Below are 72,089 nucleotides of genomic sequence, written 5' to 3'. Positions count from 1 at the left end.
TGCAGTTAATCATTCAGATATTAATTTACATGCACAACAATGCTAATAAGCATGCCTCAATACTATCACACAGCAGTCAAGGGCCAGGCCCTATCAGTACTACATGCTTCCTATTAATCCAACAGATAACAACATTCATAGTTCTTTCCAAGCATATAAGCACATATACACATTACCAAACCCTGAACCGAGCTTGTCTCTAGCAGCGAATGTACATGTCCAGTCGCTCTTTAGGAACCCTTAAACCTAGGACGCTCTGATACCAAGTTGTAACGCCTTGGGTAGCCAAGACCGTTACACTGTGTATTTATAAAGGTGCGGGACTTGCTAATCAAGTCATTTAGTTAAAAACGTGTCACTGACATCACTAATGAACTAGGGTTAAAAGGTTTTGGTCATAAAATATACATTTCATATTATTAAACATTTTATACAAGGGATCCCAAAAGAAACAATGTTTGAAAATCAGTTTACAAAATTTCCAGAGTACAAACAACCGCTAGCCACTCTAAGGGCAAAACAAACATATGTGGTACTCCCATTCCTGTCTCTTCCTCAACCGTGGTGGCTGAGCAGCTGATCATGTACATTCTGCTCTCAGAGCTCTCCGACTCAAGGCTGATCAAGCTTGCCCTTGCCTTTACCTGCACCACGTAGCACCCTTCAGCCAAGACCCAGCAAGAAAATATTACGTTATAGCACAAACAATAAGAAAAATTGAATAACCCTTAATGCATGTTCTTATACTTAGCATACCACATTAATCACATAGTACATAGACATAACCAAAGAATCAACAAATCAACACTCAATTATTCAGTATGACAAATCCATCAATCAATAATAATAATCAAATCACATGATAATCAGGGTCAACGCCCTTAGGTCCCACCCTCTGTTTACCCCAATGACTCTGGTCCGCTTAAACCGAGCTTAGTGAATAATAAGCTGTCCTCAGCTACCAGTGGCTGAGCCGTGCCCTGTGCGCCAACGTAAACTTTGGCACTCTTAGGCCATTCATTTAGTATTTACATGGCATAATACCATCCATCATAAAGCATTTAAAATAGGGAACCCTTAGTCGCATTATAAATTCACAACCGGGTGCAATTTTCTTACCTATGTACCGAGCTTCTTGAGCACAGAAATCCTGAGCGCGGTCCTCTAACCCGACCCTCGCCGAATACCTAGTCACAACACATACATTGAACTCTCATTACTAACCAATTCATAATCATTTCTTGGAACCAATCCCGTGCTCTCGGGACCTCCCGTTTCCCCACACAAGGTAGCGAAAGCGTCCCCCGAGCCCCTTGAGCCAAAACCCTAAAAAATCAACTTCCCCTGTCCTAAAATTAGCCTAGCACCGCGGCATAGCCCTATAGGGGCCGCGGCGCCCAGAGGAGTCCCCATCTCCTGATTCAACCTTGCGCCACGGCACGGAAGAACAGGGCAGTGACGCTCATACGCGAACCTGGAAAACTGGGTTTTTCCCAGCATTTTTCTCAAGCCAAAGCTCTTCCAAATCAACCCAATGGTTCACCTAAGTCCCAACTCAACCAAACCCTCAGATAAACAGTATAACAACTCAGAAATCACAACAACAAACCCAATCACACATTCAAACCCAAGAATCACCTAGTGGCTCAAAATTCACAAAAACTTAAACCACCCTTTCAAAAACTTAAACCACACCAGATTAAACTTCAGAGATGCATGAAACCCTTACCTCAATTTGAATTTCGACCTTGAGCTATTTCCCAATCAAATTCCAAACTTAATTCTCTTGATCCCCAAGTTGAACCTCACCAAATATTAATTTCAATAACCCACAAAATAAAACCCAACTCTGCTCACTAATTCAATACTTTTAGCAAGAATTCATCAAGATTTTAATTAAGACTTACCTTTAATCCTAGCTAAACACTTTATGCTCCTGAGTTCTGCTCTAATATCCTCCAAAACCAACACCTTAGAGAGGGAGAGAGAGAGAAGCATTTGGGAGAGGAAGAGAGAAAAATGAGAGTTTTCTTCTGTTTATTTCCTTCTAACTCCTTTCCACATGCCCCTAGAATCCGCTGCTAAAGGTCGAAAATACCCTTGAGCTTATTTAAATCCTTAAGTGCCTCCAAGGGCAATTTAGTCATTTCACCCAAATCCCATTATGTCCTCAAATATTCCTATAAATCCACATTTAATCCCGACATACCAAATTATTAATAAGCTACTAACCCCTTACTCAATAATTCTCAAACACATCATAATATTCCCAAAATACCCCTAAGCTCCTCCCGAGCCGGGTATTTGACCCCGTTGTGACTTTCTAACTAAACGACTCCCTAGGACCGTCTCGAGTCGCGCGTCACAGTTATATCACCACTCACACGTGGTATCAATCATAGTATATATAAATATCACATTTATGCCCTCAACGGGATAAAATTACAAATGTGCCCCCAGCAACCAAATGGGGCCCACATGCATGTCATATAATCATGCAAGCATGCTTAACACAGAATCATGCATCAAACTATTTAATTCACACATAAACCATTCGTGCCCTCTCGGCACACTAATGAAGGCCCTTAAGCCTTATTAGTGATTTTGGGTTGTTACATGATGATATATTATTCATTGAGAATGATGGGAATAAATTTTTTGACGTAAAAGTCTAGCTAGCCAACGAATTCCAAAATGAAAGATTTGGGAAAGGCAAGCTATGTTCTTGGGATACAATTAATTTTTGACCGCAAGAAGATGTTGTTGGTACTTTCTCAAGCATCTTATATAGATTAAATACTTGTGAAGTATTCGATGGAGATCTCTAAGAAGGGAAACCTCCCATCTCGTCATGGTGTTCACCTCTCCAAGAACCAATGTCCTAAGACACCCGAAGAGGAAGAAGAGATGAGATGGATACCCTATGCCTCCACAGTAGTAAGCTTAATGTATGCAATGTTATATGTAGCAGACCTGCCATTTGCTATGTTGTGGGTATAGTGAGTAGGTACCAGTCAAATCAAAGATTCGATCACTAGACAACAGTCAAGCACATTATCAATTATCTTAGGAGAATGAGAGACTATATGCTAATATATTACAAAGAGAATTTGATTCCAAATTGATATACAGATTCTGAATTACAATCCGACAAAGATTCTAGAATATCTACTTCTGGATCTGTTTTCACACTTGGGGGTGGAGCAATTATATGGAGGAGTATAAAGAAAGCTTGAATTTCTAACTTAACCATGGAAGCAGAATACGTTGTTGTAAGCGATGCAGCTAAAGAGGTTATATGGCTTAGAAAGTTTTTGGGTAATATGGAAATTGGTCCAAATATGGATAAACCAATCATACTCTGCTGTGACAACAAAGGAGCGATTGCCAACTCAAAGAAGAGAGAAGCCATAAGAGAGCCAACCATATAGAGCGTAAGTACCTTCTCATAAGAATGGTAGTACACATAGGGGAAGTAATCATTCAAAAGATTGAATCAACAAACAACCATGTTGATCCCTTTACGAAGATGCTGCCTGCTACAAATTTTGATAGTCATTTCTTAGATTTAGGATTATGTGACGTGGCTTATCTGCTTTAGGGAAAGTAGGATATTGTTGGGATTTGTGCCCTTAAAGCATGTTTCTGTATGAACGATTACTAATAATCAAATAAAGTTAATATTTTGCTCTCATATTTGTATTTAATTATACATGCCATTTATCATGAAGATCTAATATTATTTATGTGGTCTTGAATTAAGTGTCTGTATAATCATATACATATACAAGAGGATTTAATTTAAGATAATTATATAGAAATTGTTTGTAATCGCTAAATAAAGTGGAAGCTTTATTTAATAAAGATTATGAGTACGGTCTATCTTCTGTGAAATGATATTTAAAATATTATTTAATGGCAAATAAAATTATATTAATAATTTTGTGAAATTAATTTTTATTGAAAATTAATTTAAACATATTTAATTTTATGGTATAATTGTATATTGCATGAAATAATATGATAAATGCCCAACAAATAACATTTTATAGAGATAAAATACCACAGGGCCCAAAGCCCTGTAGTTGGCGCCAACCATAGTCTAAATGGATTGTGGCCCACACAGAGGCCCAATGAGATTAAGGCTAGGTCTTTATTGTTATATTAATAGAATATAACATCATGAGAAAATACATCAGATGCAATTTCATGACAGATTTGCCAAGAGAGAAAAATAGAGAACTTTGTTCTCTCTGAAATGTGAGAAGAACACTTTCTCATGTGTTGAGATTCAAAAATGTGTTCTTGAGTATCTTACCAAATAGCATAGACATCCACCTGTCTCCATCTCTTTGTGCGAGCCATCGTATGGAAGATGGTGGGTTAGGAGGCTAAGACGCTATGTGATCCCATTGCATGAGAAAGATCCCATCGAGAAGGAATTTGTAATTTTCTATTTTATTCAAATTCATGTGCATGAGAAAGATCCCATTGTAGTTATGGTTCCTGGAGTGATTCGATCCCATGGTTTAATCATTATTGCATTGAAATATTCTCTCATGCTTATGTTGCACTATCAATCACATGATCAAAAACCAACAGTAAAAGGTAATAATTGTAACGTCCTGCGTTTCGAGTACCTTTAAACGACTCGGGTCAGGATTTTTTCCCCAAGTTAAGAATATTATTTTAAATAATATTATATTTGTTTGGAATTTATTTCCATGAGTTATTGCTAGCCAAATTATGAATTTTGTGATTAAAAATCAAGATAAGACTTTCAGTCATGGACTGACACAAAAACCCTAATCAGGAAGAAATCTCGAAAAATAAAATAAAAAACTATGATAAATATATTTTGGGCAGAAAATACATTCATAAAAATTAAAGTTTGGTAAAAAATAATAAATTTAAAAGGAAATGGAAATTTTAGGGCATTTTGTGTTAAATGCTTAATTTACCGAATTGGAAAATTTTATTCCATAAATAGACCTTAGGTTAAATTGTATTGTGTGTTTAATTAAATTAAATGCGAGAGACATTTAATTTAATTATTATGTGTTAAGTTTTATTTATTTTTTACTTTATAAGAGTTAAGAAGGTTATAGAAAGTAATTTTTGGATTTTTGGAAAAAAAAAAGATAAATTCTTACGAAATGTTCATTAACCTTTATAAAAAATATATTTATAAATGCATAAATAGAAAGATGTTGCTAGCAAAGTGAGGATTTTAATTGTGTGGACCAAATTGATTAAGTTTTAATCACATTTAAATTAGGGTTAATGACACAAAGGGCTAAAGGTAAAACACTCAAGTGTTTAGATATTTTTTTTGAGTTGTTATGCTCATCCAAACCCTCACCCAACCGACCCATTCTCTCTACTCTCACTCTCATCTATTCAAAAAAATTCTCTCAAGTATTCTCACCATTTTCAACTACCAAGAACACTAAGAAAGCTTGGAATCTTAAGCTTGCCTTGGAAGAGTTTTTCCCTAAGGTAAAAGTTTCAAAAACTTGACTTTTATAGAGTTTTTAACCATAGATCCTTCAATAACTAACTATATATGTTGTTGGGGGAGTTTGTTTAAGGTTTTGAAAGAGTTTTGAAGGTTCTAAAGCTAGAAGAAACATGAAAACCCAAAACAAGAAAGGTAAAAAGTTTGCTATTGTTGTTTTTGTATAGTTTTTATTTTAAGAATTGTTTTGTGTATTTAATGCTTAAAGTTTCTTATTGGTGATGTAATATGGATATGGTAGTTGATTGATAATTTTTATGATGCTTGTATGATTGATTGTGAAAATAGGGATCCAAAATTCCTAAGTGTTTTGTTAAAACCCTAAAACCAAAAAGTTTTGAGCCTTGAAATTCTAAGGGATCAAGCATCCACTATATAACTGATTTTGTAAACATAAATTGTACTGTGATGTTGTTAAGATGGAGTACATGAGTTTGAGCTTTTGAAACACTCAAAACCGATTAGAAATGAGTGAGCTATGCTATTTTAAAGTTTAGGTAAAAACTGTTTTTTTTCTTCGTATTCTTAATTTCGGGATCAAGTTTGGATAGCCACTGCATAGGGAAAATGAATCCAGTTTTGCTAAAATTTGGTGGACATGTTCTTGGCATAACCTAGTATTCCATTGTAAAAGTTGGCAACAAAATACTGAACGGTCTGAGAGATATTAAGTGCCAAAGTTTGGAAAAAATAAGGACTTGAAAATAAGGTCATTTTTACCTCAATGTTTGAAAAATATTTTCACCAATAAAATCCTCCTTTTGACCTAAGATTTTACAAAGACCTAAATGACATACCAAAGATTGAATTGGGAAATTTTGGTAACAATTGGGTAAGTAAATTTCAAATCATGGCCTAACAAATTATGTGGTTAAAAATGTGAAAAATGAGGTTTTCACACTTGGTTCAAAAATGTGATTTTGGAACTTAATAAAAAAAAAGTACATTTTCGTGATTATTGAAAGATAAAGACTTGGTAAGTCTTAAAAGCAATTATTAATTGTTTTTCCTAATTAAGTTAGAATTAGGCTATTTTCTTAAAATGGTTTTTAGAGATTAAAACCTTAAGAAAAATAAAAGGGAATTAAGAGATTATTTTCTTGAAAAATAATTATGGAATTTAATTAGCATTTTCTAGATATAATACCAGCTAAAACCTTTTACATATTTAACCGACTTGTTGAAAGTATGGGTTAGTAGCAGAACTTTTAAAGAATAAGATTTTTAGCGGAATATGGGAAAATACTATTGCGATACCCAAGCCTAAGTATCGAGACCATAGGATTGGTCTCCCCAAGACTTAGGGATTCGTCTCAAATTTTTGAGTATGAATTTCTTGAATGAGTTTTAAACCAAATAACGATCTTTAATCCTTACAAATGATTTGAAAATGACCAAACTGCCCAAAATAATAATAATGAATTATGAGTGCCATTATTAATCCGAGTATACTGTATGGATAATTACAGTATTGTCTAAGCATAACTGGACTGTACATTGAAGGGTGAAATCCTGCTGAGGGCTAAGGACTCTAGGTAAGTCAACTTCTATTGTGTGGCTTCAACATGAAACGACTAGTGTATTGTATGTTAGTATAGAGACACATGCACATATATACACTATCATAGAAAGTTTGCACAGAGACGTTAGTCACGAAGGTGTTGATTCAGAAAATATGAATGGTAGATATCCGTCATATTCTAGACGGCTGATCCCTGTCACATTACTTGTTTGATTTTATTATGTCTTGTTCATTACCGCGACAAGTGGCCAAGAGGTGAAGATTGCTGGTTTAAACCCAGGGGCGCCAAAATGAATGGGACATAGGGGCCCTCATGCTTACTTAATCATTGAACGGTTAGAACCCGGGCAAGTGCTCTGATAAGTTATTCCCAGATAGTAGCTGTGAATATTGGCTATTCAGTGAGAGTGCCTAGAGATACAAGGGATTGCCAAATTTGAGTGGGGTTGAACACACTAAGGCAACTGCTCACCAACACCACTGATTAACATAGAAGTCTTTGTAAACCCGTGTAACTTCGATTACACTCTTGAATAGTAGCAATGCCCTAGATGACTTGATAGATACCCTTGTCAGGGATTTACTCTTGGATAAATAGCGATGCCCTAGGTAACTTGATGGTTACCCTTGTGAGGGATTCACTCTTGGATAAGTAGCGATGCCCTAGGTAACTCGATAGTTACCCTTGATGGGGATATTTATTGGCTAGATCTTAGTGTTGAGGCTCGGTTCTCCCCAACTGATTAGCAAAATTGTTGGAGGGCGTGATACGCCCGAATTGTTGGAAATTGTCGAGCGTTGGTCTCGAATTATATTGTGATATATTATATCTGATTACTCTGGGATTTTTTGAGTGCAAGGATTTATTTGTTTATATGAAATAGTTTGCCATTGGTTATCAGGCAGAACCATAAGTTTGCCAGGACGCTTTTGCATTCTTGAAATTGATTAGGTAGGGTCCAGATGGATCCAGAACACTAATTTTGTGAGCTATTGTTATTAGTGGACAGTAACTTGGTCAGTGACCACCTATCTTCTCTGCATGCTTTTGTTTTAAAGTTGAACTTACTAAGCGTTTTTGCTTACCTAGTTGTTTCCTATTGTAGGTAAGAACAAGGGCAAAGCAGAGCAATGAGTGCTGTAGTCTACTTTGTGGATGTACATGTGGATCGACCTTTTGGGAAGCTGTTTTGTTTTTGGAAATGTTGTTTTATTTTCATAAACTAGGCTCAATTTACTTTTCATAAACTATATTTGTATTAAATATTAGGTATGGCCATACGACTTTTATAAGTTTGTTTTATACGGGTTTTTGAGACATTTTGTTATATGAAAACGTTTATATTTCCACATTATCGAGTCTTAAAAATCCAGGGTGTTACAGTTGGTATCAGAGCTCGAGTTGAGCCAGTTCTGTAGACAACCCACATGTACATTTCACAAATATAAATCGGCACTCGCTGTAAGTACTCTATTTTCGTATATGTTTCCTTTGCTTTCTTTTATTTACCTCAATTCTATAAATTGTAGGTTATGGTCGATATACCTGAGATAGGTGACCTTGTGATAGGAAACCTACCCATGATCCCTATGCTTAGGATCGATTACTATAGAATGTTTAATGATGATAATATGTGATGCTTTGAGTACAATCAACAACATCAGCGTGTCATTTGGCAATAGACTCATTACATGACAGAATTCCTTGATAGGGCCAACACACCCGAGTGACGGAGAGTGCGATATGTCAGCACTTTTCTGAGAGACTCGACACAAATATGGTTTCGTCACTAACGTTGGCAACTGATTCGCAACACATGGGATGACTTTTGTATGCAGATCAAGCTAGCATTAGGGCCATGGATTGAACTATCTCTGTGGTTGATAGCATACCTCGAGGTAGGGTGGTGGAGCCAGAGGAGGATCTGTAGAAGCCGGACAAGGATACCGACATAAGCTGGATATCTTGATGGATATCCTAGATTAGGTTATGATGTGAGGGTCTTGTTGATACTTTTTGTAAAGAATTCGCAAACCCAATAGGTTGTAGGACTTTTGTATAGTTCTAGCAGGAGGACGTAGAAACCTGACGTGTAGCTAGGGTTCTCTTGTGTATATATCGTTATGCTAACTAAATCTTTATGGCATGATCTGTCACAATCATTTTGTATTGCTAGATTATATCCCTGAATGTTAAGTAACTATCTTTGCTGGTATTAAATTCTCGCCCCTATGCGCTTAGGAGCTTTTTGATTTTAAACCAAACAAATGGAAAGGACAAGAGCTCAAAGAGGAATGGGTGCTACTGGCCGAGGCTAGGTTTCACCTACTACTAGAGCTCAGAACGTGACTACCGCTAGAGCTCCAAACCAAGCTACTAGAGTTCGCGAGATAGATGAGTATATGAATAATATGCAAAGGCTTGTGGATGACTCTGATGCCCAAATTGAAAGAGGGCAAAAGAGGTAGGATGACTCTGATGCCTTCCAAGATGAAAGGTTTAACACCTTTTTTCGGATGAATCCCTATGCCACCCAATAACGCTCAAAACAAAAAAATACCACCTAAAAATAATGAAGATCAGAACCCTGGCCCGCAGGTTGTATTTGAACAACCTGTACCACCAATAGAAGAACCAAGAGCTGCTTGAACAAAACCTATATTAGAAATGTTCGGCAACCAGAATACACCTATGTTCGAGGGGACCACTGACCCATCTATGGTAGAGGAATGGATCAGTATCTTGGAAAGGATCTTTGACTTCATTGGATCTATCAAAAGAGAGAACGTAGTTTGCCCGACCTATTGTTGAGAAAAGATGCCCGCATCTGGTGGGACGCAGCCAAGAAAGGGCATAATGTTGCTGAGATGGAATGGCCAAAGTTCTTGACCTTGTTCAATGGCAAGCACTTTAGTAAGGAAGTGATCGAGCACAAAGTGAATGAGTTCACTAATCTGAAGCAGGGAACGTCGAGCGTACAGGACTACGTTCGGAAATTTGACCCAACTGTCTAGGTTCGCGAAGAACCAGGTGAACACTGAAGAGAATAAGATCTGGAGTTTTATGAAGGGCATGCATAGAGACATTTCCAAGTGTGTAGACACTGGTAGGACTTGCTCGAAAACGTATGCCAAGCTGTGGAACGGGCTCCTCGCCAAGAGTCTTGAGTCGTGTTGGACAAGCCAGAACCACAGAAGAAAGAAGATAGGAGGTACACTCCGAACAACCCCGGATAGTTTCAAGCCAATCAGAATTTCCCAAGAGGAAAGTTCAACCTGAGGTTCGGCTAGAACTCGAGGATGACAAACAATCCAAGAGGCACAAGGTCGAATGTTGGGGGAAATAACAAAAGAAAAGGGGGACCTCCCAATCAGGCAATGGCTAGTCCCAACAAATTGTTGAGACGTGAGTTTGAACAATGGCCACTGATAACTCTTGAAAAAGAGTTATTTCATGTGCTTTTGAACTTATAATTGTGGAAAAATCATGGGTGATGTTAGTTTATTTTTAGCTTTTGTAGCTAACTCTAGCGTTTTTATTATCTTAATTAAGTTTAATTATTTTTGTAGTTTTTAATAGCTAATGGGTTATAGGTAGTAGTTTCATGGATAAATTTTTGCACAAAGAATGAACTAACAAGTGAAACTATCTAAATTGAATTTTTGATGGCTGAATTATCAGGTTTTGCTGCAGCAAAACAGATTTTGTTGAAGCATTTTGATCAGGCAGTTTTTGGGCACATAGAACACGTGGCAAGTCAATGGGTGAGCTGGAATATTGGCTGAGGTGGCAAGTACAGTAAGCATCAATCAACATTTGGGAGAAAATGACAAAAGAAAAGAGGAACTCACGTTTTTTAGAAGAAATGGGGCAATATTGTACTTTTGGGGCTAAAGGAGGAAACCTAGATGATACTTAGAGAAGCTTCAGCCATAATATTGAACAAGCAGCCATTTTTGGAAAGAAAAACCAGCAAAGAAAAGAGAGAAACTAAAAAATTAACAAAGAAGAAGGAGAAGGAAGAAGCTAGCTCAAGCATCACTTTGGATTTATTCTTCTTTCTATTTCTAAACTCCATTTTTACATTTTCTTAGTGATTGCTGAATCTGAATATTATGGGCTGTTTTGATTGTGGATTAATGTTTATGAACTCAGCCATGAACTAATTTTTAGGTGGCTAGAATTGTTGATCAACCCTATGTTATAGTCTATCAATTTCTTGCACTTTATTTTAGTAAAATCTCCTTTGTTCATTCAAGTGTTCTTATATTAATTTCTTGTTATTGTTTGGCCAGCAATGGCAAGTTATTTAATTCTGTTTAATGCTGGAAAGATTAAATGTAATGGGAAGAACTTGGATGATACAAGTCATAATCTAGGTTAGGTTATGTTAGTAAGTAACATAGGGATATGTTATTTGCCTTGTGTAACTTTTGAGAATTAAACTTTGAATTACATTTGTAAATATGATTTTGCATAGAAATATGTTTAATTAGGTAAAATAATTAATGTCATAAAATTTGGGAAAGTTTTATGAGTGTTTAAATGAATTCTTGTTAACCTGGGAGTTTTGCTAGAATATTGCTGCAGCAATCTGTCCGCAATTTGTTCAGGATGATTAATATAGGGGAATTCAATAATTCAAGTCCATTTTGCAATCCATATATTTCTCTCAAATTTCTTGTTCAGTTCAGTTTTTAATTTCAGTATTTCTATCTTTTTATTATTTTGCTTAGCCTAAAAACAACCCATTTGGTTTTTAGTACTTATAAGTTGTTTAGTAATTGTTTTGCTTATTTTTCTATTTTGCAATCTCTGTGGAGACGATTTACTTATCATTGTATTACTTGTGTGATTACGTGCACTTGCGTATTTAAAATCAAATATTAAATTTATCACAACAAGTTTTTGGTGCCGTTGCCGGGGATTGGAATTAGAAATTTCAGTAATATCAATTACTTGCAATTTTTTTTCTTTCTTTGTTGAGTTGACTTTGTTTGCTTGCTCTTGTGTTTCCTCAGGTGATTTACTATATGAACAAGCAAGAAGACATTGAACTAGCTCCTATTGACCATGAAATTGAAAGAACAATTAGAAGAAAATTAAGGGAACAACGGGCTCAAAATTGCCTTAACATGGCTGAAGAGGTTGAAGGAGTTGAGGGTGCTAATAATGTTACTAACACAATTGCTATGGCTGATGATAGAGAAAGAGCCATAAGGGAGTATGCTGCCCCCATGTTTAATGAGCTCAATCCAGGCATTGTTAGGTCTGAAATTCAAGCACCCCAATTCGAGTTAAATCCCGTGATGTTCCAAATGTTGCAAATAGTGGGTCAATTTAGTGGGCTGCCTACTGAGGATCCTCATCTTCATCTTCATTCATTTCTAGAGGTGAGTGATTCCTTCAAGGTACAAGGGGTGAGTGACAAGGCCCTGAGCTTGGCTCAACGCCCTACCTCCCGACTCGGTGACTACATGGAATGAGTTGGCTGAAAAATTCTTGATGGAGTACTTCCCTCCTACCAAAAATGCCAAGTCTTGCAATGAAATTATGTCATTTCAGCCGCTGGAAGATGAATCATTTTGTGAAGCTTGAGAGAGATTCAAGGAGTTATTGAGAAAGTGCCCACACCATGGGATCCCGCATTGTATACAAATGGAAACTTTCTACAATGGGCACAATTCTTCCACTCGTATGGTGTTAGATGCTTCAGCTAATGGGGCTATTCTCTCTAAGTCCTACAATGAAGCCTATGAGATTTTGGAGAGGATAGCTAGGAACAATTATCAATGGTCCAATGTTAGAGCCTCAACAAGTCACAAAGTGGTTGGTATACTTGAAGTGGATGCATTGAAAGCTTTGACCGATCAAGTTTCTTCAATGACTAACCTTCTCAAGAACATGAGTTTTGGGGGAATGGTACAACCAGCTGCTATGGGACAAGTTGCCAATGTATCTTGTGTTTATTGTGGAGATGGGCACACATTTGAGAGTTGTCCTTCGAATCCCGCTTTGATTTGTTATGTGGGGAATCAAAAGGCAAACCGAAATAACCCATATTCGAACTCTTATAATCTGGGGTGGAGGCAGCATCCAAACTTCTCATGGGGGGGTGGGGGTGGGGGGGTCAAGGATCTAGTTCAAGCAGAGCACCAATGCACCACCGGGGTTTTCTCAACAACAACCAAGAGCTGAACAACCTCCTCCTCAAGTGTCTCAATCAAGTGTAGTGCACCAATTTTTTTTTTTTTAGATTATTTAAATTTTGTGATTTATTTTATTTAAATGTTAAGTGTGATGAATTGTTTTATTTAAATGTTGTTTATTTTATTTAGTTGTTGTTTGTTTTATTTGATTGTTTATTATTTTATTTAATTGTTAGAATTGTTTGGTATAATCTTTTGAATTTAAATTTGTTAATTGTTTGTTTGGTTAATTAATTTAATAAGTGAATAATTGTGTAACATGTTTATTTTACTATTAGTGTTACATTTTAAATAAGTGTGACAATTGAGGTAATTATGTGAGTTTTGGTTGAATGCACTAAGGTGCATGGTAGATAGTGATGCACCCTAGTGTTTTAGTGTGTGCTAGTATATGGTAATAGGGTGCACATGTGTGGATTTTCTATACATTTTATAATTGTCATTTATTGATATTTTTGGGTAGTTTTATTTTAATAAATAGGAAAATAAATAAATAAAATTCAAAAGGGGCAAGTGTTGGACGTGTAGTGTGTGTGGTGTAGTGGGAAAGGGATTGATTTTTCCATTTATTTTTCTAAGGCAATAAAATAAAATATTTGAAGAAACTAGCTATTTTAGGATAGGATGTGATCACCCTTTATTCTTTTATTTCTATTATCATAAAAGAAAATAATAAGAAATTAAGAGAAAATAAAATGGAAATAGGAAACTTACCATTTTATGTTGGTGAGGCTTTATTGAGAGAATTGAAATAAAGGGGAAAGGAAAGGAAGAGGAGAGCATTTTCCTTGTGGCTTCCGTGACCTAGAGAGAGAGAGAGAGAGAGAGAGAGAGAGAGAGAGAGAGAGAGGGTGGCGTGTTAGAGAGAGAGGGAGAAGAAGAAAGAAAGGAAGAAAGAAGAAGAAGGAGAAGAGGAACCAAGTCTAGAGTATGTTTTCTTGTATTTTTGTTTGTCTAATCTCTTTTTCTTGATTATGATATTGACTTTGTTTATTTGTTGTGTGTGATTGGATTTCCTTCTCCTCCTCATGGTGGTTTTCAAAAAAAAAACCCTAGGCTTGAACAAGGGGTGTGAAGTTTGGGTGTTGATCATTTTGTTTTCTTGATTTTACAATCAAGAGAGGTATCAAATCTATAACCCTAATGATATGATGTTGATGGATTGATGGAGTGTTTTCTTATAATTTTATGCATGGGTTTATGTTGTTGGGTTTGATTTTTATGGTTGTGTAATGAGAGTATGTGTAGTGATGATGAATGTTTAAAATACATGAAAGAATAGGTTATTTTTTTTATTGTATGTGTTTCGGCCTAAAGGGATATTCAAAAGCATGATGGCTATTTTTATTATGTTTTATGTCAATGAAAATTTTAGAAACATGATAGGTTGTGGCAAGATCTTGTATGAAGTTATGATGGTTGTGATTTTTGGAATAATTGCATGGTAATAATGTATTGAAAATATATGTAACACAAGATCAATGGTGGTTGTTGTTCATGACTTGTGAATAAGTTCTAAGGTGAATGATGAATTATTGTATACTCATGATGTGATTAAAATGGATAAAGAGGTTAGAAGCATGCTAGGGTTTGTGTTGAAATATTGTGCATAATTGAGTATGAATTTTGTGAATATAATGAAAGGAATAAATTTTATGATTTAATGTGCTTGCTGATTTTTGTACAAAAATTATGTTGTTCATGATGAGATTAATGTTTTGAGTGCTCAAATAAAGTTTGCAAATGTTTTGATGTTTTAAGAAATTTAATGTGAAGTTTAATTATGCTTTGAAATTATATTGTGTGTAAATAATTACCTACAGAATTTTTATTGAATTTTTAGAAAAATATGAAGTTTTTATATTAAATATGGTGATTTTTAAAGATAAAATGGTTGCTGGAATTTTTGTAAGAAAATGGGAAGTGTGTTTCACTAAAATAAATTTGATGAGTTTTTGAAACAAAATTATTATCCTATGTTATGGTAATATTAAAAATGGTATTTTAATATGGTATGAATGCATATTTTGATAAGTTATGGTTTTCTTTATTTTGATTGACTAAAATATTTAAATTCTATTTATTTGTGATTTTTAAAGAAATTAAATAGTGGCTGAAAGTTTGGTTTAAAAGATTTAAAAAAAATGATTATTTAAATTGTCACATATGGATTTATGTTACATAAAACTAAGTCTTAAATAATTTAAATAAAAATATTTTTCCCACACTTAAAAATATATTTTCTCACACCATTTATGTAACACAATTAACCAATGTTAAATTTTTTTTTTCTAAAGAAACATATTAAAAATAGGTATTTTAATTAATTCCAAGCTTTTTGGTTAATTCTTTGTAATTTGAGATTAATAAATGAAATTGTCACATATTTAATTTTTAAGCTAAATCAAATTATTTTATAAAATAAAATAATGTTTTGAGAAATTTAATCAACCTAGAAATTTTAAGAAAAATAAAGCATGTCATATGTCTATTATTTTTAAACAATAAAAGTAAGAAATGTAGAATTATCGTTTTTAAAACGTCGCAATTACGTAATGTTCTCACGTATGCATGTTACATGCAAATCCACTTTTACATCCAAAATTATGTTTATTATTCAACTATGTGGCTTTTAGAAAAAGATCATGCATGTAAAATAGGTAAAATGAGCATTATTCTTTTATGGCTTTGTGTGTAGTTAAGAATAATTGCATGTTATGTGTAACTGTTATTATGTGTGCATGGCCCATGCACACATGAGTTGTATGGATGGGCAAAATAGTAATTTTATGAACCCAATAAATGTTGTTTTGATTATGATATAGGCTCGTTGAAAGGTTGTGAAATTTCTTAGCTCGGACCTGAGGTAAGGAAGTTAGATAGATTCTATGATTTTATGCTATGAATGGTAAGACTGTTGTATGAATGAATTGTTATGAATTATGAATGCCATAATGTGATGATATGTTGAATATGATATGTTTATGGATGTTAGACACATCAAATGAGTTACTAAAGATATAGAGACGTAACTCATAGGGCGGACGCGCCGAGGTTATTCAAGGACCAAAGACTCTTGTTTACCTCATAGGGTGACATGGACAACTAGCGAGCCATGCTCATCATGTATGATGTATGAATATGATTAGGGTGACATGGACAACTAGCGAGCCATGCTCATCATGTATGCTGTATGAATGTGATATGATGATATGTTACGAATACGTTATGATATGCTATGATGATATGTTACGAAAATGTTATGATATGCCATGATGTTTTAGATGAACGTTAGTGTTTGTATTTGTTGTATTCTTACTTGCTTATTGTTTGTACTTCCTTACTGGGCTTTTAGCTCACCACCTTACTTTCCTTCCAGGTAGCAAATAAGATTTCTTTATGGCACGCGTGGTGACGTGAGGAGTTCTATCATCGTGGGGTGTATGGCGTGGGGAAATCCTATGGACGGAAAAACAATCATCTTAGAACGCCATTTAAATTATGTTTTGTTTTAAGAGACTTTCCTAATTATCAGTGGAACTTAGTTATTTAATTTTTGTTTCTTTTGAACTTTGCATAAAAATTTATGTTTTCTTTTAAAACTAATGGCGCCAACTTGCATGGTTTTAAGCAAGTTACCACTGAAACTTTGATAATGAGTGGTATTCCTTTATAAACTATGTTATGCGAATGTTTTATAAGTATTAGTTTAGGGTGTTCTTTACATCAAGCTCTTTGGAGAGCTTAATGAAGGAATATATGGACAAGAATGATGCTGTGATTCAGAGCCAAGCGCCATCCTTGAGAAACCTAGAGATTCAATTGGGGCAGCTAGCTAATGAGCTAAGGAATAGACCACAAGGCACCTTGCCTAGTGATACTAAAAATCCAAGGAGAGATGGTAGGGAGCATTGCAAGGCAGTCACTTTGAGGAATGGTAAAAATATGGAGTTGAATGAGGATAATCCTAAGAGAAACAACGATCCCACTTCAATCCAAAGTAGTGTGGAAAAGGAAGAAAAAGTTGTGAGTTCGAAAATGTAAAATGCCGATCCTGAAGCAATTGCTGTAGCAATTCCTCAGCAAAATGCAACAAAGAAGCCTATGAGCAAGCCACCTCCACCATCTCCTCAACGTTTTCAAAAGCAGCAACAAGATGGTCAATTCCGAAGATTTTTGGATGTTTTGAAACAACTTCACATCGATATACCGTTGGTGGAAGCTTTGGAGCAAATGCCCAACTATGTGAAGTTTTTGAATGATATTTTCACTAAGAAGATGAGGCTTGGAGAATTTGAAATGGTGGTTTTGACTGAAGGTTGTAGTGCCATATTGAAAAATAAAATTCCTCCTAAATAGAAAGATCCGGGCAGCTTCACAATTCCAATTTCTATTGGGGGACGAGAAGTTGGTAAAGCTCTTTGTGATTTGAGAGCTAGTATTAATTTGATGCCCATGTCCATTTTAGGAAGTTGGGAATTGGATAAGCAAGGCCAACTACACTCACCTTGCAATTGGCTAACCATTATATGGTGCATCTGGAGGGAAAGATTGAAGACATCCTAATGCAAGTTGACAAGTTCATTTTTCCGGAGGATTTCATTATTCTTGACTATGAGGAAGATAAAGATGTACCGATCATTTTGGGGAGACCATTTCTTGCCACCAGGAGGACGTTGATAGATGTTGAAAAAGGAGAGCTCACCATTCGAGTTCAAGATGAACAAGTCACATTCAAGGTTTGAGTTTATGTTATAACTGTGGAAAGCTAGGGAACTTTGCTAAAGAGTGCCAAATGCCAGCCAAGGGCAATAGAAATGGCCAGCTGAAACAAATTGGGGCTCCACCTTGAGTTTATGCGCTTACGCAAAGTGACAAAGGAGTTGGACCATCTGATATGGTGTCGGGTCAGATTTCTATCGCCCAAACCTCGGCATATTCATTAATGGATACTAGTTCATCACATTCTTTTGTATCTGCATCCTTTGTGGAAAAATTAAATAGAATGCTTGAGCCTATGCCTGTTATTTGTGGGGCATCTTTGCCTTCGGGAGAGGATATGCTGGTGCGGACATGGGTTAGAGCCATAGCAGTTTGGGTTGAACGTCGTGAGCTGACGATGGATCTGTTAGTCTTGGACCTACAAGAATACGATGTCATATTTGGAATGGATTGGTTAACCAGATATGGAGTCGTTATCAATTGCAAGCGCATAAAAGTGGTCTTCACCCCAGTGGGAGAAGAACCATTTGAGTTCAAGGGTACGTCAAGAGAAAAGAAGTTTCCCATGATTTCTGCGATGAAGGCGAGAAAAATGTTGAGTGACGGATGTATTAGTTTTCTGGCAAACATAGTGGATAAGGATAAAGAGATTGGTCAACAACCTTCTGATGTACCGGTTGTGTGCAAGTTTCCCGACGTATTTCCTGAAGATCTCCCAAGTATTCCACCAGACTGAGAGATCGTGTTTGAAATAGAGCTAATTCAGGGAACTGCGCTGATCTCAAAGACTCCTTACAGGATGGCGCCAGCTGAACTCAAGGAGTTGCAGTCACAGGTGCATGAGTTACTGGACAAGAAGTTCATAAGGCCAAGCCATTCTCCGTGGGGAGCCCCGATTTAATTTATGAAGAAGAAATACGGCTCGATGAGAATATGCATTGACTATCCGGAGCAGAACAAAGTGACGATCAAGAATCGATATCCCTTTCCTAGGATTGATGATCTTTTCGTTCAAGTACAAGGAGCATCGGTATTCTCCAAAATAGACCTGCGATCAGGCTACCATCATCTCAAGGTTAAGGAGATGGATATACAAAAGACGGCCTTCAGAACGCGCTACGGTCACTACGAGTTCTTAGTGATGTCCTTTGGACTAACCAATGTGCCTGTAACATTCATGGATCTCATGAATCACATATTTCACGAGTATTTTGATAAGTTCATCGTCGTGTTCATTGACGATATTCTAATATACTCGAAAAGCCAAGAAGAGCATGCAACGCATCTGGGACTGGTCCTTCAGCGTCTGCAAGATGAAAAGCTTTATGCTAAGTTTTCAAAATGCGAATTCTGGCTAGAGAAAGTTAGTTGTCTAGGGCACATAGTGTCGTGAAACGAAATTTCGTTAGATCCCGCCAAGATAGAAGCTATTAAGCAGTGGAAACCTCCGAAAAATGCTCATGAGGTTAGAAGTTTTCTTGGGTTAGCGGGATATTACGAGTGATTTGTGGAAGGATTGATTGAAAATTATGGTTGTAACAATGGATAATTAATAGCTTATCTATATTTGTTATAGAGCGTTCTATGAATTCCAGAGTGCAGTTCCGAGTCTTTAGTGGAGACACGAGGAATTAACAAGTTAGTAAATTTATTTGTTAGATTTATGATAACTTATTTGAGCTTGATTTTTTAGGCCCATGGTCCCCATTGTACCTTGGATAAAATCATCTAGATAGTCTCAATTAATTAATTTAATTATCAATTAGAATTATCAAAGTTGTCCAGGTCAATTTTGGATAGTTTCACAGAGTTATACAATTTAGAGAAGAAAAGAGAAATTGGGGCAGATTTGTTAATTAAGATAAATTGGTATCTAAATTAATAAATAAGTTTAAATCAAGGTTCAAATTATAAATAATTAATTTGATAAAGGATTTAAATAATTATTTAATCAATTAAATCAATACAAAATAATACAGGCCTTCATTTTAAGTCCAACGAGCTTATAATCAAATGAGAAATTTCATAGGCCTAAAGCCCATGATAATTTCGACCTAGAGCTGTTAATTGGCTATTATTTTATTGATTTTTTAATTAAATAAATGACCTAAATGAGTCCATAAAAGGAATGTTAAGAGAGAGTTGAAAAGTCAAGTCAGATTTCAGAAGACAGACACTGGTTTTCTGATAGGTTTTAGATTCTCTCTGAACATAAGTCATTTTCTAAGCCTCATTATTCTTTCTGTTCTTCTCTCTGTATCGATCTCATGTGTTGAGAATTGCCCATGCTAGTCTAGGTGATTCTAAGGATACTTTGGAAGACTGTGAAGATAATAGAAGATCGGTTCAGTTTCTTGGTAATACTCTACGACAGAAAGGATACAAGGGTTAGAGAAACTGAAGGAAGGACTCGTTCATTCTGCTGCGTATAATGTAAGTATTCTTATCATTATTTCTCTTTGAATTCAATTTTAGAAACATGTTCTAGGTTATCTCATATTAATTTGTTTAATATTATATCTACACAAAAATAAATAAAGATCTTGTATAAGTTTCCTTCCATACGCCTCAAGGAAGCTGAAGGAATATGAGCAACGCTATCCAACACATGATATAGAGTTGGCAGTGGTGGTCTTCGCATTGAAAATTTGGTGCCATTATCTTTATGGATAATGGTGTGAGATTTATAAGGACCACAAGAGCTTAAAATATTTCTTTACGCAGAAAGAGCTCAACATGAGGCAGCTTAGGTGGTTAGAACTAGTAAAGGATTATGACTCGAAATCTTATACCACCCAGGAAAAGCAAACGTAGTTGGAGATGCGCTAAGCCGAAAGAGTTACGAAAATCTAGTAGCATTATCTGGAATAGAAAAGTCGCTACAGCAAGAGCTGATTAATGTCATAATAGAAGTAATCATTGGTCAACTGGCTAACTTGTCCATCCAGTCAAGTCTATTAGAAGATATATGGATCAGGCAAGGGCATGATGACACGTTACTATCACATATAGCTGCAGTCAAAGAAGGCAAGACCACATATTTCTCTATATAAGGACTGGGGTTTTTGAGATATAAGCGCCTAGTATGCGTACCGAATGACCGTGGAAATAAGATGAAGATTTTAGAAGAGGCACACACTACCCCATACTCATTTCACCCGAGGTCGACCAAGATGACTCACGACCTTAAAGCACTATATTGGTGGCCGGGAATGAAGAAAAACGTAGCAGAGTATGTGTCCAAATGCCTTATATGCCAGCAAGTAAAAGCGAAACATCAGCGACCCGCAGGCTTATTGCAACCACTTAGTATTCCGGAATGGGTCTGGGAAGATATAGCCATGGACTTCATGACAAGATTTCCACAAATAAATAAGCAGCATGACTCGGCTTGGGTTGTGGTAGATAGACTCACCAAGTCAGCTCACTTCCTACCTTTCAAGACTACGTACACTCCAGACCAACACGACTGCATGGAATCCCTAAGACCATAGTATCAAATAGAGGATCGGTGTTTACATCGAGATTTTGGGGAAGCTTGCAGCAAGCCATGGGTACCAAGCTAAGTCTTAGTACAAAATTTCATCCTCAGACCGACGGCTAGTCTGAGCGTACCATACAGATTTTAGAAGATATGTTGCGCGCTTGTGTACTAGACTTTGGAGGATCGTGGAGTAAGTATTTTCCCCTTATAGAATTCTCCTACAGTAATAGCTACCAGGCAACGATCGGTATGACACCCTATGAGTTACTTTATGGAAGGAAGTGCCGATCACCGTTACATTGGGATGAGGTAGGAGAAAGACCACTTCTTGGACCCGAAGCTGTTAGAGAGGCTCAGGATGCAGTGGCGCTGATTAGAAAGCGTATGCTCGCTGCTCAGAGTAGACAAAAGAGTTATGCGGATGCCAAGCGGTGAGATGTGGAATTCAAAGTCGGAGATCAAGTCTTTTTAAGGATATCTCCTATGAAGGGAGTGAAGCGGTTTTGGGAAGAAAGGAAAACTTAGCCCATGGTTTATAGGTCCTTTTGAGATATTGGACAAGGTGGGAACAATAGCATATAGATTAGCCCTATCGCCTACTCTAGCAGATAGCCACAATGTGTTTCACTTCTCGATGCTGAGTAGATATGTGTTAGACCTATCTCACGCCCTCAAGTATGATACAATAACACTCCAGAAAGACCTGAGTTACGAGGAATGACTGGTTAGCATCCTAGAGAAGGGGATGAAGGAATTGCAGTTTAAGAGTATTCCATTAGTTAAGGTCCTATGGAGTAATAGTTCAGAACGAGAGGCAACGTGGGAATTGGAGGAAGACATCCTAGAACGATATCCAAAAAATTTTGGTAAGTAAATTTCGGGGACAAAATTATTTTAAGTAGGGGAGAATTGTAGCGTCTCAAAATTTTACTTAGTTAGATAGTAGTAGTAGTAGTAGCTTGTAGTATTTTAGTTTTCGTGGTTATTGGTTCAAGCCGAGATTTAGTTGGGAACTCAAAGAAACAGTTATAGATTTTATAAGTTTAACCTATAGTTTAGAATTATTAATTATAACATAACATTTGATTAATATAGATGGTCCTAGAAATATTATTTATTATAAACTAATGTTTGGATAGAACTAATAAGAATGTGACACTTTTTAGAAGCATGTTTATTAAGGATTTAAGCATTTTGGATGAATAATTTAATAAAGGATAAATCTAGAAGCTTTAGAACCTTCCAGCCGTTGCTAGGATCACGTTTTACTCAGTCAAAGGTGTTTAAACAAATTCAAAATATGTTGAAAGAGTGCAAAAATGTGTTTGATATATCAACGTATGCTGATATATCGCAGCTATAGGGGCCCATATATCGCCTACAGATGTTACGGAAAACATGTCGACTTCGCACGAACGAAACCACGGAGGCTCGGTGCATAAGTATAGGCGATATATTGGCTAGGGTAGGGCGATATATCAACCCTTGGATTGATTTTTTGAAAACTTGGTTGAACCGAGCTAGAAACAACCATCAACCACGTGGACTTGCACTTGAACGTTTTTGACTGAGTTCTTGGCATCTGAAATGAAAATTCAAATTTATTCAATTATTATTCATTTATTTATTCATTTTAAAAGGGGATAGTTTCACTCCTTGAACTAAATAAATAGGACCTAGTACTCAGCCCTTTCATTCATCATTCAAGCATTCTTCAGAGCCTCCAAGCTGCTAAGTTTTTCTAAGAGAGAAAACACTAGGGTTTTGGGTTAAAAAGCTTTTTTAATCTAAGATTTTCTAAACACTTGGGAAGTAAGATAGAGTGTTATTTCGGTATCGAGGTGTAGATAAAAGTTCTAGTCCATTCAAGGTATTGTTATCCTCAAGTTTAATCCAACATAGCTCTTTTATTTTCTTTGAGATCCTAACTCATTATTATGACTTTTGGTTAGGTGTTTATGTTCTTGAAACTTAAGGTTTTTCGGTAAGTTTCTATCTTGATGGTTTAGATCACTTTTTCATCTCCATTTCTTTAGAAACTCATGATTCTTATTGTTGATTTTAGGAGTTTTCCAATCTCGTTTTTGTCTCCAATATCACACTTTTTGGTAAGGAAAATTGGTTAGACTATATGTGTTATGATATGTTTATATGCTATGATATGTTATGTGATATGTATATATGTATAAATATGTTTTGTAGTCACTTGGAACTTATAGTTTCTTAGATAGCAAATCCCAAGATTTTTTTATCATTATCATGGAGTAAAGTTATGATTTACCCTACCTTGATTAGTAGACTGAGGACCTAGATGGGTTATCATATACTATTTTGTGATCTACATTGATTAGTAGACTGAAGACTTAGATGGTTTTATCACATGCTACAGTAATGAGTTAATGACCATTAATATTGTAGTCATATATGATATACGTTTTTAGATCATATATTTTATGATATAGTCTTATGATTTATGATATATGTTTTTAGTAGATTTTCCTTGCTGGGCATTAGGCTCATTCATTTTATTTTAGTTGGTGCAGGAAAATGAGCATGGAAGGCAGGTCAGATTCGTGGCAGCTTGGCATGTGTATTAGGGATGGACTGCTAGAAGATCGAGGATGAAGTTATTTCAAGTCTTTTAATTTATGTATTTATTTCCGCAATTAGTTTTTGAACAATTAAATTAAGGTTTATGTTTTCTTTATGTTGTAAGTATTAAACAATGGGATCCCGTATTTTGGATTTTTAATAAAGTTCTATTATTTCTTGAATGTATTCCAAAATAGTAGTTATGTTTAGTAGTATTTAATGGTCAAAGGTTTAGAATTAGTCAGGACATTACAATGGAGAACACATATGCAAGTATTATCAATAAACACTCCTTTTTAAAGAGTGGCTTGTATTTATTAGTTTTTTATTTACAAGTTTTGGACAAGGGCTAGTTTCTTTTAACTAGTTGCTTATTAGTGTAAGACTAATTTTTGGTCACTCGTACAGACATGATTAGTCAATTTTTTCACGAGATAATAAAAAGAACTGATCACAACCAATTATTTCTTTCCAATCATAGTATTAATTTCAAAGTATTTGGTCATTAGCGTGTTATTTTGTTGTATTTATTATTGAATGATACGAACAGGAGAAAATCCTTGACAAGTGACCGAGCAACTTATCTCCTTGATCAATTGGGGGGCGTACTAGTTATAAGTGTAAGCAAAGCATACGACATATATGAAAACACATGAGAAAAAATAAGGTAAAGCATAAACAAACAATTCGAATATTAATAAAAAATTTCAAATAATATAAAGTATTATGCTAAGTCAATATTAATATGTGAATATTAGTATACTAGAGATAATATAAGCGACCCTTAGATCGCAAAAAAGTAAGACTGCTTGAAAAGTAGTATATTGTCTCGACATTACGAACATAATGCTCGTATGTTGCAAAATATATAATGTTGGTATTAAAAGTATAAATTAGAGTTACGCAGCGGAATGAGTTTTTTAAAAAATTATTAATATCTGCTATGATCATACATATATTGAAATATTAAATCACATACAAATAGATTAAATATTACATCTTAAAGCCTATGAAGAATCCAAGAATCTTTTTGTATAAATCAATGATTTTCCTATCAAAATTTTGAAAGTTCACACCTTGATCTTTTAGACCAATCCTCTAACACAAAAGGACGTGTGTGGGCACGTAGGATTCAAAACATTGATTTAGAACTCTCTAAATGTACTCAACATGAGATCTAGAGATGTTTCATTGCGAGAAGATTTATTGAATATTTCTTTTCAGGTTTAGGAAAAACTATCGCTTTTCTTCAGAGAGAGAGATAGTCTGACAGTCTGAAATTTTTAATCGCTTAAAATAACTTATTCCTGAAAGTATCGCTCTTTTAATTTTATAAAGATAATTAAATTAATTAATTAATCTTTATTTCATTAAAATAAAAGTGATCGGTTATAACCTATTTAATTATTTAATTTTAAAACAAATAATTTTGACATTCAAAATTAAAATCCTAGGGATAAAAATATCCTTGTGTGTGGCGCCACACTCAATGTGAGTGAGTGTGTTGCGCTACACTCATTTGTTTGTTTAATCAATATTTAAGAAAATATGTTTATCCTAAAATATATATGAGTTAATTCAAATTAAACTTTATCTTAAAATATAAGTTTTAAATAAATAAATATCTTATTATAAATAGGATAATTATTATTCTCTCTCTTTATATTAATCCAAACATGATTAATATTTATTTTAACATATAGTTTTTCAATATAAAAAACTATATAATTAAATAATTAATTAATTCATAATTAACCAGTTAATCATAATTATCACATATATATTTCCTTGCCTTGGAAAATTAATTCATTTGCAACTAAGTCCTTCTCTCTACAAATCTTTCTTTTGACATCCTGACCCTTCACAGTGTAGGACGAAGATGATCTGGAGACCATAGACCTATAATATGAAGCTCCAATAAACAAGATTAATAATTAAAATCTTAAATCTAATAATATTATTTGTTAATTCCATGATTATTCCACTATAAATATGGAATTGCACTCTAAGTATTTATAGAATTATATTTATAGAGTTTTCTCTTGTAGTCCATTAATATAGCAATAAATGTAGTTCTTTTCTCCATTTATTGGTTCATTAATTAGAGATAGTCAAGATTGCCATTTTACCCTTCTAATTACCTTTTGATCCTTAAGCATCATTATTTCACTAGAGAATAATTAATCTATAATCAAATTATAGATTTGAGCTAAATAACTATTTAGATTCAGAATTAACCCTTGAGGGAACCAATATTCGATTCGTTAAGAAAGTATTGATTCCATTAATCTAAATCATGTTTCCAGCCTTTCATGATATTGAATCTCCAAAAAAATAATTCATTAGCCTCATTATACTAAGAAACTTCAATAAATGAATTAAAAGATCCAATAAACACAAACAAGAGTTCATGAATACTCAGGAATTAGAATAATCTACAAATGATTATTTATTATGATAAGAATTAAATTTTTATGTCAAACAAAAAGTTTATAAAGATAAGTAATTCTCATCGGTCCTATCATATATAATCTCTATTATATCCAACACATGTACTAAGATGTCTATCCACACCAGTAATCAAAATCTAGATAACTTGCATTTCGTATGCTTTGTAAACTGCACTACCAACCATTCATTAAAGATCCCATACTTTAATATGTTATTGCCTATTTTATTTATTAAATACAATCTTAATTCTTTTGAACTAATATAAGATCATATTCTCATGAATGAATCAGGAGTTTTCTTGATATTATTATATAATTAATTTAAAAAATAATTATAACATTCAAATATAATAAAATTGTACTTCTATTTAAATCGTTAAAATGTCTTTACATGCTTTTACATCATTAATCCAAATAATCTCCCACTTGCCCTCAAAGAAAATGAGGCATCTCCCTTAATCCCATGTTGCATACATGACCTATAAATGACTTTGCAGGGCGTGTCTTGGTAAACGGGTTTGCCAGGTTCTGTTCCGACGCTATCTTCGTAATAGTCACACCACCTCTATGCACAATCTCTCTAACCAGATAGTATTTCCTTTCTATATGCTTTCCTCTCTTGTGGCTTCTAGGTACCTTGGAATTATCTTCTGGTCCACTGTTGTCACAGTACATGATTAGTGGTTTATCAATATCTGGAACTACTTACAGATCAGTGTAAAACTTCCTCAACCAAACAACTCCTTAGCTGTTTCACAAGCCGCTATATACTCAGCTTCCATAGTTCAATCTGCTATACCGGATTATTTAATACTTCTCCAGACTACAGCTCCTCCAGCAAGAGTGAATACTGACCTAGACGTCGACTTACAACTGTCTTTGTCTAATTGGAAATCATAATCAGTGTATCCAGTAGGGTTTAACTCACCCCCCACTACACCAAATACCCTTTTCATAACATATGAATATAATACTACTCAAAAAGTATTATGATAGTTAAAATAATAAGTGGCAAATTAAAAATAAAAAATGGCGGTATTTTTTGGGAGCCCGTGCTATATTGGTCTCTAATTATTTTTTTCCTCATTTTTTTTAATTACAAAGCTTATAAGAACTTTCTGGGAAATATATCGTTGTTCGACCCCATCGCCTACGGTGTCTCCGAAGTCCTCCATCTACAACGTTTGGGTCTTCGGTTGGCTCCATCTTCGACGTTTCCAATCTTCTACAGAGTATTGTTTGTGGTATTTTTTCCAATCTGCTTTTTATCAATTTGCTTCTAACAGCTTGTGTCTCATTTTTATTCATCATTCTCTTACTAGGTCTTTATCAAAAAATACAGAGTTTTCTTATTCTGTTCAAATCTTTTGGGATTCTCAACTACCCTTTTCCATAATACATAATTATAATAGTATTGAAAAAGTATTATTAATGAGTAATCTAGATAAGCGGTTTAAAGTGTTCAAGAAAAATAATAAGTGGCAAAATGTAATAAGGCGGGGATGAAAATTTAGTAAGCGGTAGAGTGAAAAATTGAAATGGAAGTGGTGAAACAAATTTCTCTATCTGAGTATCTCATATTTCTCTCTCTCCTTTTTCTCCATTCTCGCCCATGGAACCATCTCCATCCATGAGCTTTTCTCTCACCTCTCTCACATTAACCTTCTCTTACAATTGGATCTTTATCGTGATAGCTGAGGTGAAGGTTTTAGAAACTTGATTTATTTTTTTTTGGAAATATCTTCATCCTTTCTTGGCAAGGTGTGAGATAGTACTGGGTCCTGAGCAAGCTGAACTATGTATAAGGGTTTCTTTGATCTTTCCACTCTCATCTTCTTTCATTATCTCTTTGATAATGTATAAGCATAGGTAAGGTTCTATGGGTTTGTTAAAAGTTTAAAATGTATGAATAAATTTCACTAGGTCTACAAAGTTTTTTGAGGATTTTTTATATTAGGTCCACCGTGAGTTTTTTCGTTTATTTTTTATTATAATTTTTATTTTTTTGGTCTTTTTTGGTATGACTTTGATTGATAGCATGAGCATATTTTTTGGGCAAAAAATCTAAGTTTCTCTTCTCTAGTCAAAGCAGAAGATTCCAAAAAATTCTATGTCGTTTGATTTCTTATTCTTTGTGTTATATGAATTTGTATATAAATACACACATATATCGACACTCTGTGTATAATGCTTTCTTTGTGATGCAAACTGAAGTTTGTTAAAATGCCTACTAAAGATGGAACCTTGTAGATTACACTTCTATGTGTATGCACATGGTGAGTAATTTTTAATTCATTAAGTTTATAATGCTTTTCCATTTTATGTTGGTCTGTATAATTTTCTTGCTTTGTATTTCAACACAAGTATTTATTGCACAAATAAAAATGTCTCAAGTGACTGTTGTTTCTCTTACTATTTTAGTTCTCTTTATTAAAAAACTACTTATTTTGCAGGGCTTACTTGGGTATTCTAGTATAACCTGACATTTTCGGCTTTCTGGGCATCACAAACCCAAGGCTTTGCTGGAATGTAATCCAAAGTTGGTGAGTTAATGTAACAAAAAATTAAAGTAAATGATATATCATTAAAAAGTTTATGTTTGTAAGTAAGTACTCTGCATATTAATGTTTATGTAGGTTAGAATGAGGATTGATGGTATTGTTTAGCTTTTTTAAATGGAAAATTTGAAGTTAGTGTCCTTTTCGGTGACTTGTTGATTTTTATAATGTTTATTTTAATAAAGTTTTCCTGGTATGCTTATTATATGCATTACAGAAACACAAGTTCCTCATGATAATTCTATTATGTTTCCTATAATTCCTATTGAAAATAATAAGATATATGATTGGATGTAAAGTGAACCTTTAATGATGTCTACTAGATATTACTAGTGTTATTAATTTTGTGCACCTTGGGCACCCCACTAGATGATGAGTTACCTTTCTATCATATGGGTATACTTGATGATGAGCCTTTAATTAAGTATCTTTGCAATTTTGAATAGTTAGTATATATGATTAATATATACCAATATTTTATTGTCTTTTTATCCTATTAGATATTGATCTATAATATGATCAAATTAGTGCAGTTGCAGCTAACTATTTACCTAGTGTGTAATCCTATTTGCTTCAAGTGTTCTAAAAAAATTTAATTAATAATAACATCTCACTTTAAATCTATATATTTATATATATATATATATTTCTTTCTTTGGTTGCACATAGTATGCTTGTTAAAAAATCTCAAAGAGATTAGTATAAATAAATGTCAAATTTGTTGCTTTCTTTGTGTGTATCTAGCATTGTTCCCTTTGGTATCATTCATGCTCTTTCTTATTATATATATATATATATATATGTATTGGAGTCATTGGTTTCACTCCCAGTCAATTCGAACTACAAGTATTAGTTTAAGTCAAAATACAACTTTTCTCATACTTTCTTAAGCATGTGGTGTGATGCATTATTTGTGCTAATATGCTTAATATTTAAGCTAGTTTCATAGTTAATAACCATGCATTTTATGCTTTCTCAATATGGTATGGTTGGAACTAGCATTATTAATTATATATATAGATAATCTTTATTATAGTTCAAATAGTTCAAGCTTGCATATGAAACAAACAGTGGTCATTTGTCCGTAAACCAAAAATTAATTCCTCGGATCTAAGTTGACAAGTTGTTTGGAATAAGGACAAGGTTGCAATATTAAAAATGAATAGGAAATAGACGTTGTCAAGATTTGCTTTCCAACGAACATTTAAATTTTATTACCTTAAATTTTATGTTTAACCTAGAAAGCAAATAAATTTGCTTCCATTTTGCAAAACTATTGGCTTGCATTGTTTCTTAAATCACTAGTTCTTATTGTCATGTTTTGTTGAGAAGCTCCAAATTGGTTGTTCGTAAAGGGATTGCTCTGTTGGTTTCTACAAATGGCTTGGGTGTGGCACTGGGAGTCATTGGGCAAACTTTCTGAGTTTACTCATTACTTTTTGATGCCTTGGACCTATTTTTGTATCGGAATTTTCTTGGAGAAAACCATGAAACAGATTTCTTTGCAAAGGTGAGTTATGATTCAACCAGACACCAATATTTATTCTTGTTTGTAGCTTTGATTCAATTCCCACTTGTTACATGGCTTGGCAATAGAATTGTTCAGTAGCCTTTAATTTTGATTTTTCTCTTATAAAGATCTTTTTTTTTCTATCCTAAAAAGAATAATAAACCGAATGTGGTTTGTGACTTTTTGTTTTTTTTTCCACCTTGTTATTAGATTCACATAGCCACAATTAAGGTAGATGGGACAGAGAGAGGAAATGTGTGTCGTGACTCATTATTGCTCCTTACATAATTTAAGGGCAAAGTGAAATATATATAAATATATTCAAACATATGTATAATTAATGTTATGTAATTTGGCTTAGTCATTCTGCATAGCTTAATCATTCATGTTATATTTATATATTTGAGCTTTTAAATCACATACCAAGTCCTACACAAATTTGCATTCATTTTACATTAATTTGGCTTCTTGCAAGGTGAGTGCATATTCATTATATATTTACTGGTATCCCACTGATTTGACATTTTTTTTAAAGATGATACAAAAATTCTGTTTTGATATCATGTTCAAACATTTGTCATGTGTCTAGCCACTATACTCTTTTTTTTTTTAGTTATGATCAATCAAAGCTGGTTGCAAGACATTTATGAGAGTATTCAACTATTGATATCATATAAAATTGGTTTATTCTTTTGTATATATATGGTTTTTATGCTGAGAATTAATTTTCAAAAGTTTAAATAGGATTGAATTTGGATACTAATCTGAATTTTGAGATTTTAATTCATTTTATATATATATATATATATATATATTCAGAGAGTGATCCAAATATAGTCAAACATATTACTCTTCTTGAATTAAGTCCTACCAAATGTTAGTCTCTACCTCTTTAGTAAATTTTTCTTACCAAACATTGGTCAAATAAATTACTCTTTCTCTTGGTTATTTTGTTGGAACTTCTCTGCCTCTTTAGTAAATTTTCCATTTTGATAGGCTTTACTACTCCAAAGGGGTATAATAATTATTGTCTTATGAATATTTTTATTAGGTCATCCATTTTTTTGTTCATTGTTTTTCTAGTGGGTTTACCTAATGCATCTCTGTTTTAAATTGGGCAGAAAGAGGGGAAAGGTTGCTGTCTTAGAACTGGCAGTTGATGTGTACGCTACTGAGTTTGTAAGATTCATCACATTTATTAGGTATTGTTCCTTTTTTCTGTATCTGTTATAGTATGTTGCTTTATTGGTGAGTTAGAATCTTCATAATTTTGTTATGTTATGACACGAGTGTTAATTTTAGTACTCACATTCACAATGTAAATCACCAATGCTTTTTCTTTTAAGAAAAAAAACATTTATATTTAGCATGAGTTATATATGATTATGAAACTATATATATTTCTTGTTCTGATGTTTTGCTAGCAGTTGAGCGATATAGGACATGGTGGGCAAGGAGAATAAAGAAGATGATTGGAGAGGAGAATAGTAGAAAAAGAGGAATCAAACCAAAAATTACTTTCCACAGCACATGAATATAATAATATTGCAAAAGTATTATATTTTCTTAGGATAAAAAACGGTAAAGGCGCGAAGCTGAAAATGTATCCTGCCTCTTCTCTCACTAAAAAAAATGAGCCCCAATTTTCTTTTCTCATTTCCCTTCTCAATACCCCAAAAGCGAACAATCAAAAACTTATCTTTTCTCAAAGTTTTCCCTGCTTGAATCCCTCTTACGAACTTTCTTCCCATCCTTCGACATCTTCCTTTCTAGCCCAAAGTTTGACCTCTATTTCTCCCTTCCCCATACCCCTCTTTCTCTCACTGTGAGTGGGATGGTGGACTCGTAGTAGTCGCGAGGTGATATCAGCAGAGGTGCGTTTGGGCGTAGTAGATGGTATCATCATAGGTGAGAGGCCTGGTTTTTCGTGGATGATCATGGCAGAGGTGAGAGGTCTGGTTTTTGGATTTGACATTTGATCTTGTTTGTGATTATGTTTTCTGGGTTTGAGATTATTTTAGTTTCAGTTTTTTGATCCTATTTTTGGATTTAAACTTTCGGTGTGCTGAGGTTGTTTTGGTTCTGTATTTGATTTTCTTGTGACTAATTTTTGTTTATGAGTAATACATTAGATCTTTGAATTTTTTGTGTTTGGAGAATGGTTTTGGTTATGAACTTTTATTTAGTTAATAAATAAATAAATTAGAATAATCAGTATAATACTTTTTTGGTTATGGTTTTGTTTTGTCTTTAAGATTTCGTTCTTCAGGCCACATAAACAATCAGTATAATACTTGCTTCTGGGAGCTTGTTAAATCTGGAAAAATTGTTAGATATGATGGGGGAGGGAAAGTTGACAACTGATTTCTGAAAATTGTTAGATTCAACACTAAAAAATAGTTTAAAAAACAATGCATTGTGTTTGGCCTTGTTTTCTGAAAACGGGTTCTAAAAAACTGAGGTAAAAAAACAAGAATTTAGAAAACAAGTAAAGTGTGTTCTCAAAGTTTTCACTCTCTCGGATCTCTCTTGATAAAAAAGAAAAAGAAAACACTTAACAATGGAGCTTTTCTTTTTGGATGTTGATTCAAGTGACATGCATTTGTTTTGTTCAAACTGAAATCAAAATCCTATTGAAAAACACAATATTATGTTCTACAAATATTTTTGCTGAATTCCAAATAAAATAGAACGTGAATAACTTGTTTAGGGTGATTTGATGTGCTCTCAGCTTTATTTTGTTTTCATGGGAGTTTTTGATGTTGGTTCTTTGCTAGGCACTTATTTTTGTGAAAGAATTAGCTACGCCTGGAAATGGAGAGAAAGAGTCAAATTTGAGCAAGAAAAACGCTCACAAACTCACTGATTTATAAGGTAATTTCTCAGTTTTTTGTTGGAATAAATTAACAAATAGCAGGCCATTTTAGCTTTTGATGTTCATTACTTAATTGGTATAACTAATGAGGATACATGCCAAACTTCTATATCTGTCTTTGTTCCTTGCTTTGATTTTGCATTTATGTGATAGATTGCAAAACCTTGTTATGTGCAAGTTAAAAATCAAGGATTCAATATCACTGTAGAGTGATGACTATGACACATGGGTCCTTTTTTTAACTTTTAAAACAATTGCATCTGCATGTGACTCTTGTTGAACTAAAAAATTTCCCTCTTGTTTAAAGATTCAGAGTGTATTTTCTTTTTCATTATGCTTGTAAGTTTAAAAATTGGGATGGCAATCAGGTGTTTAATGGAGTTGTTGATAAAAATTCAGGGGTATTTTTAAGCTTTCCTTGGTTCTATTTATGTTTTGTTGTGACTTGTTTAGATTGAGAATATAGGTTTTGGGATTTTGAAAAATGGTTTCAGTATCTCATTCTCTAGTTGTAATTCTGGAAAACCAGCTTTAGATCTTCTTTGGGAATGGTTTTCTGCTCATAGACGTTGGGGGAGAGAGAATGGAAGAGTTAGAAGGGAGAAAAAAAAATTAGTGTTTGTAAGCAGCCCTAAGAGTAGTTTTGTTGATGAAGGACTTTGGTAACGACCTTACAAAACTCTCTGTATTGGAGATAGCCTTACATTACAAATATATCTTTTTCATTCCCTTACAAACATCTCTCTATTGGAGACAGCCTTTAATGATTGAAAATGGATTCAATAAAATTAAGCAACACTTTCACTAATTTATGCAAAAGTAGATAATATTAGCAATGTTGTTGCTTAATTAATTAAATAATTTTCGATTTCACTATTTTCTTAAGCAATAGTCCTGCTTGTTATGGCAATAAAAAAAACTCCAATTTCAAGAGAATAAAATTACTGGATCCCTGATGTCTGTCATTTTATCAGGCTCCACTGTCTAGAGGTACCTTCTAGACTACCCCCAAAAAATGTGCATAGATCTAAGTAAGCTACCACTACTACAAAACTGTACTTAGGCAACACATGAGAGACAACGGTTTTCGTAGAATTGTTGTCTTGTGTCAAAAATAAACACGACACAACAGTCGTTGTTGAACTGTCATGTCATGCAAATTGAAACTTACATGAGACAACAATTCTATTGCGACTGTCGTAACATGTCTACTTTTAACACGAAACGACATTTCTACGAAAATTGTTGTCTCATCCAATACAATTATTTTAATCAAGTACGGACAAATTTGTATTTTTAATATAATTTGATATATTATATAAATATATTCATAAAAAATTATAAAGTTATAATTTGCAACATAGAATAGGTATTAGTTAAAATGAGTTTTTTTATAAATAAATTATTCAAATAATTGTTTAATTTTTTTTAATAATTTGTAATATTGATTCAATTTTTAATAATTGTCTAAAAATGACTTATGTTTTATTTTATCATTAATGATACTTATTATGATATTATAGTATTAATTTTCATTTTTCTTCTTTTAAAACTAATAATAATTTTTTTTAAAAGTTAATTAATATTTAAATAAAATAGGTTGTCCGCATTTTATTTTATCTTTCTATATATATTTTTTAAATTAACAAAACTTGTTTTAAAATTTATAAAACAAAGCCTAAAAGTAAACCCTAATTAAAAATCGATTTCCCTCCTTTCTCCCTCACTGTCCTACTCATCTCTCTCTTTCTCCCTCGGTGATCCGCGTTTAGCCCTCTCAACCATCCCTCCATCTCTAACGCACAGCTTGCTGGCTCAGTGCCATTGACAGAGATCAGGGGATGCCTCACGGAGTTCGTCATCGTCGTTCGCGCAAGACAAGATTGTATTCTTAGAGGAAGGGGTTGGGCTGCGAAGTTCGTTGTCATCATTCATGGAGGACGGGGCTGGGCTCACAGAGATAAATATGTGCAATGGGCATATTAATTTTTTAATTTCATTTTGGTACTTACAATTTCTAATTTGTGTGCGGTGGGTGTTTCTTTATATCTTCACATATTTGAAGATTGCAGCTGCAAAAAGTGTGGTTAATGGGGTTAGTTTGTTCTTTGAATCCGTGAGGTCATACACCACTACAAAACTAGTTTTCCCAACACCCAAGTACGATAGTCAACTCTGTTGATTGTTGAAATTGCGTAGCGGGACTCTACGCCGATAGTTAAAAACTGTAGGCATAGAGATCAACGCTGACAGTTAATTCAAGACCAATGCTGACAGTTAAAATATGTCGCTATTGACCCAAACACCAACAGTTAATTCGAGACCAATGCTGACAGTTAAAAGGTATTGCTATTGAACCCAACACCGACAGTTAATTCGAGACCAATGCTAACAGTTAAAAATTGTCGCTATTGACCTCAACGCCGACAATTAATAAAAGCATAATACCGATAGTTATAAAATGTCATTAAAATTCAAATAAAAAAATATAATTAATGAATAATTTAATTTAAAAAATGAACTAAATTATGTAAATACATATTTATAAAAAATTATGTATTTATTAAAAGCTTTTAAAACTATTTTTTTTTTCTAAAATTTTTATATTATTAACTTTTGTATTTATAATAATTTTTATATTAAAATTTAAATTAATAATGATATAAAGAATAATATAGTTAAATTAATATATTTATAAAATTAGTATTGGTTAAAAACGAGTTATTTTATTAATTGGTTAAATATTAGAAATTAATTTTAAAATTTCTATAACTTTATTATTATTTAGTTGTAATTGTTTATCATTTTTTTATTTATAAACTTATTATATTATAAAATATATATGTTTGAAATATTAATTTATTTACATATATATATTTATAAAAATATAATTTAAAAAACAAACTAATTTATGTAAATTTATTTATGAAAATATATATTAACCTTTTAATATATACTTTTAATGTATTATGTCTTCAATAATTTTATTTTTATTAAATTATGTTAACATTTAATTAATAAATATTTAAAAAAAGAAAAAGAAAACCCTATATTCCCTATCTCAGTCCTCGATCTCTTCCCTTCTTTTTCTCTCTCTTTCTCCAGTCGTTGCCTTCCCTCTCTCTCGTTCTATCTCCCTCTCTGTCATGCAGTGGCTAAAGGAGGCTACGGGGCTTGCAGTGCGAGGTGGGATGGCGGGTTGGTTTCATGTTCGGCGAAGCAGGGTTCAACGATGTGATTTAGGCTTCGTTCAATCAAGTTGTGCTCTCTGTCCCCGCCTCTTTTCCTCCCTGATCTTCGCCTCCTTCTCTACCCCATCAAGAAATGATTTCTTGTATCATCTGTTTCCTCTGCCTGGCCTTAGTTGTTGTATTTTTTCTTTGTTGATATTTTGTATTGTAGATGGTGTTGTTTCTTCTGGTTGCAATGGTGTGATTAAGGTAAACGAGAGACTAAAATTGATAGTGGCCAAAACACTTTAGTAAAAATAAACCGTTTTGAGGAACAAGTAATAGTAGATCTTTCATTTATCATACCAATTTTGATGCAGCTTGAATGTGTATTTAGGCTTTTATTTAATAAGTATTTCAGGTTAAGTTTATGTGTACTAGGAATTTCTTTCTTTTATCAGTCTCTATTTCTCAGATCCAATGCACATTAGATGTTTGAGAAAATGCCTCAAACAACTAGAAAATGTTTGATCATGGCATGAAAGTAAATTATTTATCTCTCTGGTTGACTATAATTAATGTTATTTTTAAATGTAGGGGAAAACCTTTGTAATTGAATTTGAAGAATGAGTATATGATACTTTTAGACAGTGTTGAGGTATGTGTGTTTCATATGAATTGTGTATTTGATTTAGAATTCTCAAAATGCTTTGTATATGTTTTCTTGAGTCAATTTCAAGTAATTCATATTTTTGTGTTTGAATATGTTTCTTTTAGTGGTTCTTGATATTGATACCTAACTTCGCTACTTGTACGAGCATGCCATTTTTCTCTTGATGTTATAGCTAAGCATTGAATTTGAAGTTTTTTGAGGTACTTACTACCATGTTGCTATTCTGTAATTACGATGGGGGCAAAAAAGAAAGCAAGGTAATCCTAGTGATGACTGGGTGATTATAATGCATTTATATAGTAAATACAAGAGGTGCACAAGACACATGTCAAAATATAAATAAATGCTATATAACAAATAGCACATAAGAATAAATATGTATCAAACCTTATGGCATTTATGTGATTTGTTGTAATGTTAGATTAGTTATTTCCATATTTAGTAAGCTCACTTAGTTTGTTTACGAGAAAAGTTGTACATAAAAGCTTCGGCTCTCATTGATGACGAATGGTAATAATGTTGTATGACTAACGTTGTTTTTCTTTCTTTCTTTCCTTTCTATTGAAAATTGTACAATATAGTTTTGTGTTTTCCTGTATTTTATTAACACTGTTTTATATTTTCTTGTAAGATGGTTGTACAATCTTTGTAAACATTATTCTGTTTGTATTATCCTTTTCAGTAATAATACAAGTTGTGGTACTTCATTTAAAAAAAAAAATTGTGTTATGCCTCATCCCAGACTGCTGAGGGTAAGCCTCAGAGGCATTTTTTTCACTGCCTCACCTCAAGGTGTACGCCGCAAACGATTTTAAAAACCATGATACTGAGGCAGAAGGCATGAAAGCTCTTACTAGAAGTTGTCAGTTTATCGAGCCTAATTATTGCTGCTCCTGCTTTTGCAGCAATGCATTGAATGTCCAAATATTCATCAAGATGCACAGGGCAGATTATGCAGAAAGACATCTTAGAGTCATGCAACAGATAGATGAGGATCACACACTAACACAACTTGCAACATCATGGCTCAATCTGGCAGTGGTATGTATATACATAGATTTATTGTTTTAATATTTCCCTCTGAATGAATGGGCGGTTGCAAATATTCATATTTCATGCATGTCAAATAGGGTGGCTCTAAAATACAAGAAGCATATCTTATCTTCCAAGATTTCTCTGAGAAATATCAGATGACCAGTTCGGTTCTTAATGGGAAAGTCATTTGCTGCATGCACATGAATAACTTTGATGAAGCTGAAACTCTGCTGCTTGAAGCACTTAACAAGGCAAGTATCCTATTAGTTATTTTTCTGGAGTTGTTTCCCATGCCCCCTTCACAATTTTTGTTTCTTTAGATGATATTTTACAATAACATGTGATTACTTCCTCTCTGTCTTTTAAAAAAATGCTTTAAGAATGAAACTTCTTTTATACTTCAAGCCAACTTAGTGTTTTATTCTTTCTTTTTTCCTTGTTGCTTTTATGGACTTTTTTCCCTTTGAAATTTTATTCATACCTCTAAAAGAAATTAATATATGTTTCAAACGATGCTTTTAAAACGTGACAAAATGGTACTGAAAACATGAATAATGCATGAAGTTTAAATATTGTATGGTGCCGTTCCCTTATTTGACAGGATGCTAAGGATCCAGCAACTCTTGCCAATCTAATTGTGTGCTGTCTTCACATTGGCCTCTCGTTTCCCCACGTAAGACCTCTGCTGATTCCCACAACTGACTATGTATCTTTTGGGAATTAATTTGTCAAGAATTTTCTGCCACATTATTGGGTTTTATATATTAGCAAATTCTTTGGTCAAAATATATACACATATATTTATAAATATATGGTCATTTACACCTTTGTCATCTGTCTTCGTACTACAATAGTAGACACATAGATCATCTTCATCTATAAACTTTTAAAGTATTTATTTTGTAGTGCTTGCTTGGAAATATTTTATTTTTTATTTGCTGATTTAGAATGTAAAGTTTTCATCAAGATGCTTGAGAAAATCCACATAAATCCCATTTTACTGGCTATTATTTCAGTGTGTTTCTATTGCTTTTTCTTGCCCACTTTATATTCATTCTGATGTGACCCCTCAGAATTACAATTCCACCACTTACCGAAGTAGATATTTAGAGAGTTGATTTTTTGTTTAATGAATAGGGTTGTTTTTGCAGCCAATTGAAACTTGCACATCCAGATCACATCCTCATTAAAAGGTCGGCATCGGCCAAAGAGGGCTTTGACAGAGCAATTCAGACAGTTGCTTGAAGACCGAGGTAAAGATGGTTTCATTCTCATGGAAGAAGAGAGGACCTTTGTCATTGCGTTGTCCTTTATCCTTTGTGGGCATTTTTTGTTTTTGTTTTGTAGCTTAGAATAATAAATTTGACATGTTTATGAAAGATTCAAAATTTTACCCAATCCTAAGTATTATTTTTTCTCTCAATATTGGGCAATGCGCTTCATATAATATACCCCAGTAAATTCATGAACTCTCTCTTTCATGATTTTGGAAGCTTGCTTTCTTAATTTATCATCTTGAGTAAGTTATAATTCCACTTGTGCTTGTTTTCCATATCTCAAAAGTCTATTAAATTTGCTTCAACACCCATGTGACCTGCCCTAGATCTATAATGTCTATATGCTCTTCTAGTTTTGTACAACTTAGGCATTGTCAATCCAGATTAAACTCTTGGAATATTTTTAATTCATTTATGGTCTCGTGTTTATAATATTACTTCAAATGGGTATTGTGAATCCTAAAGGAAGATATTGTCAGTTCATTGTTTGTCTATGATTCTTGCATATACAAGAGCTAATTTGAATCTAATTAAAATTTAATTTTTGTTCTGTTCTTTTGTTTTTGCAATGATTTAAAATAAGTCAATGATTTTTTATGCGTATCTCCAATAAGCATGTTTGGTGCGGATGAATTTGGATTGAGTTAGTGTTGTGTATCCTCATATTGATATTATATATTCATAATAGTTGAACTACAATTCTATTCAATTTAGTTTCTAACTTAATTTTTTATTTTGATTTTTGTAGTGTGGTGGGAAGAACACATTTAACCATGACGATATCAATGAAACTCAAAATGAATGGACAGCCAAGCTCCTTGAGCGGATGAGCCAAAGTTAGGGTAACTTTTGTAATTAGAATTAAAAAACAAAGTAATTATATTTAAGTCATGCACTTACATAGTTAAGGCAAGAATTCCTACATATTTGATCTTGTAGTTTTTAGATTTGGAAAATACCGAGTTCTATTGATTGTCTGCTTGCTGATTCTGTCTAAACTATGTTGTAATTACACAAGAATTTATGAATACATATAATAGTTGAAAATAGAGAAATGAAAAAAATTCCCATATTCTACATTGGACGTCGGCTTCCAAAAAACTGTCGTCTTATGTATTGCAGGGGACGATGCTTGCACATAAACTATTATCTCATGTACTGCAGTAGGATGACGCTTGAGTAGCAACTGTCATCTCATTTACTGCAGTGGATGACGCTTGCACAGAAACTATCATCACATGTACTTAAAGAGACAATGTTTGTATAGGAACTATCCTCTCATGTACGACAGGAGATGACGCTTTTATTTAAATTTTCGTTTCATGTTTTACATGGCATGACATTGAACCGACGTACGAGAGTCCATACGACGGTATTAGAACCGACGTACAAGAGTCCATACGACGGTTTAAAACCATCGTCCCATGTCAATTTTGTAGTAGTGTACAGTCTACCATAGCTTGGTTTTCAGGTCATGATCAGTAAAGTTCAATAGTGAACTAGATATGTTTGAAAGGCAAGTGATTTAATTTATAACCATGTATGTACTAATTTCATTAAAAATTGATAGAATATGTTACAAAAAATAAAAAGACACACACGAAATGGTCTCAATTTTTGGGACCCCAATAACTTAAATACATGACTGTTCTAAGTGATTCATCAGATTGCTTCAACTTCTCATCTCTAAACTTATTAGACACAGCAGTCGAATACTGAGAAGTTGGGATCTTCTTGGCATAGAACTCTCTTCAATGGCAAAGAATAAGGGGCTAGTATTTTGATTACATGTATTGTTAAGTAACCTTATTTGCTAATAATATTGCATCCGTTGAGGCTATTTCAATGAATCTGATTGCTGTAGTTTCTTTGCTTGTGTATTGATAGTTTTTCTGCTCTTTTCATTTTATAATCTGGCTCACTCTTGTGCAAAATATTGGGTTAGAGAATCCAAAACTAGATAGAAAACTAAGCTTTGTTTTGGGTAATTTCCATGGAAATAAATGTATATATCATTTTAATTGAGATCAGACTATTGAAATGTTTTGGATTAATGAGAAGTTGCTTCTATGAAGATCAGTGAATTGAGTTTGGTGGTCCTATTGTTTGAGTTTCTTCCGTATTCCTTTCTTTTTTTTTCTTTGCTTCCTGATTCTTCTTTGTTCTTGCTCTGTAGTTCCCATTTCCACATCTGCACATCCATTCTCCTGTATAGTGTGGTCACACTCCTGGGTTGGGCTTGCTTCCCTTGTATATTCAGTTTTAAAAAAATTGGAGACACATATCAAGTTAGGGCTTTCTTCTTCTTCTTCTTCTTCTTCTTCTTCTTCTTCTAATTCTTCAATTCTTACCCATATAATCTTATATCAATACTTCACCAAAAAATGAAGTTGTTTGTGTATGCGTTGTCTTTATCTTTGTGGGTCTTTATCTATTTAGTGTCTTTTTTTCTTTTACCTTTTCCGATATTTGTTTCTATATATATGATGTACTTCTTTGTTGGGTTGTGTTATGGTTGGTGGGTTTTGTTGGGGGAATTTTGCTAGTTATGGATAACATTAGAGGCACTCGTTTTGCTGTATTTTTTGCTCTTGGCATGGAGAAAGGAAGTTAGTTATCCCAACTAAAGCATATATGCTAACTTTTGGAGGAATAGTATCTTTCCTGCCTTCTGGACTTGATACTTTCGTTGCAGCTGAATTATGTTTAATATTCATAAGAAAATAGTTTCTTTGGGAAAAAAATTCTTTTTCTTTTTCAATTGTATTCACTTATCTTGTGATTTTAATTTTTAAATTATCGTTTTGAAGGGTGCTAAGGAGAAAGTAAAAGAAAGGGAAAAGTTCACAGAAAATCCTGGGCAGTCAGAATGCAAGGTTTTTATAATTACAACAATTCTAGATATTATAATTTGATATTTTTCTCTTGTTTTGTGAATTTTTTCATTTGATTCATTCTGATTATTTGAATGTTAAAAGTTATATATTATAAGATTTCAGGAGATTTTTTTACTCTCTTTTAATACCACATATTTGACTGCAATGTGTCTTTTGGACTAATAATAGATTTATGGTGCTATAAAATCTTGAGCTTCTTGCAGTATTATTTGAGGTCAGGGGGGTGTAAATTTGGAAAAGCGTGTAAATATAACCACACTAGAGGAAAGACTTCTGCAACACCATTAGCACCAGTTCTAGAGTTTAACTTTGTTGGTCTTCCAATCCGAGTGGTATAACATCATTTCAATGAATGTAATCTACAATCTTTTATTTTCTTTAATTAGATTGGGTCTAATTTTATTATTGCATATCTAGTTAGAAATCTAAATTATGTTTAAAAATTATGGCCTGCAATGACACTAATCATTTATATTATCATGGTTTTTATTCCAATTAGTATATTATGCTCTGCATTTTGTATAGTAGATTGAAAAAGATTGCCCTCTTATGGTGTTGTTCTTGATTTTTTTGTATATTGTAGCATCATTTAGTAGATTGATACTCATATGCAGATATGCTTTATGTATAGATTTTACATAGGGAAATCCTCATCAAGCCAATATATTTGATGATCTTGGTATATATATATGTTACATTTGTAATGATGTAATCCATGTAGTTGGAATAGAAGGGAATGCTTCTCCTATAACTAGTTAGTGCCAAAGAGCCTTGTCCAAATGGTCCTTTTGAATTTTCCTGCAACATGCTTTAATACCTTATTGATTGCTTGGTAGACTCTGAGCTTTAATTGTCCTATTTCTTGTACTTGATTTATTTCTCTGCTCTGTTTTTAGAGGAAAAATTTGGTCAAAGGGAATATGCAACTATTTTCAGTGGAACAACAGAGAAGCCAAGCTCTGGAAGCTCATGCTGCTGCTTTTGCACAATTTAAAGTGCGTAAATTAACTTCTCCCTCTCTTTATCTCTCTTAATTCTCTTGTTTTTGATATGCATATTTGTTGATTGATTGTCGAATTTATACAGGTTCTAGGGAATGAGAATCCTTATACTCTCATTTCCTTTGCAACAAAGACTTTTAATGCTGGCCAAATTACATCAAAGCTGCATGTTATAGATCTTGGTGCCCAACCAGGTTAGCTTAGTATTATTTAATTCACCCCCTTTATTAAAAAAGACAAAAATGTTTGATAGGTCTAGAATCTTAATCAGAAATTTATTCCTTTCTTTCTGTCTTGATGAATAATTTTTACATCCTTTTGTTGGTTCATCACAAATTAATATTCCGTGAATGATTTCAGGTTGTCCAGCGATTCCAAGAACTATTTGCGCAAACGAAGTATAAAGAAGCTGTTAAACTTGCTGCTGAGTCTCCACAAGGAATTCTTCGTACTCCTGATACAGTTGCCAAAATTCAGGTTTTTCCACTTTGCTTTTGTTGTCATGTTGGTGTCAAGTTATTCTGTAACTTTTTACTATGTATATTTAAAGTAATTCTCAAATTCAGGTTGTGTAGACTGTAGAATAGATAAACTCTCTGTCAATGATACAGAACGTGGCATTCCATATTGTGGCAGTTTATTACTATGGGATGCCTGTCAAAATGGTTATTTCCCCTTGTTTAGAGGGCTTGGGATCGGAGACCAATTTCAAATGGTTGTTTCTATAATTTTTAAACAATTGGAAATTTATGAACCTAATTGAGATAAAAGTACCAGTCAATTACTTGGAAAAAGACAGTATCAGGCAGCTCGAATAGAAGTGGAATTGGATATTACAATGAGATATGAGATTCGATGGATCTACCCTAGAAATAATAGTATCATTCTAAATGCGTTTGTAACTCAAATCTCCCAAACTTTTAACATGCTGTCTCAGTAATTAAGCACCTGAACCAAAGATGTCTTTAGGGTGAAATTGAGGCCCCTTTAACCTGAAAATGTTAATGTTTGTTTACTGTAATATGTATCTATTCACTGTGATAGCAGTATTTTGAATTTTGAAGTATGTTCACCTAGTATTGCTTGCTTAGGTCTTATATTGTATACAATTTTATTATTTGATTCATATTATTTAATTTTTTTAAGCATATACCTTACCTTTTTTATCTGCTATTGCAGGAGAAAAATGTCTCTTTCTTCATCAATTGGAGGAGAAAAGGATACTTAATTTTGAAGGCTTTGTATTGGGCAGTTGTAGAATATTTTGTGCTGAAAGTAGTAACTTTTCAATATGTTGAATATTTAAGACTACTTGAATACTTAAATAACATTTTGTTGTTGATGACAGTGTTGAATGTTTTAAACTAATTTGTGGATTGTTAATACAATGTTGAATGTTTTTACTTTTTGTTATTTCAAAATCAAGTTCATTTGATGATGCTAGTATATATTAGAAAGTTAATTTTAATTATATAAAAAAAATTAAAATATAATAGAATAAATTAGTGCTATATAAATGAATATATAATGAGAATTTAAACTTATCTAAATATTAAAATAATATGAAAATTGTGTTATAATATCTATTACAATAACACTTTTTATGTAAAGAATTTTGTTATGAAAACTTCATTATATAACACAAAATATGTGTTATACTAAAGTGTAGTATAACACAAATTTATAAGTATTAAAATGTGTTATATAATCGACTATAAATAATATAATTAAACACTTATCTATTTATTAAAATAACACAGACAGTGTGTTATCATTGACAGTATAATAATACATATGTATAACAATGATAAAGTGTTATGTAAAGTACCTTGACCTACGATAACATAGTCGGTCTTAACACATCAAAAAGTGTTATGGTATGTTTTGATAACACATTTTTGGTGTTATTAAAAGCATTTTTTCTTGTAGTGCATGAATATACAAGCATATAATCTCTCATTCTCCTAAGATACTTGAGAGTGCGCTTTACTGCAATCCAGTGTTCCAAACCAGGATTAGATTGACAATGACTCACAATACCTACTGCATAACATATGTCAGGCCTAGTACACAACATAGCATTCATAAGACTCCCAACTTCTCAAGCATAGGGACACTTTCTCATGTCCTCTTTCTCTTGAGGCGTCTTTGGGAATTACTCTTTAGAAATAGTAATTCAATGTTAAAATGCCCTAAACTAGTACTTAATAAAACATTCACATATTCATTGGTTTCTAAGAGAAAAGACACTTATTATGAAATCTCGGTGGGGTCTTGCTAAAATATGCAAGTTGGGCCCAATAGTTTAAAAAGAAAATATCAGTTTTCATGCAAAGTTCTAAAACAACCAAAAGTTCAAGTCCCACTGATAAGTTTTAAAAAGTCCCATTAAACATAACATTATTAAAAGAAAATGACATTTTAAACTGATCGTTTCTCATCCATAGGATGCCCCCACACCATACACACCATGACGATAGAACTCCCCACATCACCACGCGTGCCATAGACAAACCTATTTGCTACCTAGAAGGGAAAGTAAGGGGTGAGCTAAAAGCCCAGTAAGGAAGTACAAACAACATACAAGTAAGATACAACAAATCACAAACACCTTCATTCACTTTAAACATCATAGCATCATCATAACAAAACATCATAACATCATCATAAACATAAACATCATAGCATCATCATAACAAAACATCATAACATCATCATAAACATTTCCTTGTGAACATGGCCCGCTAACTTGTCCATGTCACCCTTTGAGGTAAACAGGATCTCTGGTCCTTGAATAACCTCGGCGCATCTGCCCTTGGAGTTACGTCTTCATATCCTTAGCAACCCCTTTGTTGTGTCGCATTCAACACGCTAACAACCATTACATATAACTCGATTACGTCTTCATATCCTTAGTAACCTCTTTATTTGATGTGTCGCGTCGCTAACATCCATTCATATCATACAAAATTCATACAAGCCAACATATCATCACATTATAGCATTTCATAATTCATAACATTTTCATTCATACAAAAAGTCTCACCATTCATAGCATAAACAATCATGGATTCTATCTAACTTCCTTACCTCAAGTCCAAGCTAAGTAAAACAAAAACTTCTCAACGAGCCTATACTATAATCAAAACGACATTCCTTAGCTTCATATAATTACTATTTTTCCCTCTCATATAACTCATGTGTGCACAGGCCATGCACACATGGTAAGAGTTACACACAACATACAAATATGCTTAGTTACACATAAGGTCATAAAAAGAATAATGCTCATTCTACCTATATTGCATGCATGATCCTTCTATAAAAACTACATGATTGCATAATAGACATAATTTTGGATGTAAAAGTGAATTTTCATGTAACATGCATACGTAGGAACGTTGCGTAATTGTGGCATTTAAAACGATAATTCTATGCGTCTTACTTCTATCGTTTTAATAATAATAGACTTGTAACATGCTTTGTTTACTATTAATTATCTTCTTAAAATTACTAGATTGATTAAATCTCTCAAGACATTATTTTTAAAAATAATTTTATTTAGCCATTTAAAAGAATATATGTGATAAATCCATTTATTATTTTCAAATTACAAATAAATAACAAAGGCTTGCAATTATTTAAAATACTTATAATTATCATGTTTCCTTAGAAAATAGCAGTTTAATTTAAATTAATAGAATTACATAATTGATGTGAGAAAAATATAAATTTTAAGTGTGGGAAATCTATATTTTGCTTGAATTATTTTAAGATTATGTAATATAAATTCATATGTGATAATCAAATAATTATTTTAAACTTATTAAACTAAACTTTCAGCCACCTTTTAATTTATTTAAAACAAAATCACAAGTGAATTAATCTCAACATTTTTCTTAATTGGAATAAAGAAAAATCCCATCTATTAAGATGAACTCTCATGGTTGTATTAAAAACACCAGTTTAATTAATTCATAGTTTAGGGTATTGATTTATTTCAACATATACACAAAATTCCTTTATTTAAAAACACGACTTCACATTTTTATTAAAAATACCAGCAACTAACTATATTCTCAAAATCACCATTTTTATGTTTAAAACTCAATATTTTTTAAAAAATAAAGGAAAAATCTGTAGGAAATTAATTGTGCAAAATTATCATTTCAAGGCATCTTAAAATCTCCCATTAACTTCATAAATCATCAAAGCACTTACAAAACTTTGTATATTTTCACATAGAGTCTTTAAGCCAAAACATACCCATCATCAAACCATAGAAGATCTTTAAACAACATATCATCAACACCACAATTTAATAATATTAATCATCTAATATATCAAAGGAGAACAAAACAATGAATCACCATTCTCAAACAATATTCTCCAAACCATAAGAAACCAAAGATAAAAACAATAACCATAAGACAAAAACGTTCCCATTACCTCTCTTGCTAGAACTCAAGGACAATAGTGACAATAGCCCAAACTATGGCCACCACTTGTTCAAGCGTAGACTTTCGAAACCCACATGAAGAAAAGAAAAGAAATGATCTTAGATTCAAGAAGAGGTAGAAATTAACATCACTATGAACCCAAATACTTACCCTAGGGATTTCGAACACTAGCCTCCAATCCACTTGCAACAAAATCCAAACCTATCATCACCATGATTTTGCCTTGCTTAGAATCAAGATGTAGAGGAGACAAAATGTAATACTATGAACCTTAACCCATACCTTAGGATCCCTAGCCTTGGCCTCTTCTTTCTTCTCCTTCACGTTCTTCTTCTCCACCTCTCTCTCTAGAACTCACGAGGTCTCCCTCTCCCTTCTCTCTAAGCACACGGCAGCCACCAAGCCAAATGAGCCATCAAGCTCTTTCTTATTTTCTATTTAAATGGCCCAAATCATCAAAACCTAGCTAAGGAAAATGTAATTATCATTTTCCTATATTTTCCCTAAATCAAAATATAAATCAATTAAAAAATTATACTCAGCCAATCAATCTATTTTGTAATTGACAGCACACTAATTCCTCTCTTGTCTTCCTTGGCTGTCCATGACTAATAGAGGAAATAAATCTATTCTCGTAACTCTAGGATGCTGAGACTTGGGACTGGGTGTTGACCCGTTTCAGTTGCGTTTTCAGAAAAATAATATTCACAAATAATGTAGATAATTTCATTAGCTTTCTAACGGTACAAGTTGTGTCTAAATCGGATATCCACAGCCCAAGTTATACCCATTTAACTGAGGCTTGGTCTAAGGTTACGGGAATTAAAAGAAAATGACAACTCTATCCTTTCTCACCATTTGTTTCCCAATATTTTTCTTGTGTGAACACAAGCCTCTTTAATTCCCTTTCTTTTTAAATCCCTTAACTAAATAAAAATATAAATAAACCAATAAAAGGAAATTAATGTGTAGAAAACTATTGCATGATGCACACACTCAAATGCTAAGGTGCACCTACCATGCACCTTAGTGCATTCAACCAAAACACAATTAATCACATTTTAAAATAAATAAATAACATTTAACAATTAAATAGAATAACAAACAATTAAATAAAGCAAACAAAAAATTAAATAAAATAAACAAACATTTAAATAAAATAAATCACTACACTTAACACTTAAATAAAATAAAAACAAAAAATTTTAATAACTAAAAAAAAATTTTTTTGGTGCACTACAAATGTCTAGTCATTAGCTGACCTTTCTTGGAGTTCTCCACAGAGAACCTTTGAAGTACCTTATCTATATAATTAGATTGAGAAAGTTAAAAGAGCTTGTTCTTCCTATCCCTTAGGATTTTGATTCCAAGATCATAGCTTGCCTCGCCCAAATCTTTCATGTGGAGCTTTTTGGCAAACCACTTCTTTATGTTTGACAATGTCTCTACATTGTTTCCAATGAGGAGAATGTCATCCACATAAAGAACTAGGAAAACCAACACTGGTCCTTTAATATATTTATATACACATGCTTCGTCGACATCCTGTTCGAAGCCATATGTTTTAATTGTTTCATCAAAGGTGATATTCCAAGATCTAGATGCTTGCTTTAATCCATAAATGTATTACAGCAACTTACACACCTTTTGATCTTCCCCATTCTTGATGAACCCTTCTGGTTGTACCATATAGATACTTTCATCAAGATAGTCATTAAGGAAGGTTGTCTTGATGTCCATTTTCCATATCTCATAATCATACGTCGCAACTATGGATAAGAGAATGTGAATGGATTTCAGCATGACCAGAGGAGAAAATGTTTCTTCATAATCAACAACTTCTCTCTAAGTGTAACCTTTTGCTACTAGCCTTGCTTTGAAAGTCCCAACTTTCCCATCTACACCTTTTTTATTCTTGTATATCTATTTTCACCCAATAGGCTACACATCTGCAAGTAGATCTACAAGTTCCCAGATGAATTGGAATACGTAGATTCCATTTCTTGGTTCATGGCTTCTTGCCATTTCTCTTTTTCAGGATCATCCATAGCTTATTTGAAGGTTAATGGATCATCCTTGTCTGTATCAAAAACAAGGACATGTTCCTTATGTTCGCAGCGAACAGGTTGTTACACAATCTTCCCACTACAACGTTGCATCGGGGTTTCCTTGGTTTGTCGTTTATCGCTTAATTGTGATGATGAAGGTGATTGGAGCTTATCATCTGTGAGTACCTCTAATACTACCTTGCTCTGAGGTTTATAGTTATTCATATAATCGTGTTTACGGAAGGTCCCATTTGTTGAAACAAATACCTTTTGATCTTTGGGACTATAGAAGTACCTGCCTCTTGTTTCTGGAGTGTTGCCTATGAAAATGCACATTTTTAGGTCTACGAACATGAGCAGTGCTATAACCAAAAAATACAAGCTGAATTTCTCAGCACAGGTACAGTTGGCAGACAAGCATATGTAGAAAGTGTAAATAGACTATCTTGCTAACTCTAGAGTGAGCAACTCGAGTCAATTGCACAGCCTACGACGGCCAGATAGTCTCCAGATTGCTTCTTGCACCAACAACGTAGTTCAAAATACGCATGCCCGGATCACCTTCATGAAACTCTGGACATGAACCGTGCCATTTTTTATTATTTCTACAATACCCAGATCAAGGAATGTGTTCAGCTTGCGGAAGCCTAACTATGACGCACAATGAAGGATCCCAAAAGTCTCAAAGATTCTTTATACGCCTCATAAAGGCCCATATTTTATTATGTATTTATTACCAGATATAACATATATAAATTTAATACGCAATCATGTATTTATGTAAATGGGAAGTTACCAAAATTTGTAAGCTACCATATTAACGTACTGTTACGTAAAATTGTCTATGAGAATCTCCTATAAATACAAAGGAAATGGACAGAGAAAGGGATCGACTTTATATATGCAAAAACTCTGCTAAAATTTTCATAAACAATTTCCTCAAGAGTCCCAAACAACTCAATAAGAGTGACTCGTGGACTAGGTGGATTTTAACCACTGAACACGTTAAATAGTTTGAGTGCTTTGTGCTCTTACTTTTTGTTATTTCGTATACATTCGGTTTACAAAAAGCCTAACCTCTCTATTGTCGGATTTCTAAATCCCATATTGCCAAAAAATCGAATCGACAGATTGGTGCTTTCATTGAGTGTAGATTAGGCTTAAATTCTCAGACAGGTTTCAACCCAACAATCACTATTGTGGTCACCCGTTCTATGCGCGACAATGAAATGGATCAACCTAATGATCATGAGGGTCCCCATGTGGCCACCCCCACTGGAGAAGGTTCATCTGTAGAATTTTCGTCGTGGAAAAAAAACATTTGGACCGAGACGATGCTGGAAATTCGGCCTCACACCCACCAATTCCCATCCTTGGTACCTGACAGCCATCGAGATGGAAAATTCCTAGTTAAGGAACAATCTTGCATGACCAATATGCCAGTTGAGAAGATTTTAGCTCGATTACCCCATCTTACAACCGATGCTAATGTCAGAAGGAGGAAAAGTGGGTCCCACATATCCCACAGGACTAATTGACCTAATATCAGTTGCTCTGTCAGAACTACAACTCCGAGTACCGTACCTTCTGAACAGACTCCACGAAATACTCAACCAGCCAATTCCCACAGGAATCATCGACCTAACATCAGTCGTTCTATCCGAACTATGACCCCAAGTTCTGTACCTTCTGAACAGATTCCATGAAATGCTCAACCTGCGAACCCTACCTGCGAACCCTGGCAGGAATAATAATTCAACTCACACTCCCATGAATTAGCCTGGCGAGACAGGGCGAGCTGAAGCCGATTTAAGGAGAAGAGACGTCCCAACAAATCAACCAGTCCCTCGGCCAACAGCTCCGATGCGGAGAAACAAATTTTCACTGCTTCCAACCAAGAAAATTAGAGTAGACCAAGGGTGAACTATTCTAGTGCATCCCGATGGAACAATGATAGCTTCACTAATAAGACATCCTCCATCGATGAATAAACCACAAAGGAATGCTTCAGCTTAAGGGGATGGCAGGAGACTTACTCCCCCCTCAGCTAGGAGGTGTAATCTTTGCGAATGGGAGCTATTAGATAAAGTGCCAGTGCGAAAGCATGCACGAAAGCGACCTAAGGAATCATTTAAGCTCTACACAAAGTCTTCGCTCCAACATGCAATCTGACATGTGTGATCATCTTAACTCATAAAGAGGACATCTAGCTTGCCATAATGATTTGAGTTATACTAGGGCTAGGGGAGATCCGTCTAACCCCTCTAACACATACAATAGGTTTGGACCAAGGATCCAAGCCTCGAGTGGCTGGCCTTAATTGAGGAGCAGATGAAAAGACTATTGTTTGGAAAGAACATTGACAACTGTGATTCTAATGAGGAGCTCGAGCCTTTTACTCTCCATATTGCGACAACTCTGTATCTTGCTAGCTTCAGGATGCCGAACATGCCCACATATAATGGAACCACTGATCCGTCCAATGACCTAAGGACCTCCAACACATTGATAATGGCCCACACTGTAAACATTGACCTAAGGTGTATTTTGTTCCCCGCAACGTTGACTGGACCAGCCAAACTATGGTTCAATAAATATTAAAACATTCAATCATCGAGCTGCAAAAGTGATCTGAGGAGAGGCCGATTCATCGGCTAACATCATGCAGCATCCTGATGAATCCTTGAAGTCATATCTAAACTGATTCACAAATGCAGCACCCCAAGCTAGAGACGCTAATAATAACTCTAAGCTCTTGGCTATGTGGATAAGAATTACCGTAGGAGGAGATTTGTGGAAATAATTCAAGAGAAAAGGAGTGAAGAGTGTAGATGAATTATTGGCTCGAGCTAAAGAATGGATAAACTTAGAAAAGGCAAAGTCTGCTGTTGCAGGAATCAGCCAGACCCCCGTTCAGCCCGCTACCAAGATTAACGAGTCTGGGGGAAATAAACAGAAAGGGAATGGTGAGGGCGACTAGAACGGATCCATGAAAAATAAGCATGGGGAGAAATATACCTCCATCTACACCGCCTATACTGATTTAATGGATACACGAGAGCGTATTTATTTAGCTAACTTTACTCGTCTTCCATGGAAGAAGACCAAGCCCATGAATCATCAAAGGGCCAAGAGAGACCAAGCTAAATTATGTTGATATCATAATGACATTGGTCAAATGAAAGATTAGAACAAAAATTTCATCTAGGATGGACTGTTAGCACTATATGCTCCAAACAGGGTAGCTCTTAGTCAACCAGTGGGGCAGAACCCTCAGCCAGCTCAGGCAAGCCTGGCCAACCCTCACCCAGCTCAAGGAAATCAGATTATCCCTCCTCCAGTTGAAGGAGGGGAAATAGCCACTATTCTCGGAGGGCCCCATTTGGCAAGAACGAGCAGCGGAGCCCAGAAAAGTTATATTCAGGAGCTGAAGACACATAATGGAGGCAAATTTGTATTGGAGCAGCGGTTATTAAAGCAACAACGATTGGAGAAACAACCAATCATTTTTATGGAAGAGGACATTAGCCACATCCAATTCCCGCACAATGACCCGCTCGTGATAACCATCCAACTCACCAATCGAAGAGTACGAAGGATATTTATCGACAATGGGAGATCCGTAAATGTGTTATTCAAACTCACCCTTGAAAAGATGGGGCTATCTATAGCTGATCTTAAAGTTACCGCAATGACCCTCTATGGATTTTCGGGAGAAGGGATGGCAGCCATAGAAACAATCGAGCTTATAGTCCCATTGGGCGAGGAGACACGAGTTGTCACCAAGATGCTTGAGTTTGTATTAATCGATTGTCTGACCGCCTATAATGCAATTTCTGAGAGACATGAGTTGATGGAGTTTGAAGCTATAACTTCAGTTCGCCATCTGGCCATGAAATTTTCATCGTCCTTGGGAATATACACTGTGAGGGGAGATCAACTCGCTGGCAGAAAATTCTATAGCATTGCCATGAAGGGAAAATCACAACCCGGGCAGCAAGCCATGGTAATAACCGAGGAGAATGAGGAACCTCAGGCAATGGTAGTTTTTGGAGAGGTGGAAGAACTTCAGGAAGTCAAAAATGAGGTTGCCCAACCAAAAGAAATTGATTCGAGAATATCTTGGTTTTTATTGATCAAATAAGAGATTATGCGCAATGGAACAACAATCAAATTGTTAATTTAATCCCATAAGATTTCTAGATCTACTTCTTCACATGCATATATATATTGAATCAAAGACATGAACAGAAAAATTACCTCAGGTCCTCCCTTGCAGCTATCTTTTTTATGGCAAAATCCTTGAGATCTCACACCAAAATCTCCAAAATGTTCTCAGCACACAAAGAACGAGTGTGGGCTCGCAATACAAATAATAGGCAAAATCTATTTATCAGATGTTCTCAACACATGAGATCTGATAAAGTTTGGACCTAGGTATTGTAAAGAACAATGACTTTTGTATATTTCACTGTTCTCTTTCTCTGCGAGAGATTTCTAGATATTTTTCTATCCCTGAAAAGTTACGTTCTGAAAAACTGATATCCTATATTTAATATATCCTATATATTAAAATAAAATCTTAGTTATTTTAAACAATTTGAAAATAACTAATCAGTTATCAGATTTTTGTTTAAATAATAATATTTTAATCATATTACAATATCTCACTATTTATTTAATATTTAAATAACTAAAATTGTGGAACCAAGAAACTTTGTCAGTCTCTTATGCGTGTAGCACAGTGACTGTGCACTGTGCTACACGTGTACCACATGCCAGTGATGGCATGTGATTTTTCCCAATTTTTATTATTATTTAAATACAAAAAATCCCAAAAATAAAAAATTCAAAATTAATTATATTTTTGTTGAATCAAATAATTAATTAATTACACATAATTATACAATAATTATGTTTGATACATAGAAAAATATTTTACTTATCAAATAAGTCATTTTTGCCCATTTTTGTATTTACCTTTGTCAGTGTTTGTTTGAGCAATTTCAGGGACCATGGACCTATAACATTAAGCTCCAATAAATTGAAACTAAATAATTAAAATCTTTAATTATAATAGTTAATTTATTAATTCTCATATTTCTCCACTATAAATTCAGAATTACACTCTTTATGTTATAGATATACTTTTACAGAAATCTTATCTTAAGTCGTCCATTGATATAACCATCTTTCAATAGTTCACCCTCTAATTAATTAGTTCATAAATTAGAATGGAAGAATTACCATTTTACCTTTCTAATTTACTTCTTATTCCTTAAGTACCATTAATTCACTAGTGAATAATTAATCTATAATCTAATTATAGATTTGAGCTCAAAATCATTCAGTTCCATAATTAACCCTTAAGGAAACTAATATACGATCCGTTAGGAAAGATTAGATTCCATATTGTTGATACATGTTCCCAGCCATCCATGATATTAAATCTCCAAAACAAAAGTCATTAGCCTCATTCTTTGAAGAGACCTTAACGAATGAATCAAAAGATTTAATAAACATGAACAGGAGTTCATGAACACTCAAGATTTAGGTTGATCTATAAATGATCATCTGTTATGATATGAATTACAAGTCTTTATTGTTAAATGGTTTTTGGATAAAGACTTTAATTCATATCGGTCCATGTCATATATAATCATATTATATAAATCACCTTTACCGAGATGTCTTCCCACATCAATAATCCGAATCTAGATTATTTGTATCATTATGATACTCAGTAAACCGTACTTACAACTCCAATCAAAGAATTCCATAACTTTAATTTGTTGTTGTTGACTATTTTTATTCATTCATGTGATCTTAATTCTCTTGTACTAATACAAGATCACATCCTCAATAATGAATATGGAATTTTTCTGATATTTACAAAATTATTCAAACAAAAATTTAACAATTTAAATATAACAATAATAATAAACCATTGTATTTATTTATTCACAGAAAAAACAAATGACTTTTACATGCTTTTAGGACACACTCCTAACAATCTCCCACTTGTACTTAAAGCAAGTAGTGCATTTTTCTCAATCCCTTATTACGTACATGACCCTAGAATTGCTTTGCAGGAAGCGTCTTCGTGAATGGGTCTTCCAGGATGTGTTCTGATACGACTTCAGAATGGACACATCTCCTCTATGTACGATTTCTCTGACTAACTGGGATTTGCGCTCTATATGCTTTCCCCTCTTGAGGCTTCTTGGTTCTATTGAATTAGCCACTGTTCCACTGTTATCACAGTAAAGAACAAGTGGTTTCTCCACTTCTGGAACAACTTTCAGATCGGAGTAGAACTTTTTGAGTCACAGAGCCTCCTTAGCTGCATCACAAGCCGCTATATACTCAGCTTCCATGGTGGAGTCTGCAATGCTGGTTTGCTTAATGCTTCTCCAGTCTAATGCTCCTCCTCCAACAATATCCAGAAGTCAATTTCTTACTATCTCTGTCTGATTGAAAATCAGAATCAGTGTAACCAGTGGGGTTCACGTCTCCACCTGAATATACAAGCATATGATTTCTAGTATTTCTAAGATACTTGAGAATATTATTCACTTCAATCCAATGACTCAATCCAGGATTGGATTGATAACGGCTGACTATCCCTACTGCATAACAAATGTCAGGTCTTGTACACATATGGCGTACATCAGACTGCCTATTGCTAAGGCATAGGGATACTGTCTCCTCTTCCTCTTCCTGAGGTGTTTTGGGACACTACTCCTTGGAAAGGAATACTCCATAATGGGTTGGCATATCACCCTTTTTGGAGTTTTTCTTATTAAAGCATTCTAGCACCTTATCAATATAAGTTGCTTGAGACAGTGCCAAATTTTTGTTCTGTCTATCTCTAAGAATCTTAATGCCCTGAACATACTTGGCTTCTCCCAAATCTTACATTTGGAATTGTTTAGCTAACTAGTTTTTTACATTTGATAATGTCTCTACATCATTCCCAATGAGTAGGATATCATCAACATAAAGAACGAGGAATACTACTATACCATCTTTGATTTGTTTATAGACACAAGGTTCATCAACCAAATGTTTTACTTGTGTCATCAAATCTAAGATTCCAAGATCTAGAAGCTTGTTTGAGTCCATGAATGGACCTAAGAAGCTCGCAAACATTTTGCTCTTGACCTTTTAATTCGAACCCTTCTAGTTGAGACATGTAAATGGTTTCGTCAAGGTAACCATTCAGAAAAGTTGTTTTTGACATCCATTTACCAGATCTCGTAATCCATGCACGCAGCTATGTACAAGAGTATACGAATGGATTTTAGCATGGCTAATGGAGAAAAGGTTTCTTCATAGTCAACCCCTTCTTACAGGAGAAAAGGTTTCTTCATAGTCAACCCCTTCTTTCTATGTGTAACCTTTGGTTACAGGCCTTGCTTTGAAAGTCTCTACTTTTCCATCCGCTCCTCTTTTCTTCTTGAATATCCACTTGCAACCAATGGGTTTGATATTCTCAGGTGGATCTTCAAAAACCCAGACAGAATTGGAATACATCGATTCCATTTCTTGGTTCATGGCTTCTTGCCATTTTTCCTTGTCAGAATGATTCATTTCATCTTCAAATGTCAATGAATTGTCTTCTTTTGTGTCAAACACAAGCATTTGAACTTCGTGTTCATAGCGTGTGGGTTACTTATTAACCCTCTCACTGCGATGAGGTTCTCTACTATTCCGACTAGAACTAGTAGTTTCTTGTTGCCATTTTTATTGGTTATTGCTGGTGACTTTTCAACTTTATTCGAGATCATCTCCTCCAGCACAACCTTACTGCGAGGTTTATGGTTATTAACATAGTCATATACAAGAAAAGTTGCATTTGTCAATACAAATATTTTATTTTCTTTTGGACTATAGAAAAAATCCACCCCTTGTCTCTTTGGAATATCCCACAAACATGCACACTTCATAGCGTGTTTCCAACTTCCAGGTCTTTCCTTTAAGCACACGTGCAGGACACTCCTAAATTTGAAAATGGTGTAAACTAGGTTTACGACCATTCCATAATTCTATGGGTGTCTATCAGATAGACTTAGATGGAACATCATTCAATATGTATAGAACACATTGAATCACATAGCCCCATAATGACAGTGGTAATGATGAGAAACTCATCATTGATCTAACCATATCTAATAACGTTCTATTCCGTCTTTTTGAAACACCATTTTACTGTGGCGTTTCAGGTGTAGTGAGTTGGGATTGAATGCCATGCTCACGTAAATGGTCCTCGAAGTCAAAATCCAAGTACTCTCTTCCTCGATCAGATTGAAGTGCTTTTTAATGATTTACCTAATTGCTTTTCAGCCTCTGCTTGAAATTCTTTGAACTTTCCAAAAGTTTCAGATTTTCTTTGCATTAAGTATAGGTAACCATATCTTGAATAATCATCAATGAAAGTGACGAAATATTCACAACCTCCTTTTGTTTGTACATTAAGTGGATCGCAACATTCATATGTACCTGCTGAAGAGGTTCTGTGGGTCTTGAACCTTTAGCTGAGAAAGGTCTCTTGGTCATTTTGTCTTCTAGACAGGATTTACAAACAGGGAGAGATCCAATATATGGTTCTCTTAAAGGACTATCCTTTACAAGCCTATTTATTCCGTCTAATATGGCCCAATCTCAAGTGCTATAGATATGTTTCACTATCGGAATCAGTTTAATAGATTTATGATTAGCTGTTTTTAAATAATTCAGAATTATAAAATATTTGTCATTCATTATAAGTATGTAAACTTTGTTTATCCCAAAGCATTTGCATAACAAGTAAATAGATAATTTCTTTAAATAATAGCTACTTTATTAATAAAAGAAATAAATGTTATGCAAAAAATAGAAATAAGTTTCCAAACATTAATAATCAAAATTACTAACAATAAACTAAATATCTAGACTGTAGTTTTCTTTGTTTAAAGAAATCTAAAATTTCTAAAACAAAATAAAGAAATTTAAATTGTTCAACTAACAATAAAATTACTAAATAAAAACTACTCTCCAACTTCTCCAGCTCCTTACTTGCTACCAAAATCCTCATCAGTCTCTTCCTCCTTTTCAGGGTTCTAATTTTGAAAAAGGAAAGACAAAAGAAAAATAGATTTGTGGCATATATTTTTGAATCTTCTATCCAAAAATATGAATATGATATTCATAGTAGTTGAATCTACTATTCAAAGTTGAAAAAATATATGTAAATATTATTTACCTTTTTCGTTTGATATAAACGATGACACTCAGCAAAGACTTCCTCTATCATTGCTCGCCACATCTCATGTGCTGAGTCATAGTGTATATATTTTTCCTTTGTTTCTTCAGGCATAGTTGAAAGCATGCAATAACGTGCCAACCGATTGGATTTAATCCAATTTGCATATTTTTCTTCTGCTTCATAGCTAGTAGCCAGAGGTGGTTCTGTTGGAGGTTTTTCACAGACTGTTGACATCATCTTCTTATAAGAAAAAATGGTCATCATGCCTCGAAACCAGTGTTGCATATTTTCAGGTTCAAAAACCAAGGATTTGAGAAAGGCATCGGTGTGTAATTCACCAATAGACATTTTTTCTGGCAATAAATAAATACAAATAAATATTATTATATTTAGAAAAATAAATATCAAAGTTTTCGAAAATTAAACGTTATGCATGAGCACAATTAAAACACATAAAATAAAGATTAATTTCCACGATAAAATTTTCTAACAATTAAAGTGACGCCTTAGGGTTGGTCAAATTAATTTTAGAGAATTTATAAGACATTCTTATCTTTATTGTTTAAAAATTAAAATAACACTTTATTTTCTCTTTTAAACATTAAAGTACCGCTTAGTTTGGTCAAGTTATGATTATCCATTGCAAAAGCTTAATCATAGCTTTGTGAGTGTAACCCATTATTTCGGAGTTCATGACCTAACTTAGGACATGCCGCCGTAGGGTCGGTTAAGCCTAAAATAAATCATTAGTTCCTATCCATGTAAGAAATATAACCTTGCTATTGATATGTCTAGACACCTTCCTTAGGGGGACGAAAACAAAGCCGTCGCGAGGCGCTATTCATATCTCATGGTGTTATATTAATAATGGAGACCACGGGTTATGTTTGAGATATAAACCCTCTCCCACTCACTATTTTGAAATAAGTGTTTTTAACCTAATTAATTTTAACATCTTTAAACCTTATGAACATAATTCAAATTGGAAAGAAAGTGAGTTTCTAAGTCCATATCCAATTTTAAATTACCAATCATGTTCATCTAAACTTTGCTAAAAAAAAACTTTTAAAATAAAGTTGGTTTAAAGAAAATAAGTCATAAAGACTTAAAAATTGTTGTGATAATTTACCAAGTTTTCAAAGTAAAACTAAGTAATTTACATGCAATTGATTTCGCAAAACAATTCATATAAACATATAGGACAATCCTAATAATCATGTTTCTACTAATGAGATGCATGATTATGACTGTGTGGGTTTTTATGTATGACATAAAATGCATGAACATGTTATCAATCATATCAATCACATAAAAATAATTATTTAAATAAATAAATAAAAAATAAATGTTGAACCGGGTGCTTTTGGGTATTTCTAATTTTACAACCACTTTATAAAATTAAAAAATAAAATAAAACCGCCTTGATCTCCACCGGGCTTCTTTACTTTACTGTTGGTAGGATATGTGTCGTTGTTGGTCCAGAATAATAATAAGAAAACAATTTTCTAATTATTTTTTATTAATTAAAACAAACTTTTAAATAATCATTATTTTTATTTTTCTTTTTAATTAAAATTAGAAACTGAAATAATTAAATAAAATCTGTTATTTTTAAAATTAAATTTTGAAATTAGATTTTAAAAAAAAATGTTTGTTAGGATAACAAAATTATCACATTATTTAAATATCAAATTTATAATAAATACGATATTTAACATTTTAAAATTTTTTAAAAAATAACAGAATAATTTTAGAAAAAAAAAATTTCTGGACTAGCGGGACGGGGACACGTGGCGTCAAATGGGGCTGCCGGGGCCGGGATGTACGGAACCGTACGGACCCGTCCGTACGGCGTCCCGGGAGCGGCTCGGAGAGCAGCCTCGGTGGAGCGGTGGCTGAATTCTGTATCCCGGGCTCCGTTCTGACTTTTGTGTGATCAGAATTACAATTTTATGGTGTCAAAAACCAAATAAAATTACATAAATCCTGTGCCCTTTAAAGGCTTACATAATGATCTAATCATAAACAAATCCTAACCCAAAAACACCATACAATTAACGATTCAACATTCCCATGCATTCAATCATATTAAGCCATCCATTCATTCATCAAAATAAATAAATGCATAAAAGTAAACCCACACAGATTCAATATATATATATATGTGAAGATGGCTCTAGTACCATTTGTTGGTTTTTATTGATCAAATAAGAGATTATGCGCAGCAGAACAATAATCAAATTGTTAATTTAATCCCATAAGATATCTAGATCTACTTCTTCACATGCATATATATATTGAATCAAAGACATGAATAGAAAACTTACCTCAGGTCCTACCTTGCTACTATCTTTTTGTATGGAAAAATCCTTGAGATCTCACACCAAGATCTTCCAAAATGTTCTCAGCACACAAAGAACGAGTGTGGGCTCGCTATACAAATAATAGGCAAAATCTATTTATCAGATGTTCTCAACACACGAGATCTGATAAAGTTTGGACCTAGGTATTGTAAAGAACAATGACTTTTGTATATTTCACTGTTCTCTTTCTCTGCGAGAGATTTCTAGATATTTTTCTATCCCTGAAAAGTTACGTTCTGAAAAACTGATATCCTATATTTAAAAAATCCTATATATGAAAATAAAATCTTAGTTATTTTAAACAATTTGAAAATAACTAATCAGTTATCAGATTTTTGTTTAAATAATAATATTTTAATCATATTACAATATCTCACTATTTATTTAATATTTAAATAACTAAAATTGTGGAACCAAGAAACTTTGTCAGTCTCTTATGCGTGTAGCACAGTGACTGTGCACTGTGCTACACGTGTACCACATGCCAGTGAGGGCATGTGATTTTTCCCAATTTTTATTATTATTTAAATACTAAAAATCCCAAAAATAAATAAATTCAAAATTAATTATATTTTTGTTGAATCAAATAATTAATTAATTACACATAATTATACAATAATTATGTTTGATACATAGAAAAATATTTTACTTATCAAATAAGTCATTTTTGCCCATTTTTGTATTTACCTTTGTCAGTGTTTGTTTGAGCAATTTCGGGGACCATGGACCTATAACATTAAGCTCCAATATATTGAAACTAAATAATTAAAATCTTTAATTATAATAGTTAATTTATTAATTCTGATATTTCTCCACTTTAAATTCAGAATTACACTCTTTATGTTATAGATATACTTTTACAGAAATCTTATCTTAAGTCGTCCATTGATATAACCATCTTTCAATAGTTCAACCCTCTAATTAATTAGTTCATAAATTAGAATGGATGAATTACCATTTTACCTTTCTAATTTACTTCTTATTCCTTAAGTACCATTAATTCACTAGTGAATAATTAATCTATAATCTAATTATAGATTTGAGCTCAAAATCATTCAGTTCCAGAATTAACCCTTAAGGGAACTAATATACGATCCATTAGGAAACATTAGATTCCGTATTGTTAATACATGTTCCCAGCCATCCATGATATTAAATCTCCAAAACAAAAGTCATTAGCCTCATTCTTTGAAGAGACCTTAACGAATGAATCAAAATATTTAATAAACATGAACAGGAGTTCATGAACACTCAGGATTTAGGTTGATCTATAAATGATCATCAGTTATGATATGAATTACAAGTATTTATTGTTAAATGGTTTTTGGATAAAGACTGTAATTCATATCGGTCCATGTCATATATAATCATATTATATAAATCACATTTACCAAGATGTCTTACCACATCAATAATCCGAATCTAGATTATTTGTATCATTATGATACTCAGTAAACCGTACTTACAACTCCAATCAAGAATTCCGTAACTTTAATTTGATGTTGTTGACTATTTTTAATCATTCATGTGATCTTAATTGTCTCGTACTAATACAAGATCACATCCTCAATAATGAATATGGAATTTTTCTGATATTTACAAAATTATTCAAACCATAATTTAACAATCTAAATATAACAATAATAATAAACCATTGTATTTATTTATTCACTTAATAAACAAATGTCTTTTACATGTTTTTAGGACAAACTCCTAACAGATTAGGTGAAGATAGATTTGAGCTCTAGGCTTTAGAGGAGCTATAGGAAATCTTCCTTGACCTAGAAGTACCTTGGAAAGTATTAAAGGTTGGAAAAAGTCTCAGAGCTGAAAGAAATAAGGATTTGGTCGAGTGTTTAAAAAGAAATCATGATATGTTCTCCTGGTCGCATGATGATATGGTAGGAATTAGTCCAAGCGTGATAATGCAAACATTAAACCTGACTAAAATGTACCTCCAAAGGCGCAGAAATGAAGGTTGTTGGGAAAAGAGCAATGAGAAGCTCTGGAGGACGAGGTTTCTCACTTTCTGAAGTGCGGGTACTTCATTTAGTCTAAAGAAAAAGACTTATGTTTAGAGAGTATCTAAAACCTATCAGAAACTTGTGTTTCAACTTGTGACTTGACTTATATTTTCAACTCCTCTTAATATTTCTTTTATAGACTCAATTAGGTCATTTATTTAATTAAAAAAATCAATTAAATAATAGCAAATTAACAGCCCTAGGTTAAAATTATCATGGGCTTTATTATAAGCCCATTTGACTTAAAATCAAGGTCTGTATTATTTTAAATATATTTAATTAATTACATAATTATTTAAATCCTTTATCAAATTAATTATTTATAATTTGAACCTTGATTTAAACTTATTTATTAATTTAGATACCAATTTATCTTAATTAATAAATCTACCCTAATTTCTCTTTTCTTCTCAAAATTACACAACATTGTGAAACTATCCAAAATTGACCTGGTCAACTTTGATAATTCTAATTGATAATTAAATCAATTAATTGAGACTATCTAGATGATTTTATCCAAGGGAAAGTGGGGACCATGGGCCTATGAAATCAAGCTCCAATAAGTTATCATAAATCTAACAAATAAATTTACTAACTTATTAATTCCTCGTGACTCCACTAAAGACTCAGAATTGCACTCTTGAATTCATAGAACGCTCTATAAGTAATATAGATACGTTATTAATTATCCATTGTTACAACCATAATTGTCTCTCAATCCTCTATTGATGGTCTATAATGAGATGGGACTAAAATATTGTTTTACCCCTCATTGTATTTTATCCTTAAAACACTTAGTTCCTTGTAAATGATATTTCAATCAACTATTAATTACTGAAATGAGATCTCTATCATTTAGCACATTGAACCAAACTAAAAGGAAACCATCATTTCACTTTATCATCAGAAGCTATAGATGTTCATATCTATGATTAACACTCCCACTCAATTATACTACCGAGCGCGCAAGATGTAAGTATGGGCTAGTCCGTAGGGTAAGCTGGTAACGAATAAGTCAAAGAACTCAAATAATACAATCAGTTAGAATACGAACCACTCAGCATTGAGATTGAATTGACCTATGGTCAACTATATGATATGACTAGAATAGATAATAACAGTATGTTTATTTATCCTATAACTGTCAATATCGGTCTTGTCTGATGTAACAAATACATCCGATCTTATTTACTTTGCTAATGTTCTAGAAAGAACATAACACTACAATGTGTAAGTAGATCATATCGTAGAATGGCAAGTCAGTGTAAATCCTGTCCACTGACTAATCTTAGGACTAACTTATTTTGAACATATAATCATATTTATATTCCACTGTGATTACGTCACTATAAATACGATTAGCTATAAGCTCGGGATTTAATAGAAGTTTCACTACAAGAAAAAATGCTTTTAATAAGACCAAAAATGTGTTATCAAAACATACCAGAACACTTTTTGACGTGTTAAGACCGACTAAGTTATCGTAGGTCAGGGTACTTTACATTACACTTTATCATTGTTATATAGATGTGTTATTATACTGTCAACGATAACACACTTTCTGTGTTATTTTAATAAATAGATAAGTGTTTAATTATATTATTTATAGTCGATTATATAACACATTTCAATACTTATAAATTTGTGTTATACTAAACTTTAGTATAAAACATTTTTTGTGTTATATAATGAAGTTTGCATAACAAAATTCTTTACTTATAAAAAGTGTTATTGTAATAGATATTATAACACATTTTTTTCGTATTATTTTAATATTTAGATAAGTTTAAATTCTCATTATATATTCATTTATATAACACTAATTTATTCTATTATATTTTTATTTTTTATTTATATAATTAAAATTAGCTTTCTAATATATACTAGCATCATCAAATGAACTTGATTTTCAAATAACAAAAAGTAAAAACATTCAACATTGTATTAGCAATCCACAAATTAGTTTAAAACATTCAAAACTGTCATCAATAACAAAATGTTCTTTAAGTATTCAAGTAGTCTTAAATATTCAACATATTGAAAAGTTACTACTTTCAGCACAAAAGATTCTACAGCTGCCTAACACCAAGCCTTCAAAATTAAGTATCATTTTCTATTTCACTTGTCACATCTGCAAAATAAACAAAGAAATATTTTATTACCATAAAAACTTAATTATTACCATATCATCGATTGTTCGAGCGTATCCATGATGTGTTTCTTATTTGAAGACAATAAATACTAGAAATAATTTGTTTTCTTTGATAAGTTTTAGAAAGGGTGATTTCTTGTAGCTCTTCTCTAGTTTCTTTGTCTTCTTTTTTTGAGAACAGCTTGCTTTCTTTCTTTTCATATTGTTGTTTTAATGTTTTCTTTGTACATGTGAATATATATACATTTATTAGTTGTGTAATGTATTAGTTTCTGTTCCTTTATGTGTAAAAAAACTGAGAAATAAGAAGAAAATTTAACTAAAAGAATGTAATCCGATGCACACTGGATGCATATATAGGACAAGTACAATCCTATAAATATACATTAATAGCCTAATATGCCACAATCCAAAGAAAGATAAAGCCTATAAAGTGGACATGCTAGTAACTTCTACTTGCATTATTATGTCAAACATGTCAATACTTAAAGAAAATAAACTTGTTATTTTATCAGAATACATTTTCTACAATTCTAAAATAAAATTACATGCAGAACAAAAGCTGATGATGACAGAGAATGAGTAGCACCAATCACAATAGCCTCATCAACACTTCTTATATTGACCTGCCATGGGAACATTCTAGTCAGAGTTCCATAGAAAATTTGGAAAAAAAAAGGGTAGTTTAAATGTTACCTTAGGGAGAATGAAAATTTTCAATTAAGTGAAAAAAACACTATTCCCTGTCTATTGAAGAAGATGAGAAAAATTAAACAAGATTAATGAATGTTTTATGCATTCTACTCAGGCGACTGAGTAAAATAATCCAATGAACAAATCAGACATTAGAAATTCATGCAATAAACTAAAGAATTAATAGGACTATAGAAAAGCAATTCAATACCATAAATTGAATATCATGTCTGAACAAGAGAAAATGGTCCAGTAAGACTAAAAATGTGACCAAACCAAGTTCAATACCATAAATTGCATAGAAATATCAGGATTTTGAAAGATTGGTACTGCAGTTGACACTTAAAAACAAAGGAATCATTGTTTTCCCCCTTGGAATAGGAACCATCCAATTCTTATTCCCTCTAAAGAACCATTTGAATAGCAAGAAGTATGTTAATTCCTTCAACAGACAGTAGAGTATGTACTACTATTACTTTATCACCCTGATGAAATTTTATTTTTCAAAGATGGTTCATAAAATCATTAACAAAGTTTCAACTTTGATATATAAACAACTCCAAAAACTTGACTTTATCACTTTAGTAAAGAAAAGAGGATGAGCAAAATTAGTACGAGGAAACATTAAGGGATCCGCTCACAAACTATATTAATTTCTTGCTTAAAAAGAAATATTGGTCTTTTATGAAAAATGAGCTGACATCAATACCACCCATGTAAGGAACAAGGAAAGAAGGGATCATCACTGCAGTTCCAAGGGCCAAAATGTAGTGTTGAAAACCCAGAAATACTGCCTCCCCTGTTTTTCCAAATGAAACAACTAACACTTTAAAATAACAAATAGAAGAGAAATAACATAAAGAATCAATAAATGAAAAAATGAACATACCCCAAGATGGATTTGAGTTAATACAGTACTCTAAACCTTGAAGCTGGTCAATAGGTGGATGAATTACCTCTTCTGGTTTAGGCGCTGCCATTGCTTATTACCACTTCACAACCTTTATTTTTGCTACTAATAATATAAAACTAATAGATTTGACAAAAGTGGCAACGAGACCAAAATAGAAGCAACCCATTTTGCTAACTTATTACTCTTTTCCAATGACTTCAATTTGGTTTATATCTAAGTGACATCTCACATATTACTTGTTCTTTATTTCTTTGTTATGTTTTGCTCCTTATTTTTTTTTTACTATTGTAAAGAAAGGGAAAAGAAAATGAATTAAATAGAAAGGTTTATGTACTTAATATTATTGTTATATAAATATGAGAATACAGTATTTAATAATGGGTGCACTATTCAATTTATAAATCTGCATAGTTCATATTTGTTTTCTAAACTAATAGAAAAAGAAAAATGTTGACCCTGATTTTGGTCAACTGACACGGAGTCAAAATTGCTTGATGTGGACAGATGTGTCGAAATGAGAATAATGACAAAAACAATAAAACACACAGGAATTTATAGTGGTCCGGCCCCAGAATCTGGTAATAACCTACATCCACTTGAGTTGTTATTGATATAATATTTCAAAGGAGTGATCAAAGAACTAGGGTTCAATGAGTTTCACCAACCTCTGAAGAACAAAACAATATATCAAGTATGATAGCTCTAATACACTCGCAAAACTCTAATCTCAGATAATTAGAAAGCCAAAAGTCCCTTCCTTGAGTTATCTTTCTCTATTTATAGGCTCAAGGAAGATTACATTAATTTGTTACAGATATTCTTTCCTAAATAATCGGATACTCAGGAAATCATGGGAGATAATTTCAGATATGATTATAAATGCATAATATTTTCTCCAAATATAGCGAGTATACGACCAAGCTAGTCATATATAAAGATTGAGCGTTGCGCCGTAGACATCTTTCTGGTCGATGGTCGAACAAGACTTCTGCCAGATGTCAGCCACGTGTACTAAATGTCTGCCATGTCATCCATGCCTATTTTTTGGATAACATTTGATCCCCAAGTTTGTTTAGTGCGACCAGCAATAAAGAAACTTTAGGGAAACAACCGCTCATATGCCCCACGAAATCTGTCAGAATCCTCGTGCGTTTTTTAAAACCGTGACATAATTATGTCTAATCAAGCCTTTTCGGTTTTCAAGAAATCAATTCGACGGCATATACACTCCCCCACGTTTCGAAAATGGGAAAGTCATGATTGCCATGCTGTTACTGTGCTCTGTAATTTCCTGCATTCTTGAGTAGAAATTATGAGGATTTTTGTATAAACCATCTGATGCTGGGTAAGAGAGTGTATTTCTGCTTTATATAAGTTAGGAGCTAGTTTGATAGTAAGGATCATAGGTTTAGGGCGTAAGATCGACGTAAAAATTCAATCTTTAAGCTAGTTGAAAAAACTGGGTTTTTTCCCGCCCTTTAGGAGTTGAAAAAGTTCCTTTTCATAAAACATTTTATTCCCTTTTTGATCCGTTTTTCAAAACGCTAGCACCAAACTTAGTGTATGGGTAGGATGCTACTGGTCAATAGACGCGAGCAACGTTACCCTAATCTCCCACGTAACTCCACAGGCTATGTGTCTTATCTCTTCCTTTGTCTGTTTGCAGTTCATATGCAAGACCCTTGGGGAGGAGAAAGACCCATTGAAGATGACCTCCTAGCTCAACTGCTTGAAGGCGAAGAAAACCCCTCTACTCTGATACTAGATATCCCTTTCTCTCGCCCTAGCCCAAACCATTCTCCAGTTCCAACCCAAAGAATGGCTCGAACAAAAACAAAAGCTCAAAAAAGGAAAATCCCTAACTCCTCATGCCAGCCTACTGCAGATGTCCCCTCGACCAGTGGTCGAAGTGAAAATGTTCCTGATACCAATGTACAAAGGCATGCCCATCCTCGACACGCTGCTCAGTCGGATGTCGAGTGGCATGTTGCTCCCCAGAGTAGAGTGACGATGCGGATGATCGCCAACTACTTAAATAAGTATAAACTGACAGGGGTGACCCTGGTCAGACCTTCCATCGACCAGAGGGCCAACCTGCCAGGCGGGGCCTACAACACCTAGTCTCGGTTTCACATTGAGGCAGGTGCCACTTTTCCTCTTCACTCGTTCTTTCAGGGTGTGGAAAATTACTTCGGAGTTTCCCCCTTTCAAATCACCCCAAATGGATATAGAATGCTGGCCGCACTCTATATCATTTACAAACTCAAAAAATGGCCAGAGCCCACTCCCCACGAGGTCAACTTTCTTTTTGACTTTAAGTCCAACCCTAACTAAGAAGGCACGGGGTTCTTCCACTTTTGTCATCTAGAAACTGGGCGCACTTTCTTGTCCGACACTACTCACATCTCCAACGTGGGGAGGTATCATCAGGAATACTTCCTTACTCCCGACTTAGCCGCAGACAACCTGGCCTTCACCCGAGGAGGTAAAAATTCTTACGCCACTAGCTTCTTCGCTTAGTGTTTTTCTGCCACAATGTCTTGACATTCCACTGTGTTCCAAGCCCATGGTTACATCCAACTCCAACTCCAGGGATGGATTCAAGGGGGGCACTCTTAGCCAGCATGCCGAATGCTGATAAGAGTGTCAAAAATTTAGTTACTGAGGCTAACCTTAGGCTGGTCGGCCTCTGGAATCCCCAGCCATCGACTAGCGAACCTTCAGCGGAGAACGCCCAAGCCGAAGTGGAACCCGAGCAGCAACCCCAAGCATCTCCTCTGCGGAGGAGACCAACTGGGGTTACGATCAGGGAACCTGCCGTCTCTCGTCGTGCAGAGAAACCCTTGGCCCCCGAGGGCAAAGGAAACCAAAAGGCTGCTGAGCCTACCAAACTTTCTGACGAATCGTCGGATGAAAACGGTATAACAATCTCACTTTTAAATAATTTTCCAATTACCTCTCATCTATTTGATGGGGATGGCAACTTTAGGAATGCTCCCTCCTTAAATTCAGATTTCTTCCAGGAACTAGGTAGTTCAGTAAATAATGTTACGACCAGTAGTTGTAGCATGGGTACTTTACTTATAATCCTTTTACTTTTATTCTTTTATCCTGCATGACCATTTAGTCTTACTGCTTGTGTTGCTTCCTTTTGTGCAGGTATGGACTCCGAGGACGTCTTTGAGCACTATCAAGCTGCTGCTGCCTCTTCTGTCCCGAAGAAGGATAGCAAGAGGGCTCGAGGGGAAAGCAGCAAGACCCCCTCGAAGAAGGCTCGAACAGATGATGTTCCAGCCACCGCCCCTTCCAAGGAGAACTCACCACCTCCGCCCCCTCCGAGCAGACGACTCCCACTTCTGTTAATCCACAGCCTTCTTCTAAGGCTGTTGACAAGGAAGCATTGGACAACTTGCCCGAAGGCTCCCTACCCAGCTTCGTGGTCGGCTCAGCCAGGGAGAGGATATATAAGCTCTCAAAGCACAGACGTAGCCAGGATGCCATTACTGAAACTGCCTCAATGGAGGCTGATCAAGTTGTCAACAGAGGGCTTAACGAGATAGTTAGCGTAAGTTATCTCCTGCTACTTTATCATTTATGTCTGATTTCTTTTCCTAACTTTGTTTCATTCTTTGTCTTCAGGGGCTACTAACTTTAACTGCTGGTTGGCGTCGTGTTGGGGCGTTGGTTTCTCGGGGAAAGAACTTCGACTCCAGACTTGCCCATACTAAGCAAGCATTTGAGGTTGACAACAACAAACTGGTTGAGGAGAATAAGGAGCTGTCCAAACAGAACGAACAACTGTGCGAGGACCAAGGAACTCTCACCAAGGAGCTTCTGGACGCCCAAGATGCCTTGAAGAAAGCCAACGACTCCTGGGAAAAATTCAGGGAAAGTGCTAGGCTCAACACTAAAGAATGTAAGCAGCTTGAGCTTGATCTGATCGCCAGCAGGTAGGAGACGAGGGAGCTTGAAAAGCGAGTGTAGGAGCTCAAGGAGGACGGGGCCAAGAATTTGAAGAAGTATAAGGAGGCCACTCACCTCTGCTTCTATGAATTCTGGAAGCACAACTGGGAGGCCAACTTCAACTACCTGTCCGAGCAGTGCACCATCCGGCTGGAAGAAGAAGAAAAGGCCAAAGTGCCTGCCGCTGATGCTGAAGCTGATCCTTCGGCTAACCAAGGCACTCCTCCCAATACTCAGAACCCTCCAGCTACTTAATAATTTTTCTATTTTTCTATTTTTATTTTGTTTTCATGGCCCACGGGTCGTATTGTAAAGACAATTTGTTTTTATTGCTGCAAGGGCAGCTTTTTACTTTTAATTAAATAATTACATCCGAGCAGTACTGCTCGCGGTGTAAAAGAATGCCTTTTGATATTATAATATTTTTGTCTATTATAACATCTGTTCGCATGACCAAACTTAGCATAGTACTTTGGCTTGATTTAACAAAATATAAAATTTGAAAAATACTCTAAGTACCGTAGAATGCTTTCAATCTTTTGTTCATGTGTTTACATACCTATTGGTATGCTTTCTATCGATGTACCTTATATTCCCCCCAAGTGATCGAGGAGCTTTAGGTCCTTGGTCACTTGCCTTGACCACGACCTGTGCGAACATTACTGCTTGGTAGGAAATTCAACACTTTATATACAGCAAAACAACACACGTAATGAACAAATACTTGTAAAA

General features: G+C 33.9%; 1 protein-coding gene and 1 non-coding gene across 4 annotated transcripts; one reads left to right on the top strand and one right to left on the bottom strand.

The window, feature by feature from the left end:
- Positions 1–12,577: 12,577 nt before the first annotated feature.
- LOC133781256 (small nucleolar RNA R71) lies at positions 12,578–12,683 on the bottom strand. Its single transcript, XR_009870042.1, has one exon. It is a non-coding gene; the product is annotated as a small nucleolar RNA R71 (small nucleolar RNA).
- A 23,818-nt stretch (positions 12,684–36,501) lies between these two features.
- Positions 36,502–44,894, top strand: LOC133777620 (zinc finger CCCH domain-containing protein 26-like). Of its 3 annotated transcripts, XR_009868733.1 has the most exons (9): positions 38,915–38,992; positions 39,471–39,572; positions 40,345–41,884; positions 42,407–42,472; positions 42,697–42,825; positions 43,390–43,488; positions 43,580–43,688; positions 43,855–43,971; positions 44,674–44,894. XR_009868733.1 is itself a non-coding variant. In XM_062217309.1 (8 exons), the coding sequence occupies exons 3-8, from the start codon at positions 41,666–41,668 to the stop codon at positions 43,896–43,898; spliced, it is 666 nt and encodes a 221-aa protein (XP_062073293.1). In that variant the 5' UTR covers positions 38,915–38,992; positions 39,471–39,572; positions 40,345–41,665; the 3' UTR covers positions 43,899–43,972. The 3 variants fall into 3 exon arrangements, 1 of the variants encoding a protein (XP_062073293.1); XM_062217309.1 differs by lacking the exon at positions 44,674–44,894 and having other exon boundaries at positions 43,855–43,972; XR_009868734.1 differs by lacking the exons at positions 42,407–42,472; positions 42,697–42,825; positions 43,390–43,488; ... (1 more) ...; positions 43,855–43,971; positions 44,674–44,894 and adding exons at positions 36,502–37,541; positions 38,190–38,325; positions 38,415–38,570 and having other exon boundaries at positions 38,921–38,992; positions 40,345–40,577.
- The last annotated feature ends 27,195 nt before the right edge of the window (positions 44,895–72,089 follow it).

This window comes from Humulus lupulus, chromosome 5 (genome assembly GCF_963169125.1).
Source record: "Humulus lupulus chromosome 5, drHumLupu1.1, whole genome shotgun sequence".
Classification (NCBI taxonomy): domain Eukaryota; kingdom Viridiplantae; phylum Streptophyta; class Magnoliopsida; order Rosales; family Cannabaceae; genus Humulus; species Humulus lupulus.
The sequence above is the reverse complement of the archived record's forward strand: the minus strand, read 5'-3'. Positions and strand labels throughout refer to the sequence as shown.

Bases quoted from the DNA above. Each gene is read 5' to 3' on its own strand.
- LOC133777620 (XM_062217309.1), top strand. From the start codon at position 41,666: ATGAAGATCAGTGAATTGAGTTTGGTGGTCCTATTGTTTGAGTTTCTT. The intron at 42,473-42,696 runs GTTTTTATAATT...AGCTTCTTGCAG, and splicing joins CTGGGCAGTCAGAATGCAAG to TATTATTTGAGGTCAGGGGG. The intron at 43,689-43,854 runs GTTAGCTTAGTA...GAATGATTTCAG, and splicing joins AGATCTTGGTGCCCAACCAG to GTTGTCCAGCGATTCCAAGA.